Consider the following 71,738-nt stretch of genomic DNA (forward strand, 5'->3'; position numbering starts at 1 on the left):
GTATCAACTTCCTCGTTACACCATTCTGGATGGAAGGCTATACAGAAGAGGGTATTCCATGCCATTGCTCAGATGTGTGACTCCCCCCGAAGCAAAGAAGATTGTTGAAGAAATTCATGAAGGGTTCTGCGGAGATAATACCGGGGGGCATAGCCTATCCAAGAAGATAATACGCCAAGGATATTTCTGGCCAACCATTAAAACGGACTCTTTCGAGTACGTGAAAAAGTGCGACAAATGCCAGAGATTCGCCACGATACCCCGAGCTCCACCTTCCGAACTGACCATGTTGACTTCCCCATGGCCTTTTGCAGTGTGGGGGATCGACCTCATAGGCTCGCTCCCAACTGGCAAAGGAGGAGTAAAGTATGCTGTGGTCGCGGTTGATTACTTCACAAAATGGACGGAGGCTGAACCATTGGCGACCATAACTTCGAAGAAGATCCTAGATTTCGTGATAAAGAACATCGTGTGCCGGTATGGAGTGCCAAGAAAGATTGTGTCTGACAACGGAACCCAATTTGATTACGACTTATTTACCAACTTTTGTAACAAGAACGGTATAATAAATAGCTTTTCGTCAGTGGCTCACCCTCAGGCGAATGGTCAGGTCGAAGCCGTTAATAAAACTCTCAAAAGTTCTTTGAAGAAAAAGTTGGAAGAAGCAAAGGGACGATGGCCTGAGGAGTTACCTCAAGTCCTTTGGGGATATAGAACTACAGCTCGGACATCAACTGGACATACCCCATTTTCTCTAGCATACGGCTGCGAGGCAATGTTGCCCATTGAGGTCGAAATTCCAACGATTCGAACTCAGATTTACAATCAAGATTCAAACCACGCTCAGCTCGAAGAAACCCTAGACTTGATCGAAGAAAAAAGGGAAGAGGCTCAGCTAAGAAATGCTGCTTACCAGCAACGAACCACAAGATATTTCAATAAAAGGGTTCGGGATCGAAAGTTCGGAGTGGGAGATCTGATATTGAGACGCGTATTCTTAGCAACCCGAGATCAATCGGCTGGAGTACTCTGGCCGAACTGGGAAGGACCGTACCAGATAGAATCAGTCATCCGACCTGGCGTATACAAACTGGAAAGATTAGATGGGAGCCTGATACCACGAGCATGGAATGGCGAACACCTTAGACCTTACTATCAATAGTATAGGAAAAGTGTTGCCTGTAACCATGATTTTCTATCTATGTTTCTTTATTTTTGAATGACATGTCTACTTTGTTCCGCATGTAATTTATTTTTTTTATTTTTGCAATCTCTCTTAAGTTAATAACCTATGGTCACACTCATAGGATATTAAGGGGGCATCATTGGCATACATACCACCAGCTTAAAAAATAAAAAGTAATAAATAAAACATGAAGTATTTGGATATAACCAAATACGCGAGCTCAGATAATTCAGACTTAACCGAGTTATCAAAAACGTACAAAGTATTTGGACATAACCAAGTACGCGATCTTAGATAGTTCGGACATAACCGAGTTATCAAAAACGTACAAAGTATTTGGACATAACCAAGTACGCGATCTTAAATAGTTCGGACATAACCGAGTTATCAGAAACGTATAAAGTATTTGGACATAACCAAGTACGCGATCTTAGATAGTGCGGACGTAACCGAACCATAAAAAACATAAAGTATTTGGACATGACCAAATACGCGAGCTTAGATAGTTCGGACATAACCGAACCATCAAAAAACCTAAATATTTGGAGTTAACCAGATGTGCAAACAACATATTTGGAACAAACCAGCCAAATTATCGATCAATGATAAATGGGAGCCTAAACCTATTGCGAAATATGTCGAAATCGAGGCTGGAATATCTTAGAAAAATAGTTTCGAACTCATAACCTCGGAGCCAAGATACTGAGGATGAGGAAAAGTGACAAAGAGATATAACCAAATCATTCATATTACATGCCATATAAGTACTTTTCAGTTCATGGTTAAAGTAATATCCGACCTTGATAAATAACGAGGTTGGAAGCGGATAATTCGAATAAACTATGCATGAATGCATTGAATTTCGAGCCTAAATCTAAACTATGTTTGTATGAATTAAATAAACATAACTCATCAATGCAAGAAAAATGCAAAATATTTCGAGCCAAGAAATGTAAAGCATATAATAGAAAAAGTTAAAGAAATTGTGTCAGCCCCGTGGGCATAAATTTAAATAGTTACAAGAATGAGGGGACACAGCCCCGATAACTGATCTCTCCGAGATCGGATTTAAGGAAGAGGAGTATCCTTGGCCTTATCAGCATCAATATCACTAGACCCTCCAGGACGAATAGCATGACTATCCTGCTGGGCCACCTCTCGAGCAGCTGTACTTGCCAAAAGACGGGCATTCCACCGCTCAACATATGTGGCTTCGAGAGGACCCAGGAAGCTGGTGTCAAGATCGTCATTGTCGGCCCAAAGTTTGTACATGGCCTGGTCGACCGCTTTCTCCCTCTGCTCCTTAGCCTCATCCAGGAGGCGGGTCTTCTCGCTCTCCATGAAATCGAAGGTGGCAGACTTCTCCTCTTCGAGCTTGGCTTTGGCCTTCTCGAGCTCAGCGTTTGACTTTTCAAGCTCCTCGAGACGGGTCTTCAATCTTTCAATTTCAGACTTCGAGTCTTTGAGCTCGTCAATCATCTTCAGCTCGAGATCCTTCGACTTTTGAGCCAGATTTAAGCTCGTTTGCACCTCGTTGGTCAGCTTGTAGTTAAGTTGCGCTGAAACAACAAGGGCCTGAAACACAAAGAATGAATCAGAATTATAATCAGAGACATAAATACTCTAAGACAGAAATACTCTAAACAGAATTGAGAAGGCTACCGCGGCGGAGAGTTCGATACTCTTCTCATAAAGAGTATTGCAGTCCGAGGCCTTGCGCACGAGGTCCCAGTGGTCGGCACCAAAGCCAGAAAAGCTCTGACCCACCCGAGAAAGGACGTCCGAGCTGAGAAGCGCCCCTTCTGCCCCAGCGGCGCCATCAAGTACATATTCCTCAGTGTGAGTTCGGGCCGTTGGCAGCTGAACCGTTGAGGTAGAAGGTTTCTTCGGAGGCCGAGCAACTATTAACCGGGTCTCGGTGGGAAGCTGCAAGATGGATGCAGTAGAGCCTGACCCATCGACCTGGGCAGTCGGCTCCTTGGAGGTGTCCGCAGTGATCTGGGCCGTGGGAGTCGTCTCGTGACGTTTAGACACCTTGGACTGTCGGTCGGGCCTCTTTGGTATCCTCGGGCGTTTGCTCTTCTGGGCGCCAGCTCCCCCATCACTAAGGAGCACGGCGTCGAGGTCGGGATTCATGGCACCTGCATAATGACAATGAGTTAAACAATGATAATAACTTTGGGAAAAGATGTAAACCAGTCAAAGAAAAAACCTAACTAGGACTCTTCCCCGAGCTCGAGCTTGGGGACCATGAAATTCCCCCGTCTTCAGAAGAGGCGGGGGGAGTGCCTTCCCTATAAGTTGGTGACAACCTCGAGAGGTCCCTATAGACATTGGTCCCATACTGCACCGCTATCCCATTCCACACCTCGTCCGTGGTGTACATGGTACCATATTTCCCGAGCCCACTATCAAACCTATGAACGTAGTCATCTACCCAACTCCATATGTAGAAGTGGTATCTATCCTGTGGGCACGAGACTAGTTTATTGGGCCTGTGTTTTAACAGAGTGGGGGACCACATTCGCGAAGTAGGAAGGATTTTACCTCCTCCGGAGTCCGAGCTCGAGGCTTCGTCATTGGCCTCATTTCCCGACCGCGGACTTCTCGAGCGAATTGGGAGAGATGCTTTCCTTTCTCTCCTCAGAGGAAGGATGCCTGTGGGCAGAGGCACTTCCTCCCAGCGTTCATATTTTTTACCGGACCAGTCAGAGGTTGACTGGCCCTGTCCCAACAACCCACAAGCTCGCAGCTTGTCCTCATGTAACAGAAATGAGAGAGACCTCCTGCCGTAAGGGAGTCGGAGCAGGCTCTCTCTGTGCTCCTTCATTGTCTCGTCAGGGGTGGGACACTGAAAGTTAGCTGAAAGGCGAGATACACTTCAACTAAACACGGATTCAAGGGCTAAAAATTCGAGCTCAAAAATAGAAAGTAACGAGAATACTTACGAATCCGCCTAAACGAGCGATGTCGAGACGGGAACAGACCGTCTGTCCAGAAAAAAGCCTTTTTGAAGTCAGGGGGGTGGTTCGGAAGATCTTCAAAGATCTTCGTCTCTTTGGGGTAGCTCGAAAGATAGTAGAAACCGTCTCCTCCCCGAGCTCGGGAGGGATTACTCTTCAAACAAAAGAGATATAAAATCTCTTGGGGTGAAGGTCCTATCCACCCCAGCTCGTGGAATAAGGACCTCAGGGCAGACAGCACCCTGTATGAGTTGGTGTTGAGTTGGAATGGAGCCAACCCAACGAAATCGATGAAGTCTCTGAAAAGGGACTTCAGGGGCAGCAAAGCTCCTGCCCTTATATGTTCCTGGCTCCAGGCCGCGTATTTCACACTGGAATCGCGGCCCCCAGGAGCGAAACAGCTCCGTTCATGCCTTGTCGGAGCTCGACACTTCAGTGTGTCCAACGAGCTAAGGCCATGGATGGCCAGGATGTCAGTTATCTGGTCGGAGGTGGTAACCGAGCTCTGGTAGAGTTCGGCTTCAAACATCTCCCTCCTAGGCTGCGAAGACGAAGGCTCCGCCATTAAGGAAAACTGAAGTTCCCCCGGGTGGTATGCTACCGTGACTTTTAATGCGGGGTCGAGGGGAACTGGCCTAGGTCCGGGGTTAGGCTCTGGATAGATGGCTTCCCTAAGAACCCTTCTCTTCTTTTCGATGACCTCGTCTATCTGGCGACGATAGTGGGCTCGAATGTCTTCTTGCTCGCGTGCGATCTCGTATTCTTTAATCCGACGCTGGTTCCGGGCAAAGATCGATTCCGGGCTCGGAGATTTGGGCTCGTAAGGAATTGCTCGTAATGACCCCCACCGTCTTTCCGGATTATGTGACATCTAACGAGAAAGAAAAAATGGTGAGGGCCATGCATGCAAGAATCACGAGCTCGATGGATGAGCTCGAAGATCTAAGGACAAGAAACTAAGTATTTAGACCCTTACTAAAGAGTCAGAGCGTGTGTTCCACAGGAAAGGAAAAGGAGCGTAGATGATTTTTTTTTTAAAGTCCCGAAATTCAAGGGAAAGGAGAGTGGCGGTTAGCCAAGAAAAGCGTTTTTGGGTTTCGTGTATTTGTCAAAACCCATGTTTTTATCCGAAAGCTTAATGTACAAGAAACGCTGCCTAAGAATTTCAAAACCCAGAAAATGGGAACCACATTCAAACGTCGAAACTGGGTATAAACCAGAGACGAACATCTAGAGTGGAAGTCCAGAAAGCCTAAAAACCTATCGGTTCAAAACCTCCTATCGCATCATGCTAAGAACATGCACAGCAAACACAGTATAAAAAGAACAACAAAAATGGCGTACTTACACAGTGATGGTGATTGCAGCGAAATCGTCGAGTGGAGAAGAGGTTGCAAGAAAGAACTCACTGACTCGTACAAACCAGGATTCTTTTGTTTTTTCGGCCTAGAAAACATGCAATGAGGATAAACTGTGGAAAGAAGTTTAGGGGGGGTGTTTTTCTTTTTTCTGGCTTGTGATGAACAAACGTGAAGAAGAAGAAGAGGGAGTCTTGTATATATAGGTGGGAAAACTAAACTAATCAGGAGCGTTGATTAAATTCCTCAACAGATCGAATGGATTGGAATCGGTGACATGATGGCGCGGAAAAGTTGTCAGACGAACGATCGTGGGCGTGTTCCCAAGGTACTCAAGTACCTAAAGTGAGCAATACCCATCTGGCACGTGTCCATTTTCAAGAGTGTGACGGTATGGTTCCCGAAAAGAGTAGTTCAAAAGTTTCCTTCTCTTAGGATTCGAACAAATACTTTTGAGGGGGCAAAATGTTATACCCAGATTTCGAGCCATAGTAAATATGACCTCGAAAGCTGAGTTCGCAACAAATGGTCTCGTGAGGATTAGTGATCTAGGGTTGTAAGTCGAGCCTGCAAAGTATGATGTATGATTTCGAATGCGGTGATCTCGAAATGACCTCGATCTCGAAAGGTAGCTCCGAGAATACCTTCATCTTCAGGAACTTCGGAGCATGGTTCTTGAGCTCGACATCCCATCTCGAAAGAAATGTTAGCTCGGGAGATGTCAGTGGCTCGCACAATGACATGAGACCAGAAATGCTGGAGACTTGAAGATACGCCATAACCACCTTGAGTATCCACAAGAATAATAACTATGAGATGTAGTCCTCATTAGTTGATGTAAATCCCCAAGAATTGTGGGATATTATTTAATACAGTTATACGCCCCTTGATCTTTGGGGGACGTTTCCTTTAATATCTGATTATTGGCATTTAAAGCCATTTATTTGTATTCACAAAAGAGTAACTACCCAAAATATGTGGGATAGTATTCTGCATCCTTCTCTATAAATAGAGAAGGCATGCACCATTGTAAAGGACCGAAATCTTAATCCTTGAGAAAACTCTGGAGAATTCTTGCTAAAGAATTGTTTAGAGATAATCTTGAGATTAATAACAGAGACTCGTGGACTAGGCAGATTTAACTGCTGAACCACGTAAAAAACCGTGTTCGATTCGTTTGTTTATTTTTGGCCATTGTCTTAAATTGTTTACGTGCTCTATTCTTTTATCTGTTGACGAAAAACGGCGTCAACAGAAAGATAATGATAAAAAATATTATATTATTTTGAAAATCATATTTAGTCAAATTTGAACACTCAATGTTAAACTAAAATATTAATTTAGTCAAAGTTTAAACTTTGTTGCAAAAATATATTTTAAAGTTAAAAAATTAGTTTTGTAAATTTTTGTAACAATCATGTTAAATAAATTTATAAATATTTATGTAAATGTTAGTTACAAAAATAACCCTCTTAATTGTGAAATTAGTTTTGCAAACTGTTGTTACAAAAATATAAAACTTGTTTACAAAATTATTGTAATTCACTAACTGCATTTTTATATAAATATATATATATAATAAAATGTTTTATAAATAATAAATATCTTAAATTTATATTTTTAGTTGTATAATATAAATTTGATGGTTCGTGTAATTTTTTGGTACAATATTGTAACATATGGAAAAATATAACATTTTTAAATAAATTTTGGTTACAATTTCTTAACTATAAATTATTTTTGTAAATATTAGTTACAAAAATATATTTCCTAGTTATGAATACAATTTTGTATACTATTGTTACAAAAATAAAAAATTAGTTACGAATTTGTTCGTAAGTTTTATGTACAAAAAACTACAATTCTAAAACTAATTTTTGTAAATAGTATTCACAAACATGTAACAAATATTTACAATTTTATAACTGATATTTACAAGTTTGTAAACGTTGATCACAAAAAATTGTATTTTATCATTTTTATTTACGATTTAAAAATCACTCTGTATTTACGCTTTTGTCACTCCGTATTTTTATCTTAAAATTCCGTATTTTTGTAATCAATCGTATTTTTCATATATTTTTTTAATTTTTATAGGCGTGTAATAATATGTTTGAACTAACTTTTAATATCCAATTAACATCTAACTTTTCAAATTCAATTCAATCTAATTGTAGTTAAATATCCCATTTTTAGTAATTAGATTGATTTGAATTTGTTCGGATAATTTGATTGTTTTAGATCTAACAATCCGTACGATTCCGGCCCGGCCCGACCCACATTTTCGTGCTTCCGATAAATTCGGGCCCGGCCGGGCCACTTTCCTTATTCGGGCCCAAATTTGGGCCCACTTTTTTTTTGCTAAAAAATGTGAGGATGGAGAATTAAACCCTCCACCCCCTCTTTAACCATCAATGGACTTACCACCAAACCAAATACATTTCTTTGTTTAAATTATAATTTTAGATATTTTTATATACTTTTTAACAATATTTTACACAAAATTATATCAAAGATAATTATTAGAATTTTAATACCTACTAATAAATGCTAAAAATTTAACTAACAAATCTTAAAATAAATTAATATAATTATAAAAATATAAACATTGAGAAAAATAAGACATATATTATCATTTTAATTTATTAATTATTGACAAATAAAAATTTATTATGATTATTAATGTCAAAATATCGGGTTTTTTATCGTGTCGTGCTTTCGGGCTAGTTTGTTCGTGCTTTCGTGTCGTGTCTTCGGGCTTGTCGTGCTAAGCCTGTGTCGTGCCGTGTCTGGCCCAAGCCCATATTTTTTTGTGTCGTGCCTAGCCCAAGCCCATATTTTTTCGTGCCGTGTCGTGCTCGTGCCTCCCGGGCTCGTGCCGATTTCGTGCCGTGCTCAAAAACCCGAACCGTATTTACAGCTCTACGTACGAAGAGAGAATGAATTGCATTTTTAAAAAATCCAAATACATTTATTGTGTATGGAATATCATGTGGCAACATAATAGGAAGACACGTAGATTTTAGAAAACACGAAGGGTAGTGTTGTTTTCAAGGCCTGCACCCTAGAAAAATAACAAAAGTTGGGGGAATAATTTACACTTTCTTCTTAATTCTCTTGTTAACGTTTTCTCGAGAAACAAACACCACATAAAAAATCCTCCTTTTTATCTGGAGCCAGTTTATACATAATAATATATACGTATATTTCTCTGATATATAACAATACCAAAACTTTCCTTCCTCAACACATTCCTTCTCGTCTCACCATATTAGATCTATTTCTTTCCTTTCTCTTCTTCATCTTGCAGGTAAATATCGACCCAGATCCATTTTTAGCTCAAATCAAACCCAGAAGTTTTCTCTCCAATTCCCCATGACTACGCCTTTACTAAAAGCAGTCACGCTAACCCACGTCCGGTACCAAAGAGGTGATCAGCTGGGTCACTTCCTGGCGTGGATTTCATTAGTACCAGTCTTCATAAGCCTCGGCGGTTTCGTCTCCCATTTCATCTTCCGCCGTGAGCTTCAAGGTATTTTCTTCGCTCTGGGTCTCTTGATTTCCCAATTCATAAATGACCTAATCAAGGCATCGGTCCAGCAAGATCGGCCCGAGACCTGTGTTATGCTCGAAATGTGCGACTCTCATGGCTGGCCTTCGAGCCATTCCCAATACATGTTCTTCTTCGCTATGTATTTCACTCTCTTAACCTTCAAAACAACTGGGGTTTGGGATACTAAGAAGAGGGTGTTTGTGAATCTGCTCCACTGGTCAATGGCACTTCTGACTATGTATTCCAGGGTCTATTTGGGGTACCATACAGTGGCTCAGGTCTTTGCTGGTGCTGCTCTTGGGATCATAGTTGGGGCTAGTTGGTATTGGATTGTAAATTATGTGCTTTACGTATATTTCCCAGCCATTGAAGAGAGTTCATTTGGGCGTTTCTTTTATATCAAGGACACTTCTCATATACCCAATGTCTTGAAGTTTGAGTATGACAATGCCAGAGCTGCAAGGGTGGCTTCTAAAGATGATTGAATTGATCAAAAACGCAACTGGGTAAGTGGAATTTCTTTTGATTCTTAATTCTTAATTGATATGTTTGAAGATCATACCTTCGTTATACTAATTACATTTTCACCTGGGATTTTGCTCTTTATCGTGTTTAATTGATATATAGAGGAGTTTTAATTGGCTATAGCTATGTATTGAGCCTTTGCCTTTCTGACGATGCTGTGAAATTTATGCTTGGACTATCTTAACTCTGAAATTCAATACATGTTTATAATTCTCATACAGCTCTTTCTTTGGGAAACCGGGCCTTTGATGGTTGTAGTTCTGATTTTGTAATGTATACATGATTCATTATTTATTTTAGAAAATGAAATTGACCACTAACTTGTTGAGTTTCAGTATCATTTTATAATGCCTAATGTATATATTGTGGGCAAGGACTGCAGTAGTTTATTCATGATCTTATTCTATAAACCGAAACTTATTAGAACAAGCAATAAATGTGAGTATTATGGTTTTATACTGTTTCTCTTACATTCGTTTGACTGAATCTCTTTTGTGCAGGCTTGTTTTTGTTATTTATTTATATTGTGTACATATATAGTTTAGTGGGGTTAGATAACTATTTTATTAAAATTTGCAAATACTCCTGTGTTAAATCAAGAAGAGCAGTATCATTGGTTATTGGACATTTCTTCTCCACACTGATTGAAGTTTTTATTTTCCCTCTCTAGCCCGAATAATATTATTCCTCAAATTATTATTATTACTATTATTATCTAGCCCGAATAATATTATTCCTCAAATTATTATTATTACTATTATTATCTAGGTTACTCATTTACTTTTTACCTATCTTTTTTGTAGCGTACTCATTTACTTTTTACCTATCTTTTTTGTAGTGTTGCTGGAAAACATCTGTAGCTTCCTTTGTGATTATTGTGTTTTGCAATACAAATTGGAGCTGTATCGAATTTTATAACTCCATCCCTTAGTGCATGCTCTTCAGAGGATACAAAACTTAAACAATTTTTCTTTGGAGAAATTTTCTTTTGTTCTCCTAGTCTTAGTTGTTGTAAGACCTAATATATTTTTCTTCAATGATATTTAAATCATTGCCACAAAACATAAAAAGGAAGTGACTTAGCTACTTCTGAGTACTAATAAAAGAAACGTTTCACAGCCTTCCAAGTATGAACTGGAGTTTAATTTAGTTCCGTTGGTTGTTTCTTTTTTACAACTTAAATGATCACGCAGTGGACTCATCTCATTTACCTGATTGCCTTTGTATATAATATTAAAACAGATGGCTACAAAGCATGTGTTTTTGTACACCCTATTGCTTTTTCGTTTGCATCTCAGCTTGAAATGCTGTATTCATTCTCAATGTCTTCTTGGCCAGGTTACGGATGTCTTCTTTGCTAGATTCAGTTGATATTCGAACAAGCTCTTTCACCCCTCCACTGGATATGAACTCCCTAGTATTGTCATCTGCAGACCAAAGTAACATATGATATAAAGTACCTTCCCAAGGAAAATATTAGGCATACATATTTACTGTCAAATGAAAATCTTGATATGCATATAGTATCAACTCTCATCCCACGTTTTTTAGTATTGTTATATGTGAGTTCTTCATATATAAAACCAAGGTATAAACCTTCTACTACATGTGGAGCTACTATATCTAATCTCAGTTTCTAACACAGCTTACCGTTTTGTGCTAAATGACAGAGAGAAAGCTCGATATGTCGTTTGGTTGAAGTTGAGTTAGTGTTTGAATTGGCAATTAACCAAGAAAGGACTCCATCTTCCACCAAGAGAGAACGACCTTTCCTATAACCTGCATTTTTTTTTCTTACAATTCTCAGTGCTTTTTACATTACAAATACGATAGAAAAGATACAGCTTTAAGTCTTCAAGTAAACCTTGAACTACTCCACGAGTTTCGCATTTTGCAAAGTTGGCCAGTCCTCGAGCAATTTGCGCTATCACATCGCTGCTTCCGCACCTAACCATGCCCATGAGTGCTTTAATACCTCCATCTTCCTGTAGTATTGCGTGTAAATGTTCTGCAGCACAACCGAAATCTCTTGATGAGTAAAGTAAACGTATTTTGTGAAGTTAAAAAAATAAAATAAAGCTTCATATAGTGATTGGGAAATCCTTGAGAAAGATGTGTTCCATTGATTCTGATGGAATGCATATCACCAAACTTTGAGTATTGGCCATATAAAACAATTACATGTAATGAAATTTGAGATGTTGAAATTAAAGTGGCATAAAAAGAAAAGGCAAGCAGTGTAAGAAGTATCAATAGTTACCATTTCCACATAAATTGGCAAGTGCACCAGCAACCATTCGAAGAGTTTGTGGATCATTTGACTTGGATGCTATAGTGGTTAACAGCTGAGCTCCACCTTTGCTGATAATTAAGCCTTGACTCATCTCTGATATTAATGAAAAGAAAAAGGAAACTAATGAGAAGTGAACCAAAAAAATATCCAAAGGATGGTAGAGATTCTAATGACACAAGCATTTTCCTTTATTAACTTTTTGCTCATTCAGCCACCACGACCAGGTTCTAACCAAGTTAAAGTGACATGTACAATGTCTAGTTTTCCAATACATACTTGCATCTTTTATGTTTAAAATTCCCAGTAATGAATCAGATTAGCATGTTGCATAAGTAGTAGACTTAGTTATGTCCAGCAAAAAGAGAACATATTAGAAATTACAAATTCAGAAGAAAAATTATTGAGAGTTAAACCAGGATTACCGTTCATGGCCAAATTGGCGATCGCCCCTGAAGCCACTCTAAGAATAGTTGGATTTTGTGATGATCGTAACATCGTAAGCAAAGCATCCAAACCCCCTTCCTCAACGATTTTTTCTTGATTAATATCTGGAATTTGAAAAATATAAAGGTGTGTTTATAAATGATGCAGCAAAGTAATCAACTGTTACTTAGAACTAGAATAACATAAGCAAATTGTCACGGACATAAATCTTAATATAGAAGCAATATACAGAATACAGGCATGTAAAGTAAACTACACCTTCAGCAGCAAGATTGGCTACCACCTTAACAGCATGAATTTGGACATCTGAATCTTCTGATGTCAAAAGTTGTAATATCTTTTGAAGTCCAACTGAGTTTGTAAAGCCAAGACTTAAGATCAATATATGATTGACTCAATTTGCATATAGTGAAAATTTTGTTCAAACTTAACTTGTCTTTATATATTGGCATAAAATACTTGCCTTCTTCACATATCTTTGCAATTGTAGCTCTCTGACCAGAAAGTGTTTCCCTTAGGGAATTCGGCTTTTCCAACCTTGTTGGACTCCCAAATGTGGAAGATACTCTGCCTGAGTTTTCTTTCACATGTAACTCCTTATCCTGAAAAGAAGATATGTAAGATTTAAAATATTAACAGAAAAATATATTTTGAAATGCATAACAAATATACCTCAAAAAACATGTCGTTTTCAGGGACAGCCTTCTTTAAATTGTCCAACTCATTTTCTACTGTTTTCCTCTGCTCCTCTTCAACTAGAAGTCTTTGCTTCACAGTTACAAGTTCCTCGGTTGTTTTTGCCTATTTTTATTTATAAAATTGCAAAAAAAAATTATTAGTAATTTCCAAACATATTAAGAACATGAAATCCTTTATCATTGAAAAGAGCTGTCACACAACAAAATACGAGATTAAGAAAATCAAATGTCAGGCTCTAAATGTCAAACACATATACCTTGTTTTCCAATAGACCCTTATACTCAGTTTTCAAAAATTGAAGTTCATCTAGAGCTTGTTCGTGTAACTGATACATTTCTTGTAACTTCACTTGAAGCTCCTTGATCTCTTTTTGTCCCTATATTTACAAAAAAAAAACATATGAAAGATCTTCCACAAAACTCAATAAACTATATAACCAATGAAGAGGATAGTGATACTTCGCCATTCAGGTCCAAAGTCCGATAAGCAATAGTTTTTTTTTTCTTTTTCAAAAGGAGCCTTTTACGTATCTACATTGTTAGAATAAATCTAACCTGCATTTGCATAGAACTCTGATGATCACTAATGAGCTTCCTAGCTGAATCTAGTTGTTCCTTTAGACCTTCAGAATGGGTGTGTTCATCCTTCAATTGTCTGCTTAGGTCTGATATTCTTTTCTCATAGGTCTGAGTAGTATCTGCCATTTCTTTCTGGTATCTTGAATTCTCCATCTCAAGCTTCTATAAGCATTAATGACAGTATTGTTGTCAGTGCATATGTTGCAATATTTTGTGCTAAGATGCTATTCTCCACATCTTTGTGGAAAAAAAAGGCTCTATCTACATGAACCGATGATTGATACTTTATAAAAACAAAAGGCTTGAGTTAAACAAGTGGCGTAGGAGCATAGAATATTAAGTAAAATTCTGTATTGCAAAAGAAAAGCCTACCAAGGGCAAAAACAGAAAACCCTTTTAATTGAGAGTGAATTTGGATCAAGTGTGTGATTTTCCCCACCCATAAAATACCTGAATTGTGTTTTGACTATCACTCAGGAGCTTCTTTATTGCATCTAAATGTTCTTCGGCAATTTCAGCACGAGCATGTTCATCTTTTAACTGCTTTGTCAACTCTGCAATTTTTTTCTCATACATCTGAGTGGTGTCGACCAGTACTTTCTGGTATGTAGAACTTTCCAGCAGGTTTTGCTACTAACAAGTAAAACAAAAGTAAATGCTTAATGCAGTGACAGATTACTTGATAGAAGAAAAAAAGAATGAAAAAGATTATAAAAAATAGCTCTTACTACAGTGATACAAACACAAATATTTAAGACTATAGTGAACAAAAGTAGTCTATCCATCTTGAAGAAAGGGAGTCACCTTGGTGTGTTTCAAACTAGTTTCTAGCTCAGCAACCTTATCACGCATCAACTCATTCTGATCATGTTGACGATTCAATTCATTTAGAGTATCTTTCACTTCCAACTCTAGACGAGTATTTTCCTTCTCCAAAAACTGCAATCATGAAGAAGACATTAGAGAGAGAGGTAAAGTATGACCATATTGTTCAATAACAGTTAAGTATAATGTATTTATGAAAACCATTTTTAACCAATTGAATTAGAAATGCATGGAAAAGATAACTACCTCGGACCTTGTAATTAGATTCTTTCTGGCTTCATCAGAAGAGTCTCGACACTCTCTGAGCTCTTTTTCTAATTCATTTCTGTCATCTTCTCTCACCTTCTGCTGCCTTTCAACTTCAGCTGTAAGAAGGTCTACTTGGCTTTCAAGCTTCCGACATAAGCTTTCATAATCAAATTCTTCCTTGAGTTTTACTGTATTTATTATTTTAATTGCCTGTGAAAATGGATAACACAAAATTGTGGTACCATAAGGTTTATATCATACTAGGACGATTAATGCACTAAGATAATGGGAACGACGTACTAACACAATTTCAACACCATTTCTCTTAACTTTTTTATATTATAGATTGATGTTAAATGCAATATAAGCTCTAGTAGGCTCCAACAAGAGTAGAGTGAAATGTCAATCACAGTCACTACATCAAACTTGCAAAGCCGGTCAAACAAATTAAATCTTCTACTGAACTAAGCATTAAACTGGCTTTTGTCAAATCCAAAATGGGCTGATATAACCTTGGTTTTTCTACTTCCAATTCATAACTACCAGCTAAAATAAGTTAATGATATTCTCAACAAAACTGACACTACTAAAGAATATTTTCCCATCATTATGGTATATAATAATACTGAAAAGAGCAACAAGTAACATTATTCTCTTCCTTCCAAGAGGATCTATATCCAAAGGACAGAAAATAGCATCCTATTTCCTACTGATAGCAATCACTTTCATGTAAAACAGATGTTTAAAGTATTTTGAGGGCAGATGAGGGCACAATGACAGGTAGCATAGTGTTAAATGTATTGAAATTTCCAAGATCTTTTAAATTGTACCAGGTTAAAATACAAAAAGAAACAAACTGGAAAGAGATTTATGTAGATTGCAGACTCCAGAATACAATATAAGTTTTAAATAGCTCACCCGTTGTCCAAACATAATCGTACTAGTTGTCTCCACGTTATGTCGTGCTGAAGGCCCAATTGTTATTATCAGTGAAGTCCTTGCAGAGCCTATATAAAAATAAAAATAAATAAACAAAGTGCAAGATTCTACAGGTTTGAATGTAATAATCATCAAAGCATACTGTATAGTTAGATTTATTGCCATATCTTAGGCAAATCAACACAGCAAATTCTTGCTGTATTTAGTAAAATTTATTTTATTCTACTCAGAAAAGAACACAACATATTAAAAAAAATGTAGAAGGAGACAAAAAGAAATTCCTGGAATGACCTCCAAATGAATCACGAAGCAGTCTTGTCAGCTTCGAATCTCTGAAAGGTATATGTGGACTGTTTTCAGCCAAGGCATTGATGCATTTTCCAAGAGAAGTTAGTGAAGAATTTATGAATTTAGCCTCCTCTAACATGTGACCTTCGCTGCCTGAAAAAAAGAGAAATATGCATGATTACAAATCGTGAACTAAGCTTCTACTTTATGAAATATACCACAAGTAGAGAAGATATCCTTTTTTTTTTCTTTAATAAAATTGTTTTGGCAATATATTCAATTTAAAGAGAATGGAAACAACACAAGCAAACTTCTGGAAAGATCTCTACAGTAAAATCTCAGCTGCATATGTTCTAGCTCTTCAATCTAGATGAAGTGGAAAGGATAAACAAAGAGCAGAGTTAAACAGAAGGTATATCAATACAAACCAGATTTATCTACTCTTTCAGATCCCGCTAGATCAACAATCAGCAACTTGCTTTTTCGAACTAGAGGTACGCCATTGCTACTAGAATTAGAGACCTTCTCTTGTGAAGTGAGGCCATCTTTACCATTTTCATCGACAGGTCTTCGAACGGTAACCTATAGAACATGCAAAAGATATGCAATGAATGAGCTCAGATTACTAGTATTCAGAAAAAGAAAAAAGAGAGTATCATCAAGAAGCTTGAAATTAAAGATGAATTTCTATAATATACTCACCATGAGGATTGCATGACTACGTGAAGACTCAGTATTCAGCTTAGTATTAGCTGCATGGCGATTTGCCTCACCTATATGTAATAGCTGTAAAAAGTGATCGAGGTTTTGAACTTTGACTACTGAAGCACCCGGCAATGACACCTCACCAGTCTTAGGATCCTCATAAACGGGAATATTAATCTTTTCTGGTGCGAGTAGATCATGAATAGATTCCAAGTACAACTGGGGAAAAAATATGATTTGTACATAAAGATGGTTACCATATGAAGAGTAATGTCCATGCTTTGTTACAGATTATCAAGAAATTGGATTCTGGTAGTATGCCAAAGATATGCAGGGAACAAGGGCAAATAAAATGTTAATAGAGCTTTTTCTTGTGTTGTGACTTATGCAAGTATTTTTTGTATCTTCCTTTAATTGAATAAGAAAAACATAAACCATAAAACATGTGTCTATAGCACTTGCTCATATAAGAGCTTATTCCATCATTATATTCTTACAGAATCAGTTGATGAATCCTACCTACAATCTCTCATTTTTACCCGTTAGCATGTACAATAAGCCTAGGTAACTAACTAAGCTTATTGTATCCTGTTAACCATGATTTTGAAGCTGTACTTTTCAATTTCAGTTCAGCAGCATTTGACTTTAACTTATGATAATTTTTAACCAGGCTCAGATGAAAACAATACTCAATTTCATGCAACATATAATGCTACCTGCAAATAGGAAATTTCCACACTATCAAAACCAGGAGATGTACAAGAAAGTATGTCCTCCAGAGCTCTGGCCATTATACCACGCTCAGACGTATCATCTTTACCCAACCTGCTGAGTGTGTAAGTTTTACCAGTACCTGTTTGACCGTAAGCCATAACTGTTCCATTATATCCATTCAAGACACTCTGCGAAAAATTCATACAAAACAAAAAAAAAATATCCATAAGTTACAGAATTTCCATGAAACAAAATTTGAGATCAACAACCAGTCTCAATGTACACTCTCCAAACTAACCATTTGAAAAATAACTAGAAAAACAAACAGATGGGGGACAAAATGCAAAGCATAAACACATACACATACTAGAATCAATATTCTAGAACTTGTTTTGTTATGCTAATTTCAGCACCAATTGCAAAATTAATCAATACTTCATTGATTATTGTAGAAGTCATTAGTCTCTTGATGACTTACCTCAACTACAGGCTTGGCAACCGCGTCGTAAACTCGCTTTTGGGAGGCAGTGTCTGTAAAAACCTCATCAAATCTATAAGATTCCGAGCTCCAGTTGTTTTTTCTCAACTTCAGTCTCTTCAGCTGCTTAAGAGAAAAATATAGAATTATGGTGCTACTCTAAACATTCCTGTGGTTGAGGTAAGATAAGTAAGGCTTAGCTAGCTGATTTGCCCTTTGGGAGAAACATAAACAGATATAGTGGAAAAAATGAATGCACTATTTTAGAAAGAAGAAAAAAGAATCTACAATCAATTGGAATAAAAAATGTCTTTTTTTAATAACTATATAATCATTAAACATGAAAGTAGTTTATCAAATAAACAATAAAAAAGAAGGAATGGCACTAAAAATACCTCTGGCTGCAACTCAACGTAATCAACAAAATCAGAATCTTGAAGTAGATCCTCAGCATTTTTTGGCCTAAGTCTGATAGCAACTCTCACTCTTTCAGAATCTGTAGTAAATTTACCAAAAAAAAAGAAAGTGATTACGACAGATGAGGAGATCCTAAACTAAATAATATCAAGAGAAAAAGTGGTATAAATCAAATCATATAATCATCAAATGCTCTTTTTCTTTTTCCTTTGTGAAAAATGTATGAGAAATGTAACAACTTCACAAACCGACAAGTCTGATACCATAAAATTACAATTTAAACAACCAACATTAATTTCTTCACAAATTACTATTTGATACATGTATACACACATGTAATTTAAAATTCAAATATTAAATAAAAGATAAAAAAAAAAAAGGGAACCTTGTTCAGAGTCGTGGGTAGAACGAATTCTGGAATTAGGAGTGACAGAGCGTCTAGAAGAAGGAGCTTTAGGACGATTGGAGAAATGGGTCTGTCCTCTGTTAGAAGAAGAAACTTGTTGATGTTTCTCAGACCTGCCATTATTACCATTATGCCCTCCTCCTGCTCCTGCTGTGGAAGAAGAAGATGAAGAAGAAGTTGTTGCCATTGATGACCTTGAAGCCGAAGCCATTAATTTCTCAGTCTCAACACCATACCATATCTGACATCTCAATCAAAACAAAAGGAGAATTCTTTTTCTTTCTTTTTTTACTAATTTCATAACAAAACAAACACAGAATGAGAATGAGAATGAGAAACAGAAACAAATGGGTTGTGCCGGCACGATCCTAAGACATACAAAAAATATTGCTTTTTTAGTTTTATTTTAATGAGAAACTGGTTCCCGCGTCAGCACTTATACAAAGGCTTTATGGAGAACAAGATTTCATTTTTTTATTTATTTACTTTTAAACGTATCAGGTAATGAATCTTCTTCTTTTTCTTTTTCTTTTTCTTTTTTCTTCTTATTTTATTATTAAATAATGATTTAGGATTGAGATGGCAAAATGAATATAATGACCAACTTTTCACACTACCCATTTGATTCCTTTGGCTTGAATTCCGTAAAGCCAGAACCTTTTTTTATTGATTTTCTTATCTTTAAAGATCAACTTTTTGTTTGAATTTTCACCAAAGTACTTTTTTCCCTCTGTTTTTTTTACTTGTAAATAAAAACCCAACTCACCGTACTTTTTTGGGAATATAATTTTTTATTCATTATCTTTTGTATAATTATCTTTTTGTATTTGTCTTTAACAAATTCATTTTTATATTTTTATTTTGTAAAATAATTTAAATAGAATTTTAAATTCAATTTTAGTCAAAATTTTATTAACTTAAATTATAAATAATTTACCAAATTAATAATTTAATTTACCAAAATTTTATCAACTTAAATCACAAAAATAAAATTATTCTTATTTAAAATTATATTGTTATATTTAATTTTTTTTTATTAAAATTGAATTTAAAAGTTTATTTAAATTATTTTATAAAATATAAAATTTAAAATTAATATTTTTATAACGAAGTTCAAAAAAAATATATAAACCCAAATTTTTTACTTTTAGGAATGAAATAGTACATGCACGTGTGAAACCAATATGAATTTAATTGGTTCAAGATTGAAATAGACGCATTTGGGTTAAGGTGAGAAGTACAAGTACTTGATTGTGGTAACTTTTATGATAAAGTTTGAATTTTTTTTCAAGGTTGGGACTTGGGAGTGGGGTCCCATTGAAGTTCTATTACACTTTTTCTTAGGAAAATAATCTCTCTTTTTCTCTCCAAAAAAAGGCAAATAATTATTATTTTTTCTTTGAGAAAGAAGGCAAATAATTACATACAAAGAGAACATGCATTTGTTTTGTCTTGTTTTGTTGTGTTGTAATACAAAAAGAGAACATGTATTATTGCTATTTTATTATATATGTTTAAATCTTATTGATTTGGCACATAGTTTAACATTATTAGTAATATTAGTATGTACAACTACAAATTTTCACACTTAAACAAATGACAACTAATCTCACTCCTTATTTTATTGGCTATTTTTTTTATTTGCTATCACTTAACACTGTATTTGGTAGGATGTAGGGAGCACATAGAGGAATGAGAGTTGAAGAATACAAGGGAAAGTGAGAAGAATAATAAGTTATTTAGTAAAAAGACTATAGTAGTGGAAGGTTATATATTATTTACTTATGAAATTAATATATTAGTTTTATAATTAATTTTTAATGGTATTTTAAGAAGGTATATTTGTAAAAATAAAATTAAAAAAAAAAGATATAAAGTACAAGTTCTTCTACTAATGAAAGGATTATAATAGCGTAATTTCTCTTTTTTACAATTTCGCCTACTAAGTAAGAAGATTTAATTCCTCATCTCTTCTCTATTAACCTATTTCTCTCTCTTATCAAATATAGTTTCAATTTGGTATTGTTTTTTCTTATATTAGAATCAGATTAACTTATCTATTTTGTTATACCCAAAAATTGGAGAATGCATCCTAGGAGGCTAAGGATAATGCATTCTAGGAGAGTTAAGGGGAGTGGTCCTAGGAGACCCCAAGGAGGATGTGGTCCTAGGAGACCCCAAGGAGAAAGTGGTCTTAGGAGACCCCAAGGAGAAAGTGGTCCTAGGAGACCCCAAGGAGAAAGTGGTCTTAGGAGACCCCAAGGAGGATGTGGTCCTAAGAGACCCCAAGGGTGTGTAGGAGGCAAGCCTCCCAAGGTTTCCTAAGTGTTGGCTCGAACGTGTCCAAGGTAAGTAGCTAAGGAGGAGGAGTCTCATGCAAGAGGAAAGAGACTTAGATTTTGATAAGGAGAGCCTATACAATGTTCGATCGGACATGTTTGGGAGATGCTAAAGGAGAATGCCTTGATCTTGTCCAAGATGAGATGTTATGGAGGAGGTTGCCTCAATGTTGTCCAAGGTGAGGTGCTAAGGAGGTTGCCTCAATGTTGTCCAATGTGAGATGCCAAGGAGGTTGCCTCAATGTTGTCCAAGGTGAGGTGCCAAGGAGGTTGCCTCGGACCACCTTGGTCCGAGGAGAAGCCAAGGAGATTGGTTCAAGGAGGAACATGGCATGCTAGAGGAGAGTGTCATGTTAGAGGAGAGAAGTGCATGTCCTACCACTATGCACGTTCAACCCACGAAAACATGTCCTACCACCATGCATGTCCTACCACCATGCACGTCCGACCAACACTTGCATGGGTGGTCAATAGGAGGTGGATTGATTAGCTAGAGGAGACTAAGTCAAGGTTCCCAGAGACAGCTTCAACAACATACGCGGGAATCTCTCATTCCTCACTCAAATTGAGGAATTAGTTATATTTTAAACATTTATTGTAATATAAATATAAGATGAATAATAAAATATCCCGATTGTAAGGGGATATCAGTTGAGGATCCCAGGCCTATAAATAGAGAGCTTATGGGATGAGAGAAGGGTCTTTTTTAGCTGCTTATTTCTAGAGAGAGAAAATTGGGACTGTCTATTCTAGAGAGAGAAAGTGCTGAAATAAGAGAGAATTCTTGTATTTTTGCAATCTGTACTGAAGAAACTCAGTTGGCTCAGCCCATCTGATCTTGAGTACGGATCTATAAATCACAACTCTAAGTGGATTAGGCTATTACCGACAATCGGGGCTGAACCACTATAAAAATCTCTTGTGTTATTTACTTTTCTTGTTTATACCGTCTGTTGTCGTTTTTATTTCTCTTGAAGGCTTGTCGTTATTGACGTTCTCACGTCGTTGGCTAAAAACGCGGTCAACATATTTCAATTAGCATTTTTCTATGGATTTAACCATCTTTTATGTATTTTTCAATTCAATTTTATTGTGATTCAATCACTATTTCACCAAAAAAAAAAGAAGTTGAGTTGTCCATTTACTTATATTGGTACTAAAAAAAATCTAACATGAAAAAATAATCAATAAGAGATGTTGATCGGAATTTGGTACCAAAAACAAGGTCATAGTAACAATACCCAAAAAAAGGATTTTGCACTTTTATAATGAAAATGAACCAATTGAGCCTTTTTCATTTTGAACATTATGTATATCTTTTCTTATTTGGCAGTGGTCGTTTTCACCAAGAACATTGTGGGGTGCCGTCCCAGTTCACAATAGAAAATTAAGTGTTTGACCTCATCTTTATATTAAATGCAAGTACCTAACATTTAAACAATTGCACATTGAATTTATGACAATTCATTAATTAATGTAGAATCATGACTTGACTTGACCAATCCAAGAAGGAAGATGAGTACTTGATTTTGATAATGAAAGTGAAATGAGTTGAAATGATTTGAAGTGTGAGTAAGTTTAATTAGAAAGATGTTTGTTTGTTTGCTGGTAAGATGTATATATAATATATAGTTGGGTTTTGTTTGGTTGTGTTTATTTTGGCCGGCATTCCAACTCATGCAAAGCTGGGATATATGCCATTTGGAGTCTAATCACAGATAATTCTCAATCTCTAAATGCCCTTTTGTTTTGTTTGATTGATTCTTTCAACAACAAAAAAATAAAAGGGTTAACCTCTAAATGACTGATTTGTTTTAATATTTGTGGACTATTATACTACTCCATTTTGGTTATTTTTTGTGTTAAACAGCAAACTAATCCAACTGCTGATTTGGACCACAAAACTGATTTTCCAAATAATAATGAAAATGTGGTGGTGGATGTCAGTGATATTTATAAAGTTATATACAATTATCTCAGAACATATAATTTTAGAAAATTTATGATATGGCATAATTGATGTTATTAATAAACATAATCATATGTTATAGTTTAAAATTGAGAGAAATGCCAACTCTTTTGCACTCTCTTTTATATACGATTGACAAATGGCATTGTTTAAATATTATATTTTAAAAAAAATTATAAATAATTAATTCAACTCGCATGTCATTTTGATAAAATAAAAGTGCAAAAAAGAGTTAGGGAGCTTACTTAGGAGTTAGCACACCTAAAAAAATAATTAACCTTTTTATAAAGTGAAATTAAAATAATAAAATTGGAGTACATAAGAAGAAATGAAAAGATAACATAGTAGACTTTTAATTTGTTTATTTGGATGGGAAAGCACAATATCAACGTTCACATTTGCAGTAATCCTAACATCACTGTCTAAATTTTCTCACATTCAACAAAAGTACAGAGTTTACTATAATAATATCACATATATTATTTACAATATAAACACAATTTCACTGTTTAAGTCATTTTCCTAATTAGTTAATAAATTAAATTGTAATTATATAATATACAAATTATTATCTCAATTAAATAATATAACACAACCAACACACGACAGTTCCATGAAGCTTGAATCACTATCTTCAGAAAAACAAAACAAATTTTCTAAATAAAATTGTTTAATATGATAAACTAATTATTATACCTATTTTTTGGGCATTTATGATATTTAAAAAAATAGCAATTATAAAGAGATGATGAACATGACACTTTGTCATCCTGTTCTCACGAAGTGCAAAGTAGTTTTTGTTCTCACAAACTACAAAACAAACTACCAAGCGCTAACAAAAGGGATTTGGTCGCGTAGCCACGCTCGTCAACCTCTATTCGCACAAGGCAAATCATTACACGTTAACAGGAGGATCTTGTTCGTTCAACACACAACATCCACGCTAATAGAGCTAGCAAAGGAGTACAGAGTTGTCATTTATCAAAATAAAATTGTATTTCTATTGTAATGTATTATTTGCAGGTCAAGTCCAATAACTTAGGCCCATAAACTAATTGTAACCCTAAACTCCTCACTATAAATAAGAGAATATGGGATGGAATCAGAGAAGGCAATTGATAATACCAAGACTCCATGATGATAGAAACAAGTCATTATGTAATGTAAAAGCGAATAAGGACTATAGAACAACCGGCAACTCAGGTTCGCCGGAAACTATGGTTCTTCAAACTTAAATATTAATAAAAATGACTAAGTGGACGTAGGTAATCTTTTTGGGGCCGAACCACTATAAAATATGGTGTTATTTATTTTATTACATCTCTATTCTTGAATCTATACTCTTATGTTCTCAAGTTACGAAAAACTGTGTCAACACTAATATAGTGAGAAAAAAAAATTCTATTAAAAAAATAAACATAAGAGTATTTAGTAAAAAAGTACTCATTGAACAATAAATTAACAAAATCGTTTATATAGCTATAACATGATATTCTAATGTATTCTTTATTTTTATTTTATTGATAAAGATTTAAAAAAAGGACAATGATGTATAATTATAACCTACATGTCTAACTTAAATAGTTTTGTCTATTTTACTATACCATTATAAAAATAAATGAAAGAGATGTTTAATAATAGCGTTATTATCTAATATATACGTTACTGATTATTTTATTAAAACAAGATACACAAATATGAAAAACTGTGTACATTTACTACAAGTGACTGTAGTTTTCATCAACTATGTACAATGATCACTTATAAGATGAAAGTACCAAGTACAAATACTGTTATAGAAGTTAAGTTTCAACCAAATCCAGTATTACCACCAATGATAATAGATGATGACGACTCACTAAAGTTTTTCATAAAACTTTATAAGAAGCATGTTGATGAGACAATATACCTTTTGCTGGTAAGCTTCAAATATGAGTTCAACAACACACAACTACAAATCACAAAGCATAAGGGAATGTTCAAGACAAAACAATCAGATTATGTTTATTTTATTAGTTATTCAAAAAAAAAATATATTACATTATACATGATATTGCTATACAAAATAAACTAATATTATTAACAAAAAAATTAATAAAAATGTTTGTCTTTTCATGATTCACATTAATATGGCGGGATAACAAAGACATGAACTGTAACGCCCCACGTCACTATGGTTGCTTCTTGAAATGACGATTGACCCTACAAACCAACACGAGTCTTTCCAGTGTGCTTTGTCCTCACTCGCGCACTTCCTAGGAAAACTTCTTAGGAGGTCACCCATCATAAGATTGCTCTAGGTCAAGCACGCTTAACTTTGGAGTTCTCAAGTGATGGGCTACCGAAAAGAAGATGCATCTTGTTGGCATAGGTGGTATCCATCAATCCATTTAAGCCATCTTCAACTATGTAGTCCCATACCTACACAGTCTCAGAATCATCACACTTGACCTTCCCCAGGCGATGTGGGATTGCACAGCTTTTACCCGGTCTTTTCCTCTGCAGATCACGGAATTCTGACTGTCATAATCACCCTCCCTTAGGGGTCCGACGTCCCCGTCGGCCACACTTCCGGCTGGGTCGGCCACCCGGGCCTCGCCCTGCTCTACGGGCACAACAGTTTTCTTACCTGTGTCCCAAGCTTTCCACGCACCACGATCACGAGCATAGTCCTCTAACCCGAGCCTTGAAGAAATCCTAGTCACAACATATGAATAATAATCAACCATCACGTTCTAATCCATTTAATAGTTTCGAGATATAATGCTAACCTCTGGGACCTTGGTTTCTACCAAACTGGGTAGTAGAAACCTTCCTAAGCCTTAACGTTCAAATTCCCGAGCTAAAACCCCTTATTTTTCCAAAAATCCACCTTTGGGCCGCGGCCCAACCTTCCTTAAGCGTCACGGCGCGCCCCAAAATATAGGGAAAATTGCCTCACATCTACAAGCCTAGGGCCGCGGTGCCCAAACCTTGCGCCGCAGCGCCTGGGAAATTTCTCGAAGCCCCACTAGCCTATAAACTTAAGCGGGCCGCAGCGCTGATGAACAAGGCCACGGCTCAACCCCGAAACCCATAAATTTTCCTCCATTTCTATGAGCTAACTTCCCTAGAAATCATCAATTCAGAGCTCTAATCCTAGAATTCTTCCTAGGATTCATATCCAACCAACATAACCAGTATAACAACCACAAAACTTAGCCCAAAAACCCATTAAAGCTTAAAAATCAAACTAAGCTTAACTTTCAAAATAAACCTTCAAACCATAACTCAAATCATCAAAAATCCAGGGCAAAGCCTTACCTCAAGAATAGTTTCAACCCTCAGCTACTTGTAATCTACTCCTAGCTTTGATTTCTCCAACTCTCAGCCTTAAATTCAAAGCTTTCTCCTCCAAAATTCCCAAAAAATCTTCCAAGCCTCAAGAGAGTGAGAGAGAGTCACAAGTGGGAGAGAAAGAGAGCTCCTTATGATTATTCTAACCCCTCCTAGAAACACAGCTATCTAAATATAAGCATATCTTCTAGCCAAAATGACCAAAATAGCCCTTTAACTTGTCCCTAATCCTTTAGTAACCCAAGGGTACTTCAGTCATTTGCCATACCCCGCTAAGTCCCTGAGTAGTCTTATAAATCCTTATTAATCCCGACATATCCTAACCATTACTAGATTACTACCCGCTACTCAATTATTCTCGAACACATTTTACATTCCCAAAAAACCCCTAGGCTCCTCTCGAGCCGGTTATTTGACCCCGTTGTGACTTTCCAGCTAATCGGCTCCCTAGGACCGTCTCAGATCATGCATCTCAAATATATCACCACTCACATGTGGTATAAATCACAATAATCATAAATATCGCATTTATGCCCTCAACGGGCTAAAATTACAAACATGCCCCTAATAACCAAGCGGGGCCCACATGCATATTTAATTCACCTAAACATGGATTTATATTCACATATTTATCAAATTCACATTTAAATACAATAAATCACTTATTGCCTTCCAGGCATGCTAATCAAAGCCCTAAGCCTTATTAGCGAATTTGGGATGCTACAACTGTAACGACCCAAATTAGCTAACAAGGCTTAAGGGCCTTGATTAGCGTGTCAGGAGGGCATGATGGGATTTATGCGTGACTTTGATGAGTTAAATGCATGATCATGATTTAAAGCATGTTATATGACTATTTGTTTATCTGAGATGCATGACTATGTATATTAGTATGCATGTAGGCCCGGATCGTGTTAGAAGGGCATAACTGTAATCTTGGCCATGTTGGGCATAACTGCATTGATATGCGATAATTGTATAATGTGAATCGTACCACATGTGTGTGGTGTTTTTATTGTGATGCACGTGCCGAGACGGTCCTAGAGAGCAAATTAACTTAAAAGTCACAACGGGATTTCTATACCCAGCTCGGGAGGAGCCTAGGGGTAATTCGGGGATTTTGTAACATAGTTCTTGAGAGATTTTGGTAACTTGTGTAGCTGTTAGTAACCATAGAGAGTAACAGGTTTTGATGGTAAAATGGTAGAATTGTAATGGATAGGAAATGACAAGTAAGCCCTTGAGGTTTAGTTAGGAAAGGATAGGCAAGGAGGGGTAATGTGGTCATTTGACAAGGGTAATAGACAAATTTCAGCTGGGTTATATGGGGTGAACGGTTTGGCATTTATCCATTTTGGAGGTTTTGTTTAAAATTTAGAAGAAGAAAGCTAGAAGGAGACCTAGGGCAAGAAGAAGAAGAAGGAGAAGAAGAGGAGTGAAGGAGCTGAAACTTGAGACTTAGGAGATGAATCAAGGATGCATAGGGTTGGATTCTTCATTCAAGGTAAGGATTCTAAGTAAATTTAACGCTTGTTTCTGTTATGGTTTGAGGAATTTAAGCATGGTTTAAGTTTGGTTTTGGGTTTTATATTTTCTGAAGTTGAAAATCAAAGATGTGGATTTTGGGGATTTGATTGTGTGTTTGGGTTTCTTTGATTGTGTTTCTGAGTTGTTAAATGGTCTATGTGGGGTTTTGAATTGATTTTGGGGCTTAGGTGTGAGTTTGGGGATGATTTGGGAGTGTTTTGGATGATGAAATGCAGAGGAAAAACCCAGTTTTTCTGGGTTCGCGAAGGAGTGCCGCGGCCCTGTTCTTGGGCGCCGCGGCGCGAGGCTGTTTTCAGTCAGGGGAGCTTTCTGACTTCGCTGGGCGCCGCGGCCCTTGCGGGTAGCGCCGCGGCGCTACGCCTTTTTCAGGATGGGAAATTTTGCATTTTTGGGCATTTGTTCCAGGGGCTCGGGGGATGTTTCCGATGGATTGTTTTAGGATTTTGGGAGTCCCGAGAGTGTGGGATTGGTCCCGGGAAGTGGTTATGAATTGATTAGTATTAAAGAATGTTTTATGTGTGTTGTGACTAGGCTATTGGAGAGGCTCGTGCTAGAGGACCGTGCTCGCGGCTTGAGTGCATCAGGAGGCTCGGAATACAGGTAAGAAAACCGTAACACCCGAGAATAGGGCATGGCCCCACTGTGTGATTGCAGGGCATGGCCCCAGATTGTATTATGTGCAAATGTTTAACCTTAAATGAATCATGATGTGTGTGAATGATTATTTCGAATGTACTATATGTGTGATTATACTGAAATGAACGGCAAGGGCCGAGAGCGGCGTAGGCCGGGTGCGGCAGCGGGGCCGAAAGTAACACTCAGCACATGGGATGCTTATATTCAGGGTGGGACCCAAGGCACATGGGATGCTTATATTCAGGGTGGGACCCAAGGGATACATGAGTTATCCTCGCGGTGAGAACCGAAACCCCAGGCTTTGGTAAGGCCTCTGGGGCGGCATGGCCGTGCTTGTTTATTATGATGGTTTTCCTATTTATCAGTGAATTATGCCAGCTATATGAATTGCATATGCTATGTATTATTTGGGTTTTCTTGCTGGGCTTCGGCTCATAGGTGCTCTGTGTTGCAGGTAAGGGCAATGACTGAGTCAACCAACCATGAGTACGGAGAGCGTGAAGCGACGCGTACATGTTTGGCCTGCCCGACTGCTTTGGTTGGGGGTTTATTCGAAAATGGCTGTAGTAATCTATGATTTTTTTTATAACTGATCAATTGTAAACTTATTTTGAGATGTAAATAGTTTTCAAACCTTATTTTGGGATCCCAAATGTTTAATACTAGAAGTTTTATTGAAACGACGCATTTTTCTAAGATTACAGCCTTAACTTTTATTTAGTCACACTTTTGTTTAAAAACCTCGGTTAGCGGGTTCATTGCACACTGTTTTGTCTTAAAACTCACTTAGTAACGGCTCTAAGGAAGTAGGGCGTTACAAAAACTATCCTCTCCTTACAGAAATTTCGTCCTCGAAATTACCTGAACAACTCGGGATACCGCTCCCGCATCTCCGATTCAAGTTCCCATGTCGCCTCCTCAACTTTGCTTTTCCTCCACAGCACTTTCGCCAAGGTGATGATCTTGCTCCACAAGACTTTATCCTTCTGGTCAAGAATGTGAACCGGTTTTCCTCATAAGACAAATCCTGGTCCAGCTCCAAATTCTCATAACTCAGTACATGCGTCGAATCAGATACATACTTTAAGAGCATGGATACGTGAAAAACATTATGAACCCCTGATAAGGCTCTAGGCATCGCCAGTCTGTAAGCTACCTCTCCAACCCACTCCAGAATCCGAAGGGGCCAACAAACCTAGGGCTCAGCTTGCCCCGAACACCAAACCGTTTCACTCCCCTCAAAGGTGAAACCCTAAGGAACACGTGGTCACCGACCTGAAACTCTACACTCCTGCGTCCTCCATTGTCTAAATCATCCTCTCAGACTGTCCATCTGTCTAAGGATGATAAGCAGTACTAAACTGTAACTGCGTGCCCATAGCCTTCTGCAAACTCTCCCAAAACATGGAGGTGAAGGTGGGGTCCCTGTCGGATACTATCGGCCTCGGAGCCCCATGAAGTCAAACAATTTCCTTCACATATAACTCGGCATACTGCTCCACAGTATAAGTCATCCTTGTTAGGAACGAGTTTCCTAATACGCAGCGGAATGGTAGTGTGGTAGGCCCAGTGTACAACAAAAATTTTGTAACATATTTAAACTACCTTTAAATATGCGGATCCATTAATATACATACATTAATCATAAGCAAGATACTAATAGAAATCATACCTCTTGAAGCCTATCAAGTGTCCTTGCTATCTTTTCGTATTTAGAACGATCTTCCTATCCAAGCCGCTCCCACGTACTCACACCAAGATCTTCCAAAGCGTTCTCTACACCTCAAGAAATGTGTGGGCACTTAGAGAATGAAGGATAGTTTATTTGTGATTCTACTTGATGTACTCAACTCATGAGATCAAGAGAATAGGCCTGAGAATTGGTTCTTTATTTTCAGGGAGAGAGAAAACTATCGTTCTATTTTTCACAGAGCGAATGATCTGAGTTGTCTCACACTCTTCTCTTATTTTGAATAATAATCTGATCAGTCTTACTTAACAGAAAATATTCAAAATTTAAAAATAAATCTGTAACCATTTTACAATTTACTTTTTAATTAATTAATTATTCCATTAATGAAAAAATCAAAAAACTAAATTTTGAATTATCCATTAATTAATTAATTAATTAAATAAAATTGAAAATCCCATCCCTGAAAAATACATGCTCTACACGCTACACACAGTCCTGGACTGTGTGTGAACGTGTAGCTTCCTAATTTATAGGGATATTGGTTTTTCAAATTTTATTTAATTATTTATTCAAATTACTTTGTCAGATAAGTTCTAACAACCTGATAACTAATTCAAATTTGAATTCAAATTAATTATCTATTTAATTAATTATCAAATATAATTAATTATTTGAATAAATATTAATCTTTTAAATTCAAATCCAATTTGAACTTATCAGATTATTTTCTCCCACTCAAATAAAGATATTTAATTAATTCTACCAATTAATTAAATCCAAAATTTTCGAAAATAAATATTTAATTAATCATAATTTCAAAAATTACAATTAATTAATTATTTAATTAAATTTCAAATTTTAATTTAATTATTTAGTATAATTTCGAAAATTATACAATAATTAAATATTAATTAATTTTGTTAACTACAACTAATTTGTAATTAATTAATTAATTACTATTATCATATAATTGCATATTTGGCCTGAAGAACAAGTTTCTTCTTAAATATGTCTTTAAACTATTTTCCCTTCATATCAACTCTTACCTTGAACAGTGTTGATAGAGCCGCTATGGGGACCTATGGACCTATAATTGCAAGCTCCAATAAATTTGAGATTATTAATTAAACTCTTTAATTAAATAATCTTAATTTATTAATCTCATGATTATTCCACTATAAATATGAGACTACACTATTGGAATTATAGACATTTCATTTACTGAGTATTTTATAGTCATAAAGCGTCCATTGATATAATTATTGCATACAACTTGACCCTCTAATAATGGTTCATAATTAATCGGGAATAAAATTATCGTTTTACCCTTTTAATTATCTTTTGTTTCCTTAAGTACCATTAACTCTACTAATGAAGGTTAATTCATAACTAAATTATGAATTTGAGCTCAATAACCTTTCAGTCCCAAAAGTCAACCCTTAAGAGAACCATCATTCAATCTCTTGCGAGAAGGTATAGATTCCATATCTGTATACTATGTCCCCAGCCATCTATATTAATGAGTTCCTAAAACAAAAGTTTTTAGCCTGGTCATTCTGACAGACCCTAACAAGTGAATCAAAGAACTCATATAACATAAACAGGAGTTCATAGTAACTTCAGGATTAAGATCTATTTGTATATGATCATCAGTTGATATATTTAATTAATACTTCGAAACGGTATTTAACTAAGTATTAATAAACATATCTGGTCCAGTTCTATATATTCTCTAATATATAAAGCACCTCCACTAAAGTGTCCTACCACACTAGTGATCCGGATCTAGATCACATGTATTCATAATACTAGTGGACCAATTAATCTAAAGATTCCATAACTTTATTTTATTGCGAACTATTCAAGTTCATTTATCTCAAACACAATCCTCTCGTACTAATACGTGTTTGAGATTACATACATGAACTTAGGAATTTTCCTGATATTTACATAATATTATCATAGAATAATATAGTCCATAAAATATATGCATAACAAATTCAATTTATTTATTTATTTCATAAAACAATGTCTATTACATATGCTTTCAGGGCACATTTCCAACAATCCTGACAGGTAAAAATGGGCGGACTTGGTATACCTATCCACAATCACCCACACCAAGTCATGTTGTCCCACGGTCTTCGGCAAACCAACCACGAAGTCCATGGTAATATCTTCTCACTTCCACTCTGAAATCCCTAGAGGCTGCAGCAACCTTGCTGGCCTCTGATGTTCAGCCTTGACCTGCTGACAAGTTAAGCACTTGGCCACATAATCCACCATATCCCTCTTCATGCCCGACCACCAATACAAAGCTATCAGATCCTGGTAGATCTTCGTCGTACCTGGATGTAAGGAATAGGGAGTGGTATGCGATTCATCTAAGATCTCTCGCCGGATATCAGAATCCATCGGAACACAGATCCGACCCTTGTACTTAGTAACCCTATCTCCGAGATTGAAAAGTCCTTAGCCGCTCCAACTAAGACGTTCTCCTTGTGACCTCTCAACTCGGAATCCTTCCCCTGCGCCTCCTTGATTCTCTCAAGGAGTTTAGACTGAAGAGTGATGTTGGATAACTGACCAACCACCAACTCTATACTCGCTCTAGTCATATCATTCACTAGCTTATCAAATATCTATCTCGAACTGAACAACTGTCTTGGGCCTTTCCAACTCAATGCATCAGCCACCACATCAGCCTTCCCAGAATGGTATAGGATATCACAATCATAATCCTTAACCAACTCCAGCCACCGCCTTTGGCGCATATTCAGATCCTTTTGAGTAAAGAAGTACTTCAAACTCTTATGGTCGGTGTATATCTGGCACTTCTCACCATATAGATAATGTCTCTAAATCTTAAGTGTGAATACCACCGCTGCCAACTCCAGATCATGCGTGGGATATCTCTGTTCATACTCCTTTAATTGTCTCGATGCGTAGGCTATCACATTTCCAGCTTGCATCAGCACACACCCTAAACCCTGTCTGGAAACATCACAATAAACCACAAACTTCTCATTATCTGTCTACAAACTTAACACTGGCGCGGTGATCAGTCGCCGCTTCAACTCTTTGAAACTGTTCTCACATCTGTCTGTCCAAATATACTTTGTCTTCTTCTTTATCAATTCTGTCAATGGCGTAGCTATCCTGGAGAACCCCTCAACAAACCGCCGGTAATATTCAGCCAGTCCCAGAAAACTCCTCACTTCAAGAATGTTGCTCGGTCTAGGCCAATCTCTCACTGCCTCAATCTTACTTGGGTCAACCAGAATCCCCTCCTTACTGACGATATGGCTCAGAAATGTAACTTGCGGTAACCAGAACTCGCACTTGCTGAACTTAGCATATAACCTATGCTCTCTTAACCGCTGCAATACCAAACGTAGGTGTTGCTCATGCTCTGTCTCTGACTGAGAGTACACCAGAATGTCGTCGATAAACACAATCACAAAATTATCCAGATAGTCCTTGAAAACCCTATTCATCATATCCATAAAAGTTGTTGGGGCATTGGTTAATCCAAAGGACGTAACTAGGAATTCGCAGTGTCCATACCTCGTTCGGAAAGCGGTCTTTGGTATGTCATCTTCTTTAATCCTTAACTGATGGTAACCTGATTGGAGATCAATCTTGGAAAACACTATCCTTCCCTGTAGCTGGTCGAATAAATCGTCGATCCTAGGCAGTGGATACTTGTTCTTAATGGTTAACTTGTTCAATTCCCTGTAGTCAATACACATCCTAAGAGATCCATAGTTCTTCTTAACAAACAACACTGGAGCACCCCATGACGAGAAACTCGGTCTGATGAACCCCAAATCCAGTAACTCCTGCAACTGAATCTTCAACTTCTTCAGCTTAGCTGGAGCCAAACTGTAAGGTGTCCTAGATATTGGCTCTGCCCCTGGCACAAACTCTATAACAAAATCAATCTTTCGTTGCGACGGCAACCCTGACAGATCCGCTGGAAATAAATCTGGAAACTCACATACCAATCTGGTCTCACCCGGTCCAACCGGCACAATCGTAGAGGTATCCACAACATTCGCTAGGAATCCTATGCAACCTTCCTGCATTAGGTCTCTAGCCTTTAGTGCTGAAATCATAGGTATTCGCGGTCCACCAACTGTCCCCACAAATACAAAGGGTACCTCCCCTTCTGGTTCAAAAGTCACTATCCTGCGCTTGTAGTCAATCAGTGCCCCACACTTCGATAACCAATCCATCCCTAGGATCATATTGAAGTCATCCATTGCAAGCTCAATCAGATTAGCAGACAACTCCCTACCATCTACCTCTACTGGTAAAGCTCTAATCCATCTCCTGGAGACTACCAGTTCCCCAGTTGGCAACAAAGTCTGAAAACCCCTAGCGTACAAAACGCTAGGTCTACACAACTGATCTATCACTCTAGCAGACACAAACGAATGAATAGCTCCCAAATCAAACAATGCAGTATAAGAAAATCCAGCACTATAAATATGACCTGTCACAACCGAGGGGCTAGCCTCCGCCTCAGTCTGAGTCAAAGTAAACACTCTAGCAGGAGCAAGACTGTCACCCTGCTTCGGCTCTTCTTTCCTGGCTTGTGGGCTGTAACAACCCAAAATTACTAATAAGGCTTAAGGGCCTTGATTAGTATACCGGGAAAGCATAATTGGAGGTTATGTGAATTAATGGTGTGAGATTACATGTCTATGAGTTTTGGATAGGCATGCGAGCCCTGTTTGGTTGGTAAGGGCATAATTGTAATTTTGGCTCGTTAGGGCATAAACGTGATTGCGTGTGATAAATTGTTGAGACCACATTATTATGTGGATATATATATATGTACATATGTGTGTTTGCAGCTTTCGGCACGAGGCGATCCTAGGGAGCAGGTAGCAGGAAAGTCACAACGGGACCCGATACTCGACTCGGGGTGAGTCAAGGGGTATTTGGGGTATTAGATGGTCATCTGGGTTATTGGATTATGAAAATAAATAATTGGAGATATATTTGAGGTTAGGAAGCCTAGGTGGGAATATCGGGGAAATTTACCATTTTTCCATCGGGGACGTTTTCAGTACCCCGAGCCTTGGGATTGATTTAACTAGGTAATGATAGATTAAGTAAAGTGTAGAACTCGGTGGAACAAAAGTTAGAACCGACCTTCTTCTTTCTATCTCTCTTTCTATCTCAAAGGAACCACAGAAGCAAGAGGAGATTGGTTGGGAAATTCAAAGAAATTGAGCTGAGACTTTGGGATTAGCTCAGGGTTAGCTAAAGGATCTAATCAAGAGTTAAGGTAAGTTCTGAGTTTTATTTTTGGTGGTCAAATTCTGTGGATATAGCTGAGTTTTAAGTGTTTTTGGGTTTTGGCATTAAAGGTTGAATTTGGGCAAAAAGCTTGAGAGTTAGCTCAGTGAGTGTTTGGAGGATGGATTCTTCAATGAAGGTAAGCTCTAATTTGTGATACAGTGTTTGAGTTCTGGGTTTTTCTGACTGGTTTTGGAGTTCTTGGGTTGTTGGGTTTCAAAGATGGAGATGTTGTTTTGAGAGTTTCTAGACTAGGTTTCTGTTGGGTTATGTTGTTGAAATCATGTTAGAATGTTGGGGTAATTGGATTATGTTATTGGGATGATTGTGGGTGGTTTTGAGAGAGATTTTGTAACACCCAAATTTGCCAATAAGGTTTAGGACCTGGATTAGTGTGCCTGGAGGGCAATACGTGAATTAACATGGTAATATATGTGAATTTGAATGAATATGTGATTAGAGTGCATGTTTAGGTGGTATAAATGTGCATGTGGACCCTGTTGGTATGTTAGGGGTAAATTGGTAATTTTAGCCCGTTGAGGGCATAAATGCGATAATTGTGTTATGTGATTTGCGCCACGTGAGTGTGGTGATATTAATGTGATGCATGTGCCAAGACGGTCCTAGAGAGCTAGTTAACTTAGAAGTCACAACGGGATTTTGTACCCAGCTCGGGAGGAGCCTAGGGGTACTTTGGGAATTGTAAATTGAGTTGAGAATTAGTGGTTAATGGTTATTGGTGATTGAGTAACCTGTGTAACCATTAGTAACTGCTGAGAGTAACAAGTTTAGATGGAAAAAATGGTAGAATTGTAATATAGGTGAAAGGACAAGAGTGCTCTTGAGGTTTAGTTAGGAAAGGGTTTCTATGAGGGGTAAAATGGGCTTTTGGCAAAGGTTTAGATTACTTCAGCTCAGGGAAAGATCATTCACGTTATTCTCACTTGTGCAATTCAGTTTTGTTGAAAATTGGAAGAAAATCAAAAGGAAAGGGGAAAAGAAGAAGGGGCTGAAGAGACTTAGGAGGAAATTCAAGAGAGATTGGAGACAACCAAGGTCAAATTTAAGCTAGGACTACTCAAAGGTAAGGATTATTTTCTGTTATTGCTTGAGTTCAAGGTTGATTTTTCAAAGATTAAGTGTGGAATTTAAAGATAGGATGGCTGGTTTTTATTGAAAATTCAATTTGATAATTAAGAGGAGTTGGTTTAAAGCTGGGATTGGAGGAAGGTCAAGCTGAGTTATTGATTGAGGTAAGAGTTTTTGTCACCTTTGAATTTTCGTATCTGGTATGGTTTGAGATTTTACAGGCATGGATTATATTTTTCAAGCTTTGGTTTAGGTCTTAGAAGCCATGGTTTAAATTTCTGAAATCTGAAACTCAAGTGTGGATTTTGGGTGTGATTGTGTAATTAAGCTTGTTTATGATGTTTATAGGTTGTTAAAGGGTTCATTTGGGGTTTTAAATTGATTTTGGGGCTTAGGTACTTGTTTGGGTTGAATTGGAGTTGTTTTGGCTCGGAAAAAATGCAGGGGAAAACCCAGAAATTTGGGTTCGCATAGGAGCGCCACGGCCCTGTTCTTTGGTGTCGCGGCGCAAGGTTGCATCAGGATGGGGGAAAAGCCTCTGGGCGCCGCGGCCCTTGATGGGAGTTCCGTGGCCCTAGGCTATCTTTGGCAGCCAAATATTGCACTTTTAGGGCTTTTTCCCGGGGGCTCGAGGGATGGTTCTGATACATTGTAATAGGGAATTAGAGGTCCTGAGGGTACGGGATTGGTTCCGAGAAGTGGTTTTGGGATTGGTTAGTATTAAAAGTGTTTTATATGTGTTGTGACTAGGGTTTCGGAGAGGCTCGTGGTAGAGGACCGTGCTTGTGACCTTGGTGAATCGAAAAGCTCGAGATACAGGTAAGAAAACTGTAGCACCCGTATAGTAGGGCTTGGGCCCATAGTATTGTTGCAGGGCGCAGCCCTAGATTGTATCACTGCTAGGATGTAGTTTTAAATGAATGATTATATGTTTGATTGTTATTTGAGAATGCTAAATGTGGTAATAGCATAATGAACGGCAAAGGGCCGGGAACGGCGAAGGGCCGGGAACGGCGAAGGGCCGAGAATGGTAGTGAGGCCGGGAATATCACTTAGCACATGAGGTGCTTGTGGTTAGGGTGAGACCCAAATGGATACATGGGATATCCTTACGGTGAGGACCGAGATCCCGGGCTTTGGTAATGCTTCCGAGACAGCATGGCCGTACTTGTTTAGTCTGATGGACTATCTGTTTTGTCTATGAATTGTCTAATGTGTTGATTATATAATATGCATATGTTATGTACTGTGTGAGTTTTCTTGCTGGGCTTCAGCTCACGGGTGCTCTGTGTTGCAGGTAAGGGCAAAGAGAAAGTCAACCAGCCATGAGTACGGAGAGCGTGGGGGCGGCGCGTACATGTTTGGCCTGCCCGACTGCTTTGGTTGGGAGCATTTTGAGAAATGGCTGTATTAAACTATGTTTTTAATAATTAGTCATCTGTAAACCTATTTTGAATTGTAAATATTTTACAAACCTCGTTTAGGGATCCCGAATGTTAAACTCTTAAATTTGAATGAAACTGAGTACTTTTAAAGATTATAGCCTTAACTTCCTGTTTTATCACACTTTTGTTCTAAAAACCTCGCTTAGCGAGTTAACTGCACTTTATAAACTCACTTAGTAACGGCTCTAAGGTAGTAGGGCGTTACAGATTTGGGTGTCAAAAATGGTGGTTTTTCTGGGTTCGAAGGGGTCGGGCCGCGGCATAGTTCTTGGTGAGTCGCGGCCCTTCGAAGTTGATGGGTGATGAAGGAGGAGGGCGGGCCACGGCATGGGGCATGTAGGGTCGCGGCCCGTGTCTATTTCTGGGCAAGGTTTGGCTCTGTTTGGGGCCATGCCGCGGCATGAGGAGACTTGAGCCGCGACCCTTAAGGAAATTTGTTTTCCTTGGGATTTTAAACATGAGAATTTAACCTAGGGTGCTCGAGATCGATTCCACTACCGTGTTTGGTGGAATTCGATGTTCCGGATATTAGAATCTTATTCAGAAGCCTTTTACAACTATTGATGGAATCCTTTATTATGGTTGTGACTAGGTTTACGCTTGAGCTTGGGGCAGGATCGTGCTCGGGGGTCGTCTTTCCTAGTTAAAGCGCTTGGAGATTGAAGGTAAGAAAACTGCACCCGGTTGTGGATTCATGTTGGGACTAAGGGTTCCCTGTTTTGTATGCTCTTTAAGAGGATGGTATTATGCCATGTGAATTGTAAATGGATGGTATCACGCCATGTAAATAGTAAACGAGCGGCCTAAGAGCGCCGGAGTTTACACTTGCGCATAGGGCGCTGCTCGGCCATTAATAGCCGATGACAGCTTATTATGCACTGAGCTCGGTTTAAGCGGGCTGGAGTCAGCGGGATAAACAGAGGGTGCGACCTATGTTGTCGGATCTAATTATCATGTGATTTGATTGCAATTATTATGATGATTATGATATGCTCGGTTAAGTGAATGATGATTATGTTATCGTTGAATGGGTGAATGTTGTGCACTGTTGAGTACCTGATTATGTCTTGTGAAATAGTTGGTTAATGTTATTGATTGTGTTTTAAATATTATGTTTTCTTGATGGGCCTTGGCTCACGGGTGCTATGTGGTGCAGGTAAAGGCAAGGATAAGGCGAGTTGACCATGGGTTGGAGAGCTCTGGGGGCGAGGTGTACATTCTCAGCTGCTCGACCGCCACGGTCGAGGGATTGTACGGGAACGAGAACCTGAAACGTGTATTTTGCCATTAGAGTGGCGTGATTATTTATAAAGTTTGGAAATTTTGTAATTACGTTATTTATACCCTAATTTGGGATCCTATGTACCAAACACTTATCTTAATGAAAATTATTTCGTTTACAACCAAAATCTTTTAAACCTAACTTGTTTGTGTCGTTAGATTCACATTTTTATCTAAACGGCTTGACTAGCTAGTCTCACACTATTTCAAATACACAGTGTAACGGTCTTGGTTATCCAGGGCGTTACATGGGCAGTCCTTCTTCAGATGATTGGCACTCCCACAGACAAAGCAGGCCCTAATCTTGCACTCACCCAGGTGTTGAAGTTTGCACCGAGGACATACTGGAAAACTCCTCCAGTTGTCACCTCCGCCCTGATGGCCACTAAAAGCACCCCGCGCCCTCCTATCCGAGCTAGGAGGAACAAAAGAATCTGAGGCCTTTCTCTTCTGCTCACTGGAGTCACTACCCTGACTGGTTCCAATAAAAGGAGGCACCGTCCTCCTGGCATCACGATTAACAACGCTCTCTCTCCATATCTGATCCTCGACTCCCTCAGCAGTAAGGGCCTTGTCCACAACCTGGGCATAAGTAGTAGTCTCTGGATCTAAAGTAATCTTCACATCACGAGCGATCATAACGTTCAATCCCCGCACAAATCTATCCCTTCTTGCCGCATCCGTCGGCACTAAATTCGGCGCGAACTTCGCCAACCGGTCAAATTTCAAAGCATACTCAGTAATTGTCAATCGATTCTGAGTTAGGTTGATGAACTCATCAACCTTCGCAGCTCGAACTGCAACACTATAATACTTCTCATTGAAGATGTTTCTGAACTCTTCCCAGGTCATTACTGCCACATTCTTCCTCTGAACTACTACATCCCACCAGATGCGAGCATCCTCTCTAAACATGTAGCTAGCACAAGGTACCATTTCGTTCCCCTAAACCCTCATAAAATCCAGGATAGAGGAAGTCATATTCATCCACTTCTCTGCCCGCAGTGGGTCTGGTCCACCCTCAAAGGTGGGAGGATGCTGCTTCCCGAATCTCTCATATAAAGGGTCCCACCTATTCTCCACAACAGGTTGAACCGGCACTAGGGCCACAACCTGCTGAACTGGCAACCCAGTGACATGTGGAGAGGCCTGCTGCATCAACTGTCGAAGCTCTTCCTTCGTTCGTTGCAATCTTGCTTCCATTTTGGCAAACATCTGTTGCCAATTCTGTGGGGCAAGTGGAGGGTCCTGACCCTGGTTGTCATCCTCGGCCTTACTACCGCAAAGTCTCAATGATTGTCGAGGCATCTCAACAAAATGCCTACAATCAACGACGCCTCTCATCAGGCATGATAACAACACCCAAAACTACCTCCCAAATCGTATCAACCAACCATAAGCAACAATCCACATAACATACAAATAACATATAACACTTAGTGGGCCATGCCCTGACATCATGCATATGTTAACTCATTCATCATGCTCTATATGAAACAAGCAGGCAAACAGGGCATTTAAGCACATATTCAAGCATATAAGTCAATCATTACCAACCAACCCTGAGTCGAGCTTATCACTGACAGCGAGCGTACATGTTCGGTCAATCTCTAGAAACTATAAACATTGGCTCGCTCTAATACCAAGTTGTAACGCCCCACGTCACTGTGGTTGCTTCTTGGAATGACAACTGACCCTACAAACCAACACGAATCTTTCCAGCGTGCTTTGTCCCCACTCGCACGCTTCCTGGGAAAAATTCCTAGGAGGTCACCCATCATAAGATTACTCCAGGTCAAGCATGCTTAACTTTGGAGTTCTCAAGTGATGGGATACCGAAAAGATGATGTATCTTGTTGGCATAGGTAATATCCATCAATCCATTTAGTACAACCATCTCCCAAAATACCCCTAGCCGTGCCAGGCAGGCAGGCCAAACATGTACGCACCGCTTCACGCTCTCCGTACTCATGGTTGGTCGACCTTCCCCTTGCCCTTACCTGCACCATAGAGCACCCGTGAGCCGAAGCTCAGCAAGAAAATCCCTCACAAGTAGATAACATATGCATATTTATCATTCAACATGTAATCAATCCGCCAATAGGCTAAACACGTATGACCATGCCGTCCCAGGCGCTTTACCAGGCCCTGGGTTCGCGGTCTACACCGTGAGGATATCCCAGGTATCGTTTAGGGTCTCGCTCTGGAAACTCGCACTCCGCGTACTAAACGCTGCTCCCGACCCCTTGTCGTACTCAACCTTGTCGTTCTCGGCCTTCGCCGTTCTCGACCCTTTCCGTTCTTGGCCCTCGCCGTTCCTGACTTATGTCGTTGAAACACATATATGCACACATAGCATAACTAAACAAATACTTAAACATGCATAAGCACAATCAATGGGCTATGCCCTGCAACACAATCAGATAGGGTCGTGCCTCGCAATACAAACTATAGGGCCTCGCCTTACTCTACGGGCATAACAATTTTCTTACCTGTGTCCCAAGCATTTCGCGCACCGCGATCACGAGCACAGTTCTCCAATCTGAGCCTTGAAGAAATCCTAGTCACAACACATGAATAATAACCAACCATCACGTTCTAATCCATTTAATAGTTTCGAGACATAATTCTAACCTCTGGGACCTTGGTTTCTACCAAACTGGGTAGTAGAAACCTTCCCGAGCCTTAACGTTCAAATTCCCGAGCTAAAAACCCTTATTTTGCAAAAAATCCACCTTTGGGCCGCGACCCAACCTTCCTTAAGCACCGTGGCGCGCCCCAAAACAGAGGCAAAATTGCCTCACATCTGCCAGGCTAGGGCCGCGGTGCCTGGGAAATTTCTCGAAGCCCCACTAACCTATAAACTCAAGCAGGCTGTGGCACTGATGAACAGGGCCGTGGCTCAACCCCGAAACCCAGAAATTTTCCTCCATTTGTACAAGCTAACTTCCCTAGAAATCATCAATTCAGAGCTCTAATCCTAGAATTCTTCTTAGGATTCATATCCAACCAACATAACCAGTATAACAACCACAAAACTTAGCCCCAAAACCCATTAAAGCTGAAAAATCAAACTAAGCTTAACTTTCAAAATAAACCTTCAAATCACCAAAAATCCAGAGCAAAGCCTTACCTCAAGAATAATGTCAACCCTCAGCTACTTGTAATCTTCTCCTAGCTTTGATTTCTCCAACTTTCAGCCTTAAATTCAAAGCTTTCTCCTCCAAAAATCCCAAAAACCTTCCAAGCCTCAAGAGAGAGAGAGAGAGTTACAAGTGGGAGAGAAAGAGAGCTCCTTCTATTTATTCTAACCCCTCCTAGAAACACAGCTATGTAAATATAAGCCTATCTTCTAGCCAAAATGACCAAAATAGCCCTTTAACTTGTCCCTAATCCTTTAGTAACCCAAGGGTACTTCAGTCATTTGCCATACCCCGCTAAGTCATCGAGTAGTCTTATAGATCCTTATTAATCCCGACATATCCTAACCATTACTAAATTACTATCCGCTACTCAATTATTCTCGAACACATTTTACATTCCCAAAATACCCCTAGGCTCCTCCCGAGCCGGATATTTGACCCCGTTAGGAATTTCTAGCTAATTGGCTCCCTAGGACCGTCTCGGATCATGCATCTCAAATATATCACCACTCACACATGGTATAAATCACAATAATCACAAATATCGCATTTATGCCCTCAACGGGCTAAAATTACGAACATGCCCCTAATAATTAAGCAAGGCCTACATACATATTTAATTCACCTAAACATGCATTTCTATTCACATATTTATCAAATTCACATTTAAATACAATAAATCACTTATTGTCTTCCAAGCACGCTAATCAAAGTCCTAAGCCTTATTAGCGAATTTGAGATGCTACATGAACCACAATGCAATGAGGTAGCACATAATCTAACAATGTCAATAATAAACAATGATGAAGAAATTCTGACTGCAGCTGAAAATGATGATACATTCTTTTATGGGGAGCAAGACATCACAAGCATCAAAACATGGCATGTCTTCTGGGACAAGCAAAGTATGATAAATGCATGAATTTGTGGCTCATATGATCAAATTACCAACACAATTACCAACACAAGGTTAAAAGAGCATCAAATAGAGATTATGTGCAGACTTGAAATATAGTTCCCAAACTTGCGAAAAAAAATATTTCATTAAACAGTTACAAAATAAACCATGTAAAAATATAAAAAGTAAACTAAAAATAAACACACCAGCTTATAATGAATGATGATATCAATAATATGTAATAACAATTAAAAAATAAACAAATTTGTTTAAAGTAAAATATATTCATTCATCATTGACAAAATAAACATTGTTTTCCAAAAAATAAACATAAAATATTCATAAAATATATAAACACAACTGTATATTTATAAAAAGAAAAAAAAAATTAACATACAAAAAAAATCCAGAAAATTAATAATGACATCATAAGCATAAATATAAAAATAAACAAAATTGTTACTAATAATAACCAATACATTAAATTTAAAATAAAAATATATTGTTTAGTTTAGAAAAATAAATAAACATTAAAAATAATAATAAACATATTTGTTATGAAAAAAAATATTTGTTTATAACAATAAACAATAATCAATAAAAAAACATAATCTTAAAAAAACTAACATAAAAAAATAACCATTTAGGTGTCTCAACACTAAAAAAATCCATGCTAATAAAAAAAAGTCCAAACACAAGTAAATAAAACAATAAAAATAAACATATGCTTGAAAAGCAAAACTAATATAGAATTCGAGATTAATTACACACAAAACAAGGGATAAATAAAGATACATATGCATGATAGCAAAATCATTTCATTAAAACTAAATAAAAATCACATCTTGATAACAAAATAATAAAAAAAAAAACTAAACATAAAAGAATGTGAAAAGCACGTCATTTTTTTTAAATCTGAAAAAAAAAAACATAAACTATTTATGATTTATGAAAAAAAAATATATCAACTTTAGTCAATTATAAAAAATAAAAAAAAAACCTTGATCAATGGAGAATCGGGGACATCGTCGGAATCGGACACCGTGTCTGGAACCATAGCCACCTCCTCTACCTTTTCATATTCTTCGTTGAGTGACCGCGAACAGAGGGCGAAGACCGGCTTTTCTTCCTTGCGTGAGAAGCATGCATTTTCACACTAGGGGACTCTCTATTCTCATCACTCTCCTCGGATTCCGATGTCTCAGTATCCTCCTTCTCCAGCGACCTTGTGGAGAGTGTATCACTGACACTCCTTGCTGAAACCATCGGCGTTGGAAGAGGTAGAAAAAGGAGGGTTTTCACTTTTTGGTTTGAAATAGATGAAAGAAAGAGGGTCACAATTTTTGATTTTTTGTTGTTATATCTTTTGGTATTTTGAAATGAGTGGGAATGTAAAAATGTTAGTATAAAGGGAAGTTATGACTACAAATCAAATCTCCTTTAAAAATGGTTAAGATTTGTATATAAAAATGACATTGGAGTGATTGGAAAGATCTTAAAATTAGTTGCCAAAGTTGACGGTTTTATACGAGTCATGTGTCTCCAAAATTTGATATCAAATACTTTTAGTGATGCGACATCATCTCCAATCAATTTATACACTGAATATGTATTGGAGCTGAAAATGATGCATAACATTAGGCATCCAAAAAAAATGACATATTTGGGGTTCCAATTTTAAAGTGATGGCAGCTACAAAAAAATATGAGCTTTAAATATCACAGTTGATGGCAGAATAAAATTTGGTAACGCCAAACATAAATATCTATATCAGAAATGAAAGAAAGGGAATGGAAATAAAGAAAACAGACAACCAAACAGAACCCAATCAGTATTAAGTGACAAAAAAGTGTTTTCTTCTATTAATATGGTATTGAACTAATGAATTTAAGGTAAAAAATTTACTTCTTATCTAACATATGACATATGAACTTTCCGCAACAGCCTCATTTGGTGAGAGGTTACAGTCAATCTTTAGCAACATCCAAAAAATGGTAGAGAGCTGAGACACAATTGTCCTTACAACCAAGCTATTTTCACAGGCAGGTTTTATGTCCGACTCTGCAACCGTGACGAACCTCTCTTGCTCTGTTACCAGCTTTAGCAGCTACCCTTATTATAGACAAGACTAGAACCCACATCAGATATCCATATATTGTCCCACAAGAGGGTGTAAGATCTAACTCATCAATTCCCACTCAAAGGTAACGGTCACTTTCCGGGTAGCACTTTGAAGTCTTCATGTCTCAAGTGGCACTATCGGAACATTAAGGAAACTGAACAACGGTAGCCCAGTAACTCATCTAACTCTTCCAACCAAGAGCCAGTAGATCACCTTGTTTTAGTTCGATATGCTTCCCGAGCCTGAAATTGACAAGAATGAGCTTAAGAACTAACTACAAGCTGTGGAATGAATTGAGGAATAATTTCACCCACTTGTTACAAATCATAGCAGTACTAAATGGAGTTTTATTGTGGTAGATAAGCATGTAAACAATTAGCTTAAGTTCTCAAATTTGCAGTACTATTCAATAATTTATTAATATAAATGTGAACAAATATGTATTGATGTAAAACTGGAATGAAAGCAAAAGCAATCATGATGCAATAAGAGATTATTATGAAAGATAAATCACCCAAGATCTGCTGGAAGCCGGTAACCACCAATGCGTACACGCTTTAATGCATGAATCTGGATCAAGTAAAGACATAAGAAGCTAAGATAAGATAAACATGACTGAAATATTAAATGAAAGTATGTACTGGAAAAAATGACAAACAACTAAAAATAAATATAAACTCTTCCAGTGACAGCTTTGACATGTCAATATTGCTAACACCTGAAGGCACGATTGTATGCTACTTCTCCCAATAAACATGAGCGCAAATCATTGAAATAAACCACAATCATGTGCATGAAAATATCATACTACCATCCAAACAGTTTTGAATAACAAGTCCAGGAACAAAAACACAGGACAGGGAAGATAGGAGTATGGAAGACTAGATATCGTTGAACATAGAATAAATATGCTGAGCAAGGAACAACCCAGAGGATGGCTGTTTCAGCATAATCTTGACTCACAATGTAATTTTCATTTTTTTGATGATAATTCTTTCTAGTTATTTCAATAAAGCTTCTTGGTTTGAAATAAAAAAAAAATGATCCCCTTCTTGTTAGAAAGGTTCATTATTAAATAAATAAATAAATTTACTCAAACACATAGTTCTCTTCAATTCTTCTTTCATAAATTAAAACTAACCTCAAGCCCAGCATTTTTCACCAGTTCTCGGACTTCATGGTTCCTTCCATCATGAACCTGAAAAAGTTCAGAAAGTAAATGAAAATTTTGAATATAGTATTACACATCACACACCTGCTGACCTATTAATAGAAAGAAAATAGCCATCTCTAGAACTCATTAAACACCAAAATTCTATAGAAAGAATCCAAACCAAATAAAGGTATTATGTATGACAAAATGAGTCCAGCTTGCACATTCTTATTCTCTATCTCTATTTTACAGTTCATGTGCATCCTCTAACTTACAAAGCAAATCTTGGCAAATTGAAAATTACTTTGTTATTGTACTATTTCGGAGTGATTTCAAGTCCAATATTATCAGAAAGGACCAGTACCATTATAATATTATAGCACATGATTGAGAAACTTGTTTAAAGCTGCATTTGAAAGCACAAGATAAAAGAATAATCCCTCAAGTCATTCACATTCAGCAATATAGAAATAGATTGACAAATTAAAACTAGCAATAGCAAGCAAAGATTGTTTTTGTATAAGGGGAACCTTGGCTTACGACCTCACCTCTATCTCTAACAAAGGAAAAGGATTTAATCAAGTCCCAAGCATACATAACTAGGAATAGCAAGCAAAGATTGTTTTTATATAAGGGGAAACATACATTATATGTTACTGAATTAGACTAGAAGCAAGTGCTAGAAAACATATCGTCGAAACAGTTTTGGAAAGCTTAAATTAAAAATGTCATACCACTACACGTAGACGAGATCTTGGCCTATCTGGCTGATCAGGTAGTAGCTCAACTGAATCTGGGACACAACGGACACCTTCAATGATTGTTCCCTCACTGATAGCTATCAAGTGCTTCTTGCCAACTTTGCCTTCAATTGTTGCAATATACCTAAGATAACAAACACAAGAAGTAAACAATTAATATACACATACAACTAACTGTTACTTAAAAAAATGAAAAAAAAAAACCAGAAACATATTGTTGACATATATATAAAAGAACAAAATCAGCCTTGAAATCTGCAACAAGATAAGCAGCTTCGTACAATCTGATGTATATATATACATGTAGCATTCTTTTCCACTAGCAAAGACAGCGCAAAGAATAATCAAACACCAACTTAAAAGTGTTCTCTCAAAAATAATAATCAAAATCTTTCATATGATTTAACATTAGAAATCTCCACCTTAAAAGAATTTCTATTCACTGTTAAAAATAAATTCCTTTATCACTAAAAGAAAAGAGACTTATACGAGCCCTTACTCCTTTGACATGTTGGATGACGGATGAGAAAGTTTCTGAGCAAAATCCCCTGAGATGTTATAGTGTTGAGAATAAGTTAGATCACAGTATCATGCTTCAAATTGGTATAAAAGACATTTGCATATAATGGTTGCACTACACACCATCATTGGTCACTATAATCAATCCAGTTGTAGCAACATCAAGCCGACCAATAGTAAATAAGCGCGGCTTGGTTTGCCCAGGATATCTTTTGTCCTGGAAACACAAACTTTAATACTTCAATAGTTGATAATAAAAATTTCAGTCAAACATATACATCAATTGTTAATTACTGAAAAAGGAACTTTTAGTTCACAAGCCCAATTTATAGTCTGTTATAACAAATTGAATATATATAAAGCTCAATTTACACGTACCCAGCTCTTTAAATAATCCTCAAATATACCTAGAACAGACTTTTTCTCCCCAGAAGAGCAAATATACCTGTCAAACATAATCACATTAATTCTGGCTGAAAGTATTTCCAGGCTCTAAGCGACAATTTCTGAAGGGAAAAAGCAATAAACAGGGATTAAACAAGGGACAAACCCTTTTGGCTTGTTAAGGGCAAAATAGACCTTCGGAGGCAGTCTCTTGGGAAGCCGACTTCCATTGACGTAGATAATATCTTTTCCAGGGTCAACTCGAGTCTGCTCACCAGCAAGAACAGTAATATGAAGGACTCCTCTTTGTTAGAGCAAGAGTTGCAAAACATGATAAGAAGCTCAAATCTAACAGGTAGAAAATTCTAATAATATATGAGGAACAACAAGTGACCTGAGGAGTCTTGCAAACAGAACCATTGACAGTCACCTTGCCTTCAAAAATGAGTTCTTCACTGGTCCGTCTTGACGCCACTGGTATGAAAATTAAAATTAAAATGCAAGATTGAAAAATTACAAGACATTTCCAAATTACATACACAACAACCACAGAGATAAATTCTATTCAAAGATAAATAAATCTCACTAGTCCAACTTGAACTTGTACAATTCTTCAAAAGATTGACACATTCTCAACTTAAAAATGAAAAACATATTTACTTGCATTTGATAGAATTTATAGCCTTTGGTCGAAAACATCCTCAATTCTTTGAATTTAAACACAAAAATATTGCTTTGTTCCGTAAAACTATAGTATAGAATATCCACATAAAATCTAGCAACCATCTCTTTCCACATAAAAACTAAAGAATGAATACGTGCTTTTCATTCTTCATGCACTCAAAACTACAAACTAGTAATTTTCCACATAAATCCATTGACCAATTCCTGGCTACCAATCACCCATATTCTTCATCATTCTCACTAATCAATTTACCACTAAATCTCCTAAGCATTTCTATATTTTCACTTTCTCAAATAATCAACAAGAACCGAATAAACAAACCCAAAAGGCATAACAGATAAGAGAGAGTGAGAAATTCGAACAATCACCTCCAGCGGCAGCGAGAACCTTACTGAGCCTCTGTTCAGAGTCCTTGAAATTCTCGTTATAGAACCTGCGCGCAGCCTTGGAATGCTTTGGCTCAGTCGTCCTGGAAACAGTCTCGCTCTTCTTCTTCTTTGCGGCGGCGGTGGTGGCGTTGCTCTTGGTCTCGGCATGGGCCATGGCCTGGAGGAGATGCGTGGGAGGGTGCGACTGTAACTTGAGATTGCCATCTTCGCCGCGAACAATCCAGGGAATGAAGAGCTGACCATCGACGCCGGAGAGAGCAGGGTCGGAGTCTGCGAGTTGGGGTTTGGGCTTGGGCTTGGGGGGAGCAAAGGAGATGTTGAACTCGCGAGAAGAAGAAGAAGAAGAGAGAGAGCATGAAAGGCGAGGGAGAATGTGTCGTATGGGACGGAGAGAGGCGGCGGAGGATATGGAGAGAAGTGAAGAAGAGAGATGGTGGAGAGAGGAGAGTGAAGCCGCCATATTCTTCTTCTTCTTCTTCTTCTTCTATCCCAGTTTCACCATAACGGATATTGTTTGTTAAGTTTTACGTTGAAAACCATTTTGGTCGTTTTGGATATTTTGAGGTCATTTTACACATCATTAGTGAGTGGCACAAATCACATGCATTTTATGTTAATTCTGATTTCTTTTATGGATAATAAAAAGAATAAAAATCTTCTTATAAAAAAAACTCATTAATTTTGTTGTATGTGATTAGGGAAGCACTAATTATAAAAAAAATGATATATTATCAAAATTGCAAGACAAAGATCACAAGTCTCCATCTAAAAAAAATAAATTGGTGATAAGTAAAATTACACATGTTATTTAATATTTTTACACTTATTCTTCCATGTAGTAAACAGTTTAATAATTATTAACTTGTTCTAAATAAAAAAAATATTAATAATTAAAATACATATTATTAAAATAGAGGCCATGTCATATTCAGTTTTCACATAAAGATATTTCAGTATAAAAAATATTTATTAATTAGCAGAAAGTGCAGAGACAAAAAGCTTATTAACTCTTTCCAATCACCAACTGGCAATCCCACCAGTGGAGACACAAGAGAAGCAAGCATATGGAAACATAGCTCTGAAACACAAGTCATTGAATACAAAGTTCCTTTGTGTGAAAAAACTACAACCACATGGCTTTGCACTATATTTTGCTACTGATACACCAGTCAGCTTATGTAGAAAAAAATTTATAAATAAGTAAAAAAAATGCTAAAATCCTCCTTTTGGCCAAATGTTGTCAAACATGGTGTCTGAAAATCAAGCTCCCAAAAAGTCAAGCTTACTTCTGAGAAAACCCGAGGCCAGCGAGCAATAGAAGAATGCTACTGAAGTCATTGATTGCAAATTGCAGTGTAGTTTTTATTTCTTAGATTTGAGAAGATATGAACCAGATGAAAAGATCACTTACTTACAAGTGTTTCCCATCATGGAACTGAGCATTTTTTGATGATTTGAATGTTTCCAAAAATTGTTTCGCCTTCTCAACTTCTTCCTTCTTCCTAGACTTATCCCATTTGTGCTCACTGGCCAGTATTTCAACTACCCTTGGCAATGCCCGGGACGCAGCATCGGTGTCGAGAAAAGCAAGTCGACATCTCCTAGCAATGAAATCGACTGCAGATTCACAGAACTCGTTCCTAGCACAGTAGGCAACCTCAGCTTCTAAAAAGGGGTAACCATGAGCAAGTCGCTTCCCTAGATTTTCGTTCTGAAAATTGTAGAAGATTATTATGCAATAATGGAGACCAAACTAAATGAAAAGGCAACTAAGAAATTCCCATAGAAGTAGTAACTATTAATACCATGAATTCCAACTAATGATATTTCAAGGGAAGGGGGCTCTTAAAGCCCCTTCATACCATATACCTTCCTGGGTCAGTCTTTTAATTTCCCCCAACTATCAAAAACTGATCAGAGTTTCTTTTTAAAATTAAAAATTTTAAGAAAAATCCAACAGAACTGTACTTAACAGCAAACAACATGTAGTAGGTTGAAGGAAAAAGAACCCACCTGAGCTATGGCAGCAACTCGTTCAGCCAGAGTTCCATATGCCTGAGACAAATGCTTTGCTGCAGCCGTGTCCATTACACCAGGAACAACTTTACCACCATGACTCTTCTTCATCCGGATGTATTGCTGAGCTAGAACAGTAAAGGATGCAGGATCCCATCCATCTCCACCAACAAGACGTAGCTTTGGAGTCAAACATTCATTTGTAGGACTCAGTTTTCCAGACTTTATCGCTGCATCAACTGCATCTTCAGCCATGCTGAAAAAGTTCATGCGAGTACCATTAGTTGTGTGATACAAGTGAAGAAACCTCAGACAAATAGCTGTCACGATATGACAGACAAAAGAGAGTATTGATGGTAAAACAGGGTCACAGAATCACAATACAGTCAATTGCACACTAGTGCAGTTCAAGAACACAATAGCATCACTTGGTCTAACATTTTCTATACGCAAGACACTCTATTACCTCTGGCAATACATAACACTATCCTATAACATGTGATATCTTGAAAATGAAGTTTAATAAAAGAAATCAAGGCGTCAGAAAATTGTAAGAAAAATTGATGGACTGAATGACTTGATATAAAGAGTGCGTGAAATCAAACCCCTCTCTTATGTGTTGTGGTGACTGCTACTGGAGAATGCGTGAAAACTAAAACCCCTCTATGTGTTCAACGAATTGCTAACAATATAAATTCAGCTTGCCAAAGTAAATGTTACCTGCGGTAAGTAGTCCACTTCCCTCCTGTGATTGTAACCAAACCAGGGTATTCTTCACATACAACATGATCCCTCGAGATGCTCTCTGTGTTTTTTGCTGATGGATCCACTGCCAATGGGCGAATACCACTCCAAGCAGAAAGAACATCAGTGCGGCGCACCTAAATTTTTCCAGCATTACTAAAGTCCGACAAGCACAATTCATAAATAAATAAAAGAAAAATAGAAGACACCTTAACTGAGGCACAATTACTACAAGCCTGATCAAGATATAAAAAAGCAGCTTAACTTAAGTACACTAACAGATAAGCTTACTCAGAAGAATGATACTTTAAAGCAAGCCGTCAAAGAAACTAACAAACACATCATCTGAAAAAAGCGGCCTGTCTTGTCTTTGATTTTTATGAATATACAATATACAAATTGTCTAAATGATGGAAACATCTTGAGCATTTATTTTATGACGAATCACATCAAATGTAACAGTCAAATAAAAAGAGTGGCAACGCCAAAAACATCATCAGGTGCATGCTGGCCACTTTTTGTCGTATATTTTTTTTCCTTAAGAAACAAGAACCTTTTGTCCTTTTTTAAGAGGTTCAAAAACCTAACAAGATAGAATTCAATGAGTAAATCAACTACCTAGGGGTCTATCCTTTTAGTGCAATAAAATATGAAACACCAAAAAGAAACGGGAGGACCTCATATCCACATACCTTAACATTAAGGTAATCACAAATGGCATCCAGAATAAACTGAATCTCATCTTCATGTGGTTCAGGAAGCAGAGTAATAGAAGTGTTAGAATCTGTGGTGCCAGCAATAGTTCGGCCCAACCATGGCAGCATAAAAACAACACGGCCATCTTTGGTCTTAGGAACAATCAAACCCATTCCTTCAGGTGAATAATAATCAGGGAGAACAATGTGTACACCACTACTTGGACAGATCATAGGCCGTGCCTCCTTGTCGGCCAAATTTCTAACAGAGTCACAAAATGGTCCGGCAGCATTCACTATGACTTTAGCATATGTGTCAAACTCTTGACCTGGTGCACTTAAGAAAGTAAGAACTTTAACAGGAATAATGGGAACGGAAATTATCATAACATGTGAAATTAACTCAAGAAAATGGTACATTATCCATTATATTTACAATGTGATTATGTACTATAATATGATCCTTATTCAAGGACCAATTTTAAAATGGAACAGATGTACCTGTTAGATTGTTTCTAATTCTTGCACCAATTATCCGGTTGCTAACCTCATCCTTCAAAAAAGACACTACTTCTGCGTGGTTGAGCACAGCTGCACCAGCCAATGCAGCAGTACAGGCCAAACCAACATTAAGCCGAGAGTCATTCATCTGTCCGTCATAATACACCACCGTGCCCTTCAGGCTTCTATCTTTGCCTTTCCTTGCAAGTGTGGGGAATAGCTCAACAGACTCTTGTGCAGAATAATACCTGGACAGATGTAAAAGCTTTGCCCCGGCGACCAAATCATACAATTTCAAGCCACTCCAGAAGTACACTACCTCAAACCAGTCAAAACAGGGTGTCATGCAGGGCAAAGCATGACAGAGGTGTGGTGCATTCTCAATAACCTGTTTACGCTCCTCAAGGGCGTGAAATACCAGCTTCAGCTGCCCATAGTCAAAATTAAAAACAGCTTTCTCCAAGTATCGAACTCCTGAACAAAATTATGTTATTTTGCACTATAAAGAGAAAAACCCAAGTACATAATGAACAAAAGAAAATTATTTTAGAAGAATTACAAATTTTGCAACATCAATTTGCAAAAAAATTTACACTTACAATCTCTTTGAAAAATCATTTTTTTGCAGAATCAAGTATGGAGATGAATGTGGTCGAGCAATGTTGATATGTAATATTTTGCAGAAGTTTATACGTGTTTGCTTTTGTTTGCTTTACCACCCCCTTGCACTTTTTTTTTTCGTTACTACAAGTTTTGTTTCTTATGAAATATATAAAATGTCTTTTTAATGACAATAAACTTCAAAATGTTTAACAAAGTAAACGAAAAACGAGAAAAAAAACACTAATGGTGAAAGGTTAAGAAGAAAAAGCAAATGGCATGAAGCGGGTATATATATGCTTTTTCGTCTGAAAACCCGATATCTCACGATTATTTAAGAGCAGTGACATCAAGTGATCATCCCCAGTAGAATTTATTAATTCACAATCACAACCATGTCAACCACAGAGTTATTTTCTATTTTCTTATTCTACTATTACAATTTTCCATCCCGTAACTATTATAAGGTTCAAAATTGTAGACACTCTCAAACGATCAATGAACAGTAAAAATACGTTTTTGAAACAAGCCAAGAAAGAAAATCAACGTAATTCCCTCAAAAACCATAAACAAGCGATGAAGTGATCAATAAAATAATAATCATAATAACCGTAAGTACTACCTCCATGGATGAGCTTAGTAGAGCGCGAAGACGTTCCAGAAGCGAAATCCTCGCGCTCGACGAGGCCGACGCGGAGGCCCCTGGTGACAGCATCCAATGCGACACCCGAGCCGGTGGCACCACCACCAATAACCAGAACGTCCAGAGGATTGGCAGAGCTGGCTCCGATCAGAGCCGACTCCTGGACCGACCTCGGCGGAACGACAGCATTCGAATCAGCGATCTTCTGCCGGACGGTGGTGAGTGCCGGACCACCACCGCGATCGTTGACAGCGAACGAAGGCTGGTTGAAGATAAGAGCGCCGCCAGAGGCGGTGGCTATGGCGGCGGCGGCACCGAGCCGCCGCAGGCGAGTAGCGGTGGCCATAATTGACGAGTTGTAGAGAGAGAAAGCGAGGAGGAGAGACTTTTTCAGGGGTAATGTAATGAGAGAGAGAGAGAGATGTTAGCGTTGGGAATCGGACACGGGGATTTTGACCAAACGCGACTGTTTAATCGGAAACACTGCGGTGATGTGGGTCTCCTTTTTATTCGTTATTTTTTAAATTTTTTCTATTTTGGTTACGGACAGTATTAAATACTTTTCCGTAGTTGTTGGCACAAGCGAAATGACTAAACTAGCCTCCACTATTATTTATTTTTTAAATTAAAAAAATGATACCATATTTAGACAATTTACTGTCAAGAACAGGATAAGGTGCTGGACAAATTTAAAACAATTTTTGTAATTGGGAACAAAAACTTTTTAAAAAAATATATAAAATACTATAAATGCTCTCTTGACAGATTTGTGATTCTATTTAGATAATTATTTAATTATTTTCTAAAATAAAATAATTTTATTTCCAGTTTTTGGGTGGGTCATATGGGCTCCCATTCCAAATTAAAAGGTACGCGGAATCTATTTTTTCCTTTGGACAAAAACTTGCGCAGAATATTACTATGCTGAATATTCTTGTTTTTTTTTAACTATCTAGAGCCCCAGCTTAAAAAATTATATGTCTTAAGCCATTACTTAACTAACTTATTATTCTTTTTGTTTGTTTGTTATATATATGATTAGATGTATTACACATCATTAGTAAGTGTACTTTTATGATTTGAATTATTAAATTGAACAATGGATGTCTAAAATGGAGTGGTGAGTATAGTAATAATTGAGCTAGAGATACATGGATGTACACTAATGATTATTGCTCAGCCAATTAAATAATAGTCTATTGTTATAAATGACGTCCGCACAATAAATCTTATTTTTATCTCTTAAGTTGAGTTTGGTAGAGTGGATTTAAAGAGGGAGAGAAGAGAATCCAAACTACTAATTAATTTGTTTGATAGCATATGTGAGAGGAATGAGAAGAGACTTGAAGGGGATGGAAAATACCTCTGGCCCACCATATCTCATCATTCCTTGTTGAAGAGATTGGAGAAGAGAAACAAAAAAAAAAGGCGAATTTTTCAGTCCCTCACAGGACTCAGTCCTTCAATGTGGGGTCCAATTTTTTACCAATTGTCCAAATTTTATAGGAGTAAGTTTTTTTTTCACATTTGCTTTTGACTTGCAATGACCGGTTGTGTGAACCGATTGGAAAGTTACTGGTGATGTGGGTATAAAAAGTAGAGGCAAAAAAGTTGTTGACGCCTTTTTTCGTCAACAGATAAAAGAAGAGCACAAAAACAATGAACGACAATGGCCAAACGAAACAAACAAATCAAACACACGGTTTTTTACGTGGTTCAGCAGTTAAATCTGCCTAGTCCACGAGTCTCTGTTATTAATCTTAAGATTATCTCTAAAAAATTCTTTAGCATGAATTCTCCAGAGTTTTCTCTCAAGGATCAGAATTTCGGTCCCTTACAATGGTGCATGGCTTCTCTATTTATAGAGAAGGATGCAGAATACTATCCCACATATTTTGGGTAGTTACTCTTTTGTGAATAAAATAAATGGCTTTAAATGCCTATAATCAGATATAAAAGGAAACGTCCCTGAAGACCAGGAAACGCATAACTGACCAAATAATATCCCACGATTCTTGGGGATTTACATTAATAAATGAGGATTACATCTCATATTTATAATACTAGTAGATATTCAAGATGATTATCGCGTATCTCTAAGGCTTTAGCATCTCAGGTCTCACGTCATTGTTCGAGCTAATGGCATCCCCCGAGATCACGTGTCTTTCGAGATCGTACGTACATCTAGCTCGAGACCCCCGATCCGAAGTCGTCCCCGAAGATGAATGTGTTCTCGGAGCTACCTTTCGAGATCGAGATCGTTTCGAGCTCATATACTCGAGGTCATATATCGTACTTTGCAGGCTCGATATACAATCTTGGAGCATACTTCAATCCTTATGAGACCATTTGTTGCGAATACAACTTTCGAGGTCATATTCACCATGGCTCGAAATCTGGGTATAACATCTTGCCCCCTCAAAAGTATTTGTTCGAATCCTAAGAGAAGGAAACTTTTGAACTACTTTCCTTGAGAACTGTACCGTCACACCTTTGAAAATGGACACGCGTCAGTTGGGTATTGCTCATTTTAGGTACTTGAGTACCTTGGAAACACGCCCACGATCGTCCGTCTGACAACTTTTCGGCACCTTCTTGTCATTGATCCCCATCCGTTCGATCTAGTGAGGATTTCATTCGACGCTCCTGATTAATTCCGTTTTCCCTCCTATATATACAAGACCCCGCTTCATCTTCTCCTTCACTTTTGTTCCTCGTAAGCAAGAGAAGAAGAAAAACATACCCAGAAACCTCTTGCCATAGTTTCTACTCTGTGCATGTTTTCTTGGCCGAAGAAACACAGGAATCCTGGTCTGTTCGAGTCAGTGAGTTCTTTCTTGCAACCTTTTCTCCAATCGATGATTTCTCTACAATCACCATCACTGTGTAAGTATGCCATTTTTGTTTTCAGTTTTTTATCCATACTGTTCTTATTGTGTATGCTAGTTTACGTTCTTAGCATAATAAGATAGGGGGTTTCGTTTCGATAGGCTTTCAAGTTTGCTAGACTTCCCCTGCTGGATTTCGCATCACTGGTTTATATCCAGTTTTAACGTTTGAGCGAAGTTTCAATTTTCTGGGTTTTGAAAATTTTAGGCCATGTTTCTTGTCTACTAAGTTTTCGGGTAAAAACCCTTGTCCTTGACAAATGCACGAAACCCAAGAATACCCTTTCTGGTTAACCGCCACCTTTCTTTCCCTTGAATCTCGGGATTTTCAAAAAATCTTCCACGCTCCTTTTCTTTCCCGTGGAACACACGCTCTGACTCTTTTAGTAAGGGTCTCAATATTTAATTTCTTGTTCCTAAATCCCCGAGCTCATACCATCGAGCTCGTGATTCTTGCATGCATGGCCCTCACCATTTTTTCTTTCTCGTTAGATGTCACAGAATCTGGAAAGACGGTGGGGGTCATTGCGAGCCATCCCTTACGAGCCTAAATCTCCGAGCCCAGAATCGCTGTTCGTCCGGAATCAGCGTCGGATACAAGAATACGAGCTTGCGCGCGAGCAAGAGGACACTCGAGCCCACTACCGCCGTCAGATAGACGAGGTCATTGAAAAGAAGAGAAGGGTTCTTCGGGAGGCTATCTATCCGGAGCCCAACCCAAGACCTAGGCCAATTCCCCTCGACCCTGCGTTAAAAGTCACGGTTGCATATCATCCAGGGGAACTCCAATTTTCTTTAATGGCGGAACCTTCGTCCTCGCAGCCTCGGAGAGAGATGTTCGAAGCCGAGCTTTACCAGAGCTCGGTTACCACCACCGACCAAATAACTAACATTTTGGCCCTCCATGGCCTTAGTTCGTTGGACACCCTGAAGTGTTGAGCTCCGGCTAGTCATGAACGGAGCTGTTTCGCCCCTGGGGGCCGCGATGTCAGTGTGAAATATGCAGCCTGGAGCCAGGAACATATAAGGGCAGGAGCTCTGCTGCCCTTGAAGTCCTTTTTCAGAGACTTCACTGATTTCGTTGGGTTGGCTCCATTCCAACTCAACACCAATTCGTACAGGGTGCTGTCCGCCCTGAGGTCCTTGTTCCACGAGCTGAGGTGGGAAGGACCTTCACCTCGAGAGATCTTATATCTCTTTTGTTTGAAAAGTAACCCCTCCCGAGCTCGGGGAGGGGACGGTTTTTACTATCTCTCAAGCTATCCCAAAGAGACGAAGATTTTTGAAGATCTTCCAAACCACCCTCCTGACTCCAAAAAGGCTTTTTTCTGGACAGACGGTCTGTCCCTGTCTCGACATCGTTCGTTCAGGCGGATTCGTAAGTACTCTTGTTACTTTTATTATTATATTTTTTTTTGAGCTCGGAATTTTAGCCTTTAAGACCATACTTAGCTGAAATGTATTTTGCTTTTCAGCTAATTTTAAGCGTCCCACCCCTAATGAAGAAATGACGAGGCACAGAGAGGCCTTGCTCCAGCTTCCTTATGGCAGGAGGTCTCTCTCGTATCTACTACACGAGGAGAGGGCCAGTCAACCTCTGACTGGTCCAGCATAAAATATGAACGCTGGGAAGAGGTGCCACTGCCTACAGGCGCCCTTCCTCCGAGGAGAGAGAGGAGGCCAACACTCCCAGTTCGTCTGAGGAGTCCGCGGTCAGGGAATGAGGCCAATGATGAAGCCTCGAGCTCGGACTCAGATGAAGGTAAAGTCCTCCCTACCTCGAGGATGTGGTCCCCCACACTACTAGAACACAGGCCCAATAGGTTAGTCTCGTGCCCACAGGATAGATACCACTTCTACATATGGAGTTGGGTAGACGACTGTGTCCATAGGTTCGATAGTGGGCTCGGGAAATATGATACCATGTACACCACGGACGAGGTGTGGAATGGGATAGCGGTGCAGTACGGGACCAATGACTATAGGGACCTCTCGAGGTTATCTCCTACTTATAGGGAAGGCACTCCCCCCGCCTCCTCTGAAGACGGGGGAATTTCATGGTCCCCAAGCTCGAGCTCGGGGGAGAGTTCCAGTTAGGTTTCCTCCATCATCACTCTATATGTCTGATACCAAAATTACTTGATGTACATTTCTCTTTTACTGACTCAGTGTTGTGACTTGTGCAGGCGAGATGGACTCCGACCTCGACACCCTTATTGACAATGCGGGTGCTAAGAGGAGCAAACGCCCCAGGGCAGGGTCACTGAAAATTAGCCAGCCGGGGAAAGGCTCCAAGAGATCTAAGAAAACGCCTCCTCCTCCCCCGCCGGCTTCGAGCTCCGCTGCTGCGTCGACTGGCCAGATCAGCGCCCCCACGACGATGCCATCCTCGCAGGCCGTCGTCTCTGCGGTGGCACCGGCCTCGCTGGCTGGTACCCCTGTCGTGGTTGAATCCCATCCTCCTGTGGTGGGTCAAACGTCTTCTGCTCAGCTCGCCAAGAGACCTTCTGCTTCTCGAGCTCAGAAGCTAACCATCTCCACCCATATGGACTCATATGTGGTGGATAACGCTGCCGGACCTCATGGATCTACGCTGATTTCAGATGTCATGTCCCGGATCGGCCAGAACTACGGCAGTTTCGAGGCTCCCCAGTGGCAGTGCCTAACTGGCACCCGAGACCGCACTGTCCTGTACGAGAAGAGTATCGAGCACACTGCTGCGGTAAGTATCCTTCTATATTCCTTTTGCTTACATTCATACTGTCCTGAGGCTAATGGTGGTTTCTTCCTTTTTTCAGGCTCTTGCCTTCACTGCCCAGCTTAATTACGAGCTGAACAACGAGATCCATTCGAGCAGGACTCATGCTCAAGAGGAGAGGGACCTCCAGCTTAGAGCGAACGACGATCTGAAGGCGGCGAATACTAAGCTCGAGGCAGTGGTTAAGGAGCGTGAGGATATGGCCAAGGAGCTCGGAAAGCTGAAAACTGAACTCGAGGAGCAAAAGAAAGATAACACCCAGCTTCGGGAGACCAATAAGAAGCTCGAAGAGGACAAGGCCGCCACCTTCGACTTCATAGAGGATGTCAAAGCTCGCCTTACTGCCGAGTACAAAGAAAAGAAGGAAAAGGCGGTCGACTCAGCCATGTACCGGATGTGGGCTTATAACGAAGAGCTGGACACTAGCTTCTTGGGTCCCCACGAGGCGCCGCTTCTTGAATGATGGAATGTCCGGCTCGAGAAGGAAGAGGCTGAACGGCTTGAGAAGGAGAAGGCTGAGCAGCTCGAGAAGGAAAAGGCTGCTCCGGGCACCGTTTCGGAGGGAGTTCAAGAGGATAGTCATGCTATTCGTCTTGAGGGGTCCGGTGCCACTGATGCTGAGAAGGCCAAGGAGACTCCTCTCCCTCGAATCTGACCTCGGGGAGATCAGTTATCGGGGCTGCGTCCCCTTATTTCTGTAACTATTTTAATATATGCCCACGGGGCTGATACAATTTCTTTTACCATTCTTTTATATGCTTTACATTTCTTGGCTCGAAATATTTTGCATATTTTTAAATTGATGAACCGGTTATGTTTATTTATTCATACAAACATAGTTTGGATTTGGGCTCGAAATTCGATGCATTCATGCATAGTTTATTCGAATTATCCGCTTCCGACCTCGTTATTTATCAAGGTCGGATATTACTTTTAACCATGAACTGAAAAGTACTTATATGGTATGTAATATGAATGATTTGGTTATCTTTTTAGTCACTTTTCCTCATCCTCAGTATTTTGGCTCCGAGGTTATGAGTTCGAAACTATTTTTCTTTAAGATATTCCAGCCTCGATCTCGACATATTTCGCAATAGGTTTAGGTTCCCATTCATCATCGATCGATAATTTGGCTGGTTTGTTCCAAACCTGTTGTGTTTGCACATTTGGTTAACTCCAAACGTTTTAGGATTTTGGTAGTTCGGTTTTGTCCGAACTATCTAAGCTCGCGTATTTGGTTATATCCAAATACTTTGTTTTTGATAATTCGGTTATGTCCGAACTATCTAAGATCGCGTACTTGGTTACATCCAAATACTTTATGTTTTTGATAATTCGGTTATGTCCGAACTATCTAAATCGCGTACTTGGTTACATCCAAATACTTTATATATATTTTTTATTTTTTAAGCTGGTGGTATGTATACCAATGATGCCCCCTTAATATCCTATGAGTGTGACCATAGGTTATTAAATTAAGAGAGATTGCAAAAATAAAAATACATTACATGTGAGACAAAGCAGACCTTTTATTTGATGAAATTCAGAAACAAACAAACAAACTAGTACAGATAGAAATTCATGGTTACAGGCAACACTTCCTACACTATTGATAATATGGTCTAAGGTTTTCGCCATTCCATGCTTGTGGTATCAGGCTCCCATCTAATCTCGCAAGTTTGTATACGCCAGGTCGGATGACTGATTCTATCTGGTATGGTCCTTCCCAGTTTGGCCCGAGCACTCCAGCTGCTGGATCTCGGGTGGCTAAGAATACGCGTCTCAAAATCAGGTCTCCCACTCCGAACTTTCGATCTCGAACCCTTTTATTGAAATATCTTGTGGTTCGTTGCTGGTAAGCAGCATTTCTCAGCTGAGCCTCTTCCCTTTTTTCTTCGATCAAGTCTAGGGTTTCTTCGAGCTGAGTGTGATTTGAATCCTGATCGTAAATTTGGGTTCGAATCGTTGGGATTTCGACCTCGATGGGCAACATTGCCTCGCATCCGTACGCTAGAGAGAACGGGGTATGTCCCGTTGATGTCCGAGCTGTAGTTCTATATCCCCAAAGGACTTGAGGTAATTCCTCGGGCCATCGTCCCTTTGCCTCCTCCAACTTTTTCTTTAGAGAACTCTTGAGGGTTTTGTTAACGGTTTCGACCTGACCATTCGCTTGAGGGTGAGCCACTGATGAAAAACTCTTTATTATACCGTTCTTGTCACAAAAGTTGGTGAATAAGTCGCAATCGAACTGGGTTCCGTTATCAGATACAATCTTTCTTGGTACTCCATACCGGCATACGATGTTCTTTACCACGAAATCAAGGATCTTTTTCGAAGTTATGGTCGCCAATGGTTCAGCCTCTGTCCATTTTGTGAAGTAATCAACGACGACCACAGCATATTTTACTCCGCCTTTGCCAGTTGGGAGTGAGCCTATGAGGTCGATGCCCCATACCGCGAAAGGCCATGGGGATGTCAACATGGTCAGTTCGGAAGGTGGGGCTCGGGGTATCGTGGCGAATCTCTGGCATTTGTCGCACTTTTTCACGTACTCAAAAGAGTCCGTTTTAATGGTTGGCCAGAAATATCCTTGGCGTATAATCTTCTTGGACAGGCTATGCCCCCTGGTATGGTCTCCGCAGAACCCTTCATGAATTTCTTCAATGATCTTCTTAGCTTCGGGAGGAGTTACACATCTAAGCAGCGGCATGGAGTACCCTCTTCTGTATAACTTTCCGTCCAGAATGGTGTAACGAGGAAGTTGATACATCAACCTTCGAGCTTGATTTCGATCTTTTGGAAGAATTCCATTTTCGAGATAGTCAACTATTGGACTCATCCAGGTCGGTTCTGTTTCAATCATACACACATCTTCCTCGTCTGGCTCAGTAATGCTCGGTGCTGATAGGTGTTCTACGGGTACAACATTCAGCTCTTCATTTTCGGCGGAAGTGGCGAGCCGAGCTAAGGTATCTGCATTTGAGTTTTGTTCTCGGGGAACCTGTTCGATTGCGTAAAACTCAAAATACTCCAATGCGGATTTTGCCTTCTCCAGATAAGCTGCCATTCTTGTGCCACGAGCCTGGTACTCCCCCAAGATTTGATTAACCACAAGCTGGGAGTCGCTGTAGCAATGTATAGCTTTGGCCTTGAGCTCTTTTGCTATTCGTAGTCCCGCAAGTAGAGCCTCGTATTCAGCTTCATTATTAGACGCTTTAAAACCAAATCTTAAAGCTGAGTGAAATTTGCTCCCTGCAGGAGTGATCAGAATAACTCCTGCCCCCGCTCCATTTTCATTTGACGAGCCGTCGACGTAAAGTTTCCACAGCTCGTGGGCCGTGGTTACTACCTCGTCGTCGGCTATACCAGTGCACTCCACTATGAAGTCGTTCTTGGATGGTAAGTGATCTCGAACTGTCCGAGCTCAATAGCCCATTTAAGGAGCCGACCTGACGCCTCTGGTTTAGACAGGACTTGCCTAAGTGGTTGGTCTGTCAGTACATGGATGGGATGTGCTTGAAAGTAGGGGCGGAGCTTGCGAGATGAGTGGATTAGGCTGAGGGCAAGCTTTTCCATCAATGGATATCTTGACTCTGCCCCTAGTAATCTTTTGCTGATGTAATAGACGGGTTTCTGCAATTTCTCTTCTTCTCGAACGAGCACCGCGCTTATCGCGTGTTCGGTAGTTGAGAGGTATAGGAACAATACTTCTCTCATCTCAGGCTTCGATAGGATGGGCGGTTCAGCTAAGTGCTTTTTGAGCTCCTGAAAGGCCAGCTCGCACTCCTCTGTCCATTCAAACTTCTTACTTCCTTTTAATAAGTTGAAGAATGGAAGGCCACGATCCGTTGACTTTGAGATGAATCTGCCCAGGGCGGCCATCCTGCCAGTCAAGCTTTGGACATCTTTATGCTTCCGAGGCGAAGGCATATCAATCAGGGCCTTTATTTTGTCGGGATTAGCCTCGATTCCACGAGAGTTGACAATGAAACCCAGAAATTTTCCCGAAGATACCCCAAAAGTGCACTTCTGAGGATTTAGCTTCATGTTGTATTTCCTGAGTACGCCAAAGCACTCTTCGAGATCATCAACATGGTTCTTGTTAAGTTGAGACTTTACAAGCATGTCATCAACATAAACTTCCATGTTGTTCCCTATTTGCTATGAAAACATCATGTTTACGAGCCGCTGGTACGTGGCTCCAGCATTCTTGAGTCCGAATGGCATGACATTATAGCAGTATAGCCCTTTATCTGTAATGAAGCTCGTATGTTCTTGGTCGGGGGCATGCATGGGAATCTGGTTATATCTAGAATATGCATCCATGAATGACATCAATCCATGCCCCGCCGTGGCATCCACGAGCTGATCAATTCTTGGCAGCGGAAAACAGTCTTTTGGGCAAGCCTTGTTGAGATCCGAGTAGTCAATACAGGTTCTCCACGTCCCATTGGGCTTTGGGACCAACACTGGATTGGCTACCCAGTTAGGGTAAAAAGCATCCCTAATGAAATGGTTTGCTTTTAATCTATCAACCTCCTCCTTTAATGCTTTCTTTCTGTCCTCGTCCAGCTGCCTTAGCTTTTGTTGCTTCGGGGGAAAGCTTTTGTCTATGTTTAACGCGTGGCTCGCAACATTTGGGCTTATCCCCACCATGTCCGAGTGTGACCATGCGAAGACATCCTGGTTTTTCTTCAGAAAGAAAATTAATTGCTATTTTGCTTCGTCTTGGAGGTGTTTCCCGACCTTCACCTTCTTCGAGGGATCAGCTTCGTCGAGCTGAACTTCTTCGAGCTCTTCCAATGGTTCGAGGTCAACTTTCTCCTCAATCCTTGGATCGATTTCCTCGTCAATTTCTAAAACCGTTCCATCTTTATTTTGTATGATAACGAGTGCCTGAGCGCTCGTTTGTTTCTTTCCCCTCAAAGAAATGCTATAGCACTCCCTTCCTGCCAATTGATCTCCTTTTAAAGTCCCGACCCCGCTTGGGGTTGGGAACTTAAGGGCCAGGTGCCTCACAGATGACACTGCCCCCAGCCCGACCAGGGCGGGTCTCCCGAGCAGTACATTGTAGGCAGATGGTAAATCTACCACCACGAACTCCATTATCTTGGTCACCGAGACTGGATAGTCTCCCAAGGTCACAGGGAGTTCAATGGATCCCATACAAGTAGTCCCTTCTCCTGAAAAGCCGTACAAAGTAGTTGCACATGCCTTCAGGTCGCGAAGGGAGAGTCCCATTTTTTCGAGGGTCGCCTTATAAAGAATGTTGACCGAGCTCCCATTATCTATGAGAACTTGGCGGACTCTCTTGTTGGCAAGCTGAAGGGTAATAACCAATGGGTCATGATGAGGGAACTGAACATGAGATGCGTCCTCCTCAGTGAAGGTTATCGGTTGCGTTTCAACCCTTTGGCTTTTTGGTGCCCTGGGTTCGGGTTCATAAGGAGACCCGTCCCCTGTCTTCAACTCGTTAACGTATCGCTTTTGAGCATTTCTGCCCCCTCCCACGAGATGAGGCCCTCCCGAGATGGTTATTACATCCTCTCCATCAATCGGCGGGGGCATGTCTTCTTCCCGAGATCGGGAGTTATTATTTTGTGCCGTCGAAGGCGCGGCTACTCTCTGACTCGCAGTAGTCTGTCCAGTACTCTGGTTTTTGACGTACTGCCGGAAATAACCTCTCGAGATCAAACCCTCGATCTCGTCCTTCAACTGTCGACATTCATCAGTGGTGTGTCCGGTGTCTCTATGGAACCGGCAATACTTACTGGAATCCCTTTTTGACTTTTGATTTCTCATTGGGTCCGGACGTCTAAAGGGGACCTGGTTTTCATTAGCCAGGTATATGTTTTCCCGAGACTCGTTGAGTTCGGTGTGTACTTTATATACGGAGAAATACCTTTCTCCTTTCTTTTTCTTTCCTCCTTCAGCCTCGGGGTTATTTCCCTCGCTCTTTTTCCTTTTGGAAGGATTCTCCGAGGCAGGCTGTGGAGCTGCTTGGTCAGCCGAGGTTGAGGCGGAGTTAATGTTTATCGTTGTAGTTTCGGTCTGCGAGGTCGCCTTCAGCGTTGATCTCGCCTCCTCTACATTGACAAATTTCTGCGCCCGTTTGTTAAACTCGGTTATTTACCTCACTGGTTTCCCTTGCATGTCATCCCAAAGGGCACTTCCGGGTAACACACCAGCTCGGATAGCCATCAGGTGCCCACTGTCATCCACATCTCGAGCTCGTGCGACCTCTAGATTAAATCTTGTCAGGTAGCTTTTCAGTGTTTCGCCCGGCTGTTGTCGGACGTTAGTCAAAGTGGATGCCTCTGGTCTGACTCCCATCATAGCTCGGAACTGCTTCTTGAAGTCTCTAGACAACTGATCCCATGAAGTTATCGAGTGCCTCTTGTACTTTTCGAACCAACTCTTAGCAGGTCCGGCCAATGATGTTGGAAACAACATACACCTGAGCTCGTAACCCACGTTACTAGCTCTCATAATAGTGTTGAATGTACTCAGGTGACTGCATGGGTCGGTTTTTCCTTCAAACGCTGGGACGTGAGGAATCCGGAATCCTTGAGGAAATTGAGTGTTAGAAATATTTGGAGCAAACGGCTCGAGCTCCTCGTCAGAGTCCTCATATCGACCGTTCCCTCGTTCATTCTTTAAAAGCCTAAAGGCTTTTTCGAGCTGATCAATCCTTTCTTGGACAGGGTCCTTAGGTGGTGTCTGGAATTGACAGTCATTGATCATGATCCCAGGCTCGCGTCTCCGTGAGGGATCTCTACGTCCATTTAGGTGATTCCTTAGGTCCGGATTTGTCTGATCTCCCTTCCCCCTGCTCTGATTCAGATGATTCCGCAGGTCAGGACGGATCTTGCGGCTTCCAGTATTTTTACGACCTCGGTCGCGTTTACTGACGGACCTGGTCTCTCCGGACTCGTCATTGGTGAAACTCATTGATCGGTCGTTTCGAGATGGATTCTTCCCATGTCGCCTCGTCTCCGCAGTGCGAGACCGGGACGTCTGACTTCTCTCAAATTGTGCACCTCTCCGCTCCTGGAAAGTCTCCCTGTGTCCTTGTCTATCCCCCGTACGCCCTTGATCCTGATCTCGAACAGGTTGAGCGTTTCTGCGGGGAGGTGAAGGATATCTTATGGGAGACGGAGGGAACCGTATAGGCGACGGTGGCTGCCTCCCTTGCCTCGGCCTAGAGGGTCCAGAATTTGCCCAAGATGGGTCAGTCGCGTTCGGTGCGCTACCAGGAACCTGAGTCCGAGCCTCGGTAGGAGCTCGGTTATTCTCAGTTCCTGTAGGCACTTCCACAGGTGGATTAGGTGGGACCCGAGCTCGGGTACTCCTCTGGGGCCTAGGAGGAGCAGATGGCTCTGCTGGTGCCGGAGGTTGAGTCGGCCTCCTCGTGGCAGCATCTTTTCGTGGTCGTCCACGGGGCCTCCGGGGAGGAACATGCACGTCCCTTGGAGGAGGGACTTGGTTTTCGCGCAGAGGCGGGGGCTGAGCCACCTGCGCCTCTGCGGCCATCCTAGTCAACTCCTCATTCCGTTTGTTGGCTTCTGCCAACAGCTGTTTCAACTGCCGGTTTTCCAGTTCTACAATAGGAATGTAACGCTCAGGATTGTAGTACATATCCTCATCCCTCGGTGGAGGCGGTGGTCCCCGGGAATGGGAGGACCCACTTCTCTCCTCAGACTCCGGGTTCTCCATTGGTTGTTTTCCAGGACGCCTTGGGTAGCTTTCGTCAGGGGTGTTCTGATTGTTTGTAGCCATGAATCTCTCAGGGATGAATGCTTAAGGCCCCAATGAAAGCACCAAACTGTTGACGCCGTTTTTCGTCAACAGATAAAAGAAGAGCACAAAAACAATGAACGACAATGGCCAAACGAAACAAACAAATCAAACACACGGTTTTTTACGTGGTTCAGCAGTTAAATCTGCCTAGTCCACGAGTCTCTGTTATTAATCTTAAGATTATCTCTAAAAAATTCTTTAGCATGAATTCTCCAGAGTTTTCTCTCAAGGATCAGAATTTCGGTCCCTTACAATGGTGCATGGCTTCTCTATTTATAGAGAAGGATGCAGAATACTATCCCACATATTTTGGGTAGTTACTCTTTTGTGAATAAAATAAATGGCTTTAAATGCCTATAATCAGATATAAAAGGAAACGTCCCTGAAGACCAGGAAACGCATAACTGACCAAATAATATCCCACGATTCTTGGGGATTTACATTAATAAATGAGGATTACATCTCATATTTATAATACTAGTAGATATTCAAGATGATTATCGCGTATCTCTAAGGCTTTAGCATCTCAGGTCTCACGTCATTGTTCGAGCTAATGGCATCCCCCGAGATCACGTGTCTTTCGAGATCGTACGTACATCTAGCTCGAGACCCCCGATCCGAAGTCGTCCCCGAAGATGAATGTGTTCTCGGAGCTACCTTTCGAGATCGAGATCGTTTCGAGCTCATATACTCGAGGTCATATATCGTACTTTGCAGGCTCGATATACAATCTTGGAGCATACTTCAATCCTTATGAGACCATTTGTTGCGAATCCAACTTTCGAGGTCATATTCACCATGGCTCGAAATCTGGGTATAACGAAAGTAATTCCCTGTCCAAAAATATGTACAGTTGAGGACTTGATCGTAAACTTAATATGAATTTTAGAGATATTTACGATTTTGGTAACGTAAGCATTGTGCTTCCGCCAAGTGATTTATATGTTATGTTGAATGAGACGCAACAATAACCATGTAAGTAAAACTGATATATATATATATTTTGTAGTTGTTTTATAGGATTTTTTAAACTTTTTTCCCTAGAGAAGTTTCATTTATTCAATATTGGGATGAATGAATCACTAACTCAATTAGATATGGAAAAATGTTATTTAGATGGTTGATTAATTAGGAGAGTCAGTACTTGCTTGCTTGCTTGATTGTTGGGGAATAAATGAAACATCTTGATGGATTGTAGGTCAGACTTAAGGAGAGTGTTCTGGATGTTGGACGCATTGTATCTCCTCTCCCATTCGTTCCGCTCGGTGGCCAGCCTGACGTTGCCATGCACAATTCGGTTAATGTATTGCATTTGCTTAAGATAATTGTCATCAAACGACGGGAAGTTAACGATGTTATTCATTGGGACAGGTGTGGAGTCAATTTTAGAGAGAAAATGAGGATAGACAAGTATACATGTAGGGTGGTGGAGATTGAATTGAGGTCAACACGATCCCTACACACACACACACATATATATAGAAGACACAAGCATGGAGGAGTGGATCAAGTAAGTGTAAGGTGAGGTCTTCCTGTAAATGGTGGAGTTGTTAATGCACTATCACTTATCAAAAATAGGGTTGCACATCAGTCAAAATTACATAAAGTATGCTATTATTAGAAACATAAGGAAGCAGTCACGTATTACGTGGGAAGAATTAGAATTTGCGTTTCAGCACGTCATGGTCACGTGAGTTGTGAGTGGTATTACGTGGGAGGACCTTTGGGAGCACAGTACTTGAGAAAAATAAGAATGGAGACGGAATTGACTTCTATTTTGACGTTTTTTTTTTCATATATTTTGACTTCCATTTTGACATAATTGCTATTATAATTTCTCTCAACCAATAATTCAAACATGAGGTGGTCACTATTATATATGATCGGGCACTGAATACTCGAGTGCACCATTACAAAAAAAATGAAGCCAAACAAAATTTGTTGCCTAAATAGCTAATGCCCAAAACATATTGAGTAAAGGTACTATAAGAACTTACCCGAAGAACTCGACACAAAGATGCAGGGATTTATGCTTTACATCAGAAAAGTGGGCACTCGGTCCTTCAAACTCATGGCAAACAACATCGCATGTAGAATCAAACACCTCCAAACCACGCCGGAAAAAATTACCAAGCTCAATCGAAATCCCCACTACTCCAAACAAAAAAATCTACCCCAAATTCCTTAGGGAGAAGAATGGACTAAATGGGAGGGAATTTTCCTTCAAAACAGTTATTCTTTGGGTTTGGAGGGACTTTTCCTTTTGAAAGGAGAAGAATGGCCTAAACGGGCGAAAACACGAATAAAAAAAAAGAAAATGTGACCGGTTACAAAGGGGTGACTAAGGGCATAATGGTATTTTGACACCCAATAAACTTAGCAACCAAATCTGACCATCCATTTTCTAAAACAATAAATCCAAAGGCTCAAAATCAACACAGGACTAAGTCCTTCAAAATAAACCGAAGGATGGAAGAATTCCCCAAAAAAAAAAAGCATGAAAGTGAATAAATTACCCTCCAAAATGCTATTTTCACTCATTTATGTATATATCTATTTAATAATATTATAAGGGCAAGAAAGTAATTTTATAAGTAAATTACTCTTCATTCTTTCTATTCTTCTTCTAATATCAAACAAAATGATTGAAAGTTGTCATCTCTCATTCCTAACTTGCCAAACAACATAAATGAGTGTCACTCTCTCTTCCATTCAACTACTCTTCCCATCATTTATAATCTATCCATCACTTCTCTTCTCCATCCTTTCTAACAAACATAGCCTTAGGGTTGAATAGCATGTTATCAGTGTTGTACACGGTCCTAAGGGAAATATAGAGATGGTGATTATGAGAAAATAGTAGTCAAATTTGTGATTATGAAGGCAACAAGATAGATAATATTGAAGCAATGCCAAATTTATGAGGTATGATCATTTATTGTCTAATTTATGCCCACAATATAATGATAATCTTAGTTGTTAGTGGGCATTGATTATGTTATTTGATTGAATCACACTAATTTTTGTTATGCTCATTGAGTCATTGATATAATTTTAACAAGTATATAATGTATATGTAGTATTAGCAATCCACAGTAAGATTATTAATCAGTTAAGGTTGTTAGTTAGTTAGAGGTCAACTAATCTTCTTTTGTTTTATGGTTCTTTATTAATCTCTTGTAACTGGTTCTGTTGCTCTCATTATAAATATGGATAACAGCTAGCTTTAATAGCAAGCGTGAGAAAAATCTTATTGTTTTAGAGAGAGAGATAGAGAGTACTTGCAAGAGAGCAAGAAGAGGAGTTGTGTGTAAAGACTCTGTTCTTGAGTTTAGAACAGAGGTGTTGAAGACAACTTCGTGAAGAGGAACAGACGTGTACACAAGAGTATTGGTGCCTGTAACTTTCTGATTCACTAAGGGAACTCCCAGATTGGGAAGAGCTGGATTAGGTCACCATATTGGTGACTGAACCAGGATAACTTTGTGTCTCTTCTTCTCTTTTCTTTGATTAGATTCTGTTATATGTTTGTTCATAATTTTTCTGGTCTTTTGCATTAACATTGCTGATTTGCATGGGTTTGAGAATTTGTTTATGTTGAGTAGAGTTTTATTCCTGAGTTACAACAGTATATTAATTGTTAATAAGCAAAGAGTGGTAGATGTTTTTGAATAGGGAAGCTAGGCCAGAGGATTTTTTTTTAAATAAAAAAAACTCATATTAATTAAGGAGCAAATAAATAAAGAAATTTTATTGTTTTTTTTTTCACCTGT

The 71,738-nt window shown here is 39.1% G+C and overlaps 4 protein-coding genes across 6 annotated transcripts; 1 reads left to right on the forward strand and 3 right to left on the reverse strand.

The window, feature by feature from the left end:
- Nucleotides 1–8,588: 8,588 nt before the first annotated feature.
- Nucleotides 8,589–11,190, forward strand: LOC133797917 (lipid phosphate phosphatase gamma). Of its 2 annotated transcripts, none has more exons than XM_062236045.1 (2): nucleotides 8,589–9,566; nucleotides 10,924–11,190. In XM_062236045.1, the coding sequence occupies exon 1, from the start codon at nucleotides 8,883–8,885 to the stop codon at nucleotides 9,543–9,545; it is 663 nt and encodes a 220-aa protein (XP_062092029.1). In that variant the 5' UTR covers nucleotides 8,589–8,882; the 3' UTR covers nucleotides 9,546–9,566; nucleotides 10,924–11,190. The 2 variants fall into 2 exon arrangements, with proteins under 2 accessions (XP_062092029.1, XP_062092028.1); XM_062236044.1 differs by lacking the exon at nucleotides 10,924–11,190 and adding an exon at nucleotides 10,424–10,715.
- On the reverse strand, nucleotides 10,711–19,272 carry LOC133797916 (kinesin-like protein KIN-UC). Its single transcript, XM_062236042.1, has 21 exons — nucleotides 18,600–19,272; nucleotides 18,193–18,293; nucleotides 17,798–17,920; nucleotides 17,322–17,507; nucleotides 16,603–16,824; nucleotides 16,329–16,482; nucleotides 15,904–16,053; nucleotides 15,592–15,680; nucleotides 14,671–14,883; nucleotides 14,404–14,538; nucleotides 14,050–14,229; nucleotides 13,576–13,761; nucleotides 13,278–13,397; nucleotides 12,995–13,123; nucleotides 12,786–12,924; nucleotides 12,581–12,673; nucleotides 12,301–12,426; nucleotides 11,846–11,971; nucleotides 11,450–11,593; nucleotides 11,236–11,364; nucleotides 10,711–11,012 (listed from the first exon to the last, which is right to left on the reverse strand). Exons 1-21 carry the CDS (start codon nucleotides 18,829–18,831, stop codon nucleotides 10,858–10,860), a joined length of 3,132 nt encoding a protein of 1,043 aa, XP_062092026.1. The 5' UTR covers nucleotides 18,832–19,272; the 3' UTR covers nucleotides 10,711–10,857.
- A 25,874-nt stretch (nucleotides 19,273–45,146) lies between these two features.
- Nucleotides 45,147–49,856, reverse strand: LOC133797918 (putative ribosomal large subunit pseudouridine synthase SVR1, chloroplastic). The gene is made up of 10 exons (XM_062236046.1): nucleotides 49,300–49,856; nucleotides 48,641–48,720; nucleotides 48,413–48,513; nucleotides 48,241–48,307; nucleotides 47,986–48,079; nucleotides 47,843–47,891; nucleotides 47,317–47,467; nucleotides 46,571–46,627; nucleotides 45,944–45,999; nucleotides 45,147–45,671 (listed from the first exon to the last, which is right to left on the reverse strand). Exons 1-10 carry the CDS (start codon nucleotides 49,778–49,780, stop codon nucleotides 45,611–45,613), a joined length of 1,197 nt encoding a protein of 398 aa, XP_062092030.1. The 5' UTR covers nucleotides 49,781–49,856; the 3' UTR covers nucleotides 45,147–45,610.
- A 412-nt stretch (nucleotides 49,857–50,268) lies between these two features.
- On the reverse strand, nucleotides 50,269–55,020 carry LOC133797919 (glycerol-3-phosphate dehydrogenase SDP6, mitochondrial). 2 transcript variants are annotated; one of them, XM_062236047.1, is made up of 6 exons: nucleotides 54,499–55,020; nucleotides 53,277–53,750; nucleotides 52,773–53,104; nucleotides 52,057–52,217; nucleotides 51,334–51,592; nucleotides 50,269–51,031 (listed from the first exon to the last, which is right to left on the reverse strand). In XM_062236047.1, the coding sequence occupies exons 1-6, from the start codon at nucleotides 54,863–54,865 to the stop codon at nucleotides 50,732–50,734; spliced, it is 1,893 nt and encodes a 630-aa protein (XP_062092031.1). In that variant the 5' UTR covers nucleotides 54,866–55,020; the 3' UTR covers nucleotides 50,269–50,731. The 2 variants fall into 2 exon arrangements, with proteins under 2 accessions (XP_062092031.1, XP_062092032.1); XM_062236048.1 differs by having other exon boundaries at nucleotides 53,277–53,703; nucleotides 54,499–54,625.
- Nucleotides 55,021–71,738: the final 16,718 nt, after the last annotated feature.

The sequence above is a fragment of the Humulus lupulus genome, chromosome 8 (assembly GCF_963169125.1).
Source record: "Humulus lupulus chromosome 8, drHumLupu1.1, whole genome shotgun sequence".
NCBI lineage: Eukaryota > Viridiplantae > Streptophyta > Magnoliopsida > Rosales > Cannabaceae > Humulus > Humulus lupulus.

Coding starts and splice junctions, on each gene's coding strand:
- LOC133797917 (XM_062236045.1), top strand. CDS start 8,883: ATGACTACGCCTTTACTAAAAGCAGTCACGCTAACCCACGTCCGGTAC.
- LOC133797916 (XM_062236042.1), bottom strand. CDS start 18,831: ATGGCTTCGGCTTCAAGGTCATCAATGGCAACAACTTCTTCTTCATCT. Junction 14,884..15,591: donor CGATTATGTTTGGACAACGG/GTGAGCTATTTA, acceptor CCATTTTCACAG/GCAATTAAAATAATAAATAC. Junction 12,925..12,994: donor AAAACGACATGTTTTTTGAG/GTATATTTGTTA, acceptor TCTTCTTTTCAG/GATAAGGAGTTACATGTGAA.
- LOC133797918 (XM_062236046.1), bottom strand. CDS start 49,780: ATGGCGGCTTCACTCTCCTCTCTCCACCATCTCTCTTCTTCACTTCTC. Junction 48,308..48,412: donor GCCCTTAACAAGCCAAAAGG/GTTTGTCCCTTG, acceptor TATGTTTGACAG/GTATATTTGCTCTTCTGGGG. Junction 46,000..46,570: donor TGAAAAATGCTGGGCTTGAG/GTTAGTTTTAAT, acceptor TACTTGATCCAG/ATTCATGCATTAAAGCGTGT.
- LOC133797919 (XM_062236047.1), bottom strand. CDS start 54,865: ATGGCCACCGCTACTCGCCTGCGGCGGCTCGGTGCCGCCGCCGCCATA. Junction 53,105..53,276: donor AATTAGAAACAATCTAACAG/GTACATCTGTTC, acceptor TAAGTGCACCAG/GTCAAGAGTTTGACACATAT. Junction 51,032..51,333: donor GAGTTGCTGCCATAGCTCAG/GTGGGTTCTTTT, acceptor TACAATTTTCAG/AACGAAAATCTAGGGAAGCG.